Raw genomic sequence first — 72,089 nt, forward strand, 5'->3', positions numbered from 1 at the left:
GGGCTTGTATAGCAGTAATTGCACTACCTGCTCTGGATCCAGCTGTTAAGAATGCGTCACCACTACATTTTTATTTGTGAATTATCCGATTACAAGGTGGATTGTCAGCCCACCAGAGATAGACGTGGGCTGACAATCCACCTTGTAATCGGATAATTCACAAATAAAAATGTAGTGGTGACGCATTCTTAACAGCTGGATCCAGAGCAGGTAGTGCAATTACTGCTATACAAGCCCAGATCTATCACTGAACATGGGTGATACTAGTAACGCCATTCCTTTTGCAGCCAGTACCTGTAATGAATGGAGTGAAGTCGTCGATCATAAGATCGGTTGGTGTATTAATGTATGCATTCAGTGGGCTTGGTAGACTAATGGGCAATAGCACCTTCTAGTTCGCCGAAGAAAGTGTCGGTAAACTACCTCACCTCACTTCCCTAGCACCCAACCTCTGTATGAGGGTTGATGTTGGGGATCCAACAAGTCTTCGGGCTACATACATACATACATACATACATACATACATACATACATACATACATACATACATACATACAAAAATGGCGTTACTAGTATCACCCATGTTCAGTGATAGATCTGGGCTTGTATAGCAGTAATTGCACTACCTGCTCTGGATCCAGCTGTTAAGAATGCGTCACCACTACATTTTTATTTGTGAATTATCCGATTACAAGGTGGATTGTCAGCCCACGTCTATCTCTGGTGAGATAGAGTTTTTACAGTGCACTGGGTCCGGCTCAATAGCTAAATGGTTAGCGTGCTGACCTTTGGTCACCGGGGTCCCGGGTTCGATTCCCGGCAGGGTCGGGAATTTTAACCATCAATTGTTAATTTCGCTGGCACGGGGCAGGGTTAATGTGTCATTTTCATTATCATTCCATCCTCTACACGACGCGCAGGTCGTCTACGGGTGTCAAATCAAAAGACCTGCACCTGGCGAGCCGAACATGTCTTCAGACACTTCCGACACTAAAAGCCATTCGCCATTTCATTTCAGTGCACTGTATCCTCTTGTATAGGCTAGAACTAGTTTATTTTCTTTGTAAGCCTTTAACTTTGACAATATGAAAGTGACTGAGGCATGAGCGATGCTAGTAATGTCGTTCCTTATATTTTGTTTTTTCCGTTTGTTTCAAACACCGATACAGTCGACGATTGGACAGGACAAGTCTATAAGTGGGAAGGAAGCGACCTTAAATAAGGTATGAAAATGGGAAACCACGGAAAACCATCTTCAGGGCTGCCGAATGCACGCGTACAGCTGCTCAATCCAAACCGCGTTGCCAACTCGCTCGTTACTATTCCTTACGTAACCGGTCTCTGTTTTGAATGGTTTGAAGGTGACTACAAGGATCAGCTGGTGTATTCACTTGAGTGGGCTCGGCAGACCAATAACGCCTTCAGGATCGGCGAAAAGAGGAACGGGAAACAATTCCATTCCATTTGTAACTACAGTCCGGCTCCATGGCTAAATGGTTAGCGTGCTGGCCTTTGGTCACAGGGGTCCCGGATTCGATTCCCGGCAGAGTCGAGAATTTTAACCACAATTGGTTAATTCTCCCGGCACGGGGACTGGGTGCTGGCCTATGTGTCGTCTTCATCATCATCATCATCATCATCATCATCATCATCATCATCATCATCATCATCATCGCGACGCGCAGGTCGCCTGCGGGTGTCAAATCAAAGATCCCAGCAACTAACAGTAGACAGTCCTCTCCCTGCGTGAGATGGTATGAACTCTCTAGCACGTCACAGAGCGCAGCAACGAACGGTATTAAATGTTAACTTACATTTATTCCCTAACACACAAAAATACATTATAAGATGAAGAAGCAGCACTCTACCTCCCTTCTCCAACGTACAGAGTCAATGCGCATATACTCGCACCGCCACACCTACTTTCCCTCCCCTCTCTACGAAACAATTTATTTTCTACAGAATTTCTCCTCCCCCAGTTATAGTTACCAAGACCAGGACCGGAGCTTAAGAACTGGCATCAGTCCAAGTACAGTTGCGAAAGGTAACTGATGACAGCCGCTAAGATGAGTACAGAAACATTTCCATAATTTACGTAAGTGACAGTACAGGACTAATACATTCATTATCTGTTCTGATTTGTTCAAACATTAACCAAATTCATAATCGTTGACTATTTTACGCAACGTAAAATTTATTGTACAAATATGCACATGGCTTAAAGTGATTTGATAGAATCTGAGGATGTTCTTTAACGAAACATGTCATTCTTTGTTTAATAGTGTGTATTATTTTACAGGTATGATATATGTTTTGAACTAGTGTGTTTGTCGGACTGAAAAGCTTTTAAGTTAAATTAACAGTATTAAATGAGTATTACTATTGGGTAAGACTTTCTATTTATTTTTCTTGCCAGCATTTTATGTCTCACTATCACAGATAGATTTTCGATGACACTACGATGGGAAAAAACTAGGACGGGAAAGGTAGAACCCCGCAAGCAATTCGATAATAACAGTTTTACACTCGTTACTTCGTTTCCTCATATGTCGTAACTGAACACTTGTTTGATACCATATCTGGGATACTGGACACGAGTGGTCTTACATGTCACTTCTCAAAATAGACCTTTTAGTACGAGCTTGCGCATTATTATTTTGGACCACATAAGAGTCATGTCCGGTAAGTTTTTCTTTTTTTTTGCTATTTGCTTTACGTCGCACCGACACAGGTAGGTCTCATGGCGACGATGGGATAGGAAAGGTCTAGGAAGTGGAAGGAAGCGGCCGTGGCCTTAATTAAGGTACAGCCCCGGCATTTGCCTGGTGTGAAAATGGGAAACCACGGAAAACCATCTTCAGGGCTGCCGATAGTGGGGCTCGAACCCACTATCTTCCGAATACAGGACACTGGCCGCACTTAAGCGACTGCAGCTATCGAGCTCGGTGTCCGGAAAGTAAAGATACATAGACCATTATGCATTCATATGATGTTCAGCTGTCAGATTATCCACTGTAGTCCGACTCGTTGGCTGAACGATCAGCGTACTGGCCCCGGGTTCGATTGCCGGCCGGGTATTTTAACCTTAATTGGTTAATTCCAATGGCACGGGGGCTGGGTGTATGTGTTGTCTTCATCATCATTTCATCCTCATCACGACGCGCAGGGCGCCTACGGGAAACAAATAGAAAGACCTGCACCTGGCGAGCCGAACCCGTCCTGGGATATCCCGGTACTAAAAGCCATACGACATTTCATTTCATTTCATCCACTGTAAATGAATTACCGATAATCGAAACAGACTTTCAACGTATTAGGTCGTGTTACGTACATGTAGTACGTGTTGAAGAGATGTTAAGTACAGAACAAAAATGGCCAGCCGGACACCAGTGGGATCCGAACCCACAACCTCCCGATTTCCGGCTGGCCATTTTTGTTCTGTACTTAACATCTCTTCAACACGTACTACATGTACGTAACACGACCTAATACGTTGAAAGTCTGTTTCGATTACAATGCGGTCGTGAAAATTCAATATTCATTGAATTACCGATATATTCTTGATTCTCAAACTTCGTAGCCACAAATACCCAAGTGCTTATTTAGTCTAAGAAGAAGCTTCTGTATCCCAGAGTCAGTTAAGTCTGACATCTGCATCTTCAATTCCCCATGTCATGACTTCTCTTTTTTAAACTCGTCATCACCGTCGAATCATTGTCAGAGAAGTTTCTTCAAGAGAGAGATGAATATCGTTGGGCACAAGACCACAAACAACTACCGCTCATGTGTTCGTCAGGAGCAACGGTCCTGTGTCCAAAGAACTCTTGACACTACTTTGTCTATTCTTAATGTTCCCATAAGCACCAAAATTCTGCCAGTGAATTTCCATCCGGGTGCTCAATTTTTGCTTTAAAAACCGTATGAAGGAGCGCACCTCTTATATGGTGGAATTCTGTATGGGCACAACCATTTTCAACACGCGCTAATCGAACAAGACTTGGCGTACCACTGCCGGATGAATCCGAGAGGAAAGCCAGTGTAACACCAATACGCACTTCGTACAAGGTGATATTGATATACATTTATACTTCTTTGGACTTGATCAGAGTTGTTGTCCCCTTTAAAACTTATACTGACATTTGCCAACTCGGGTAATAGTTTTTCGTAAAATCATGAAAGTAGCCTAAGTCTTACATTTGAATCTCTATTTGCCGTAAAGTTAATAATCTGTAGGTATGTAAAAAGATAATATAAAAATAGCCAGCAAAATACGCAAAAGCAGGCATGTTTGTAGTTTTACGTGATTGCTGATACAGTGCCTTCAACTATTCTCTCCGCAGAGCACTGTCTGCGTATAACGTCTTTGCGGCCTGATTGACAACTTTCTCTGTCTTCCTCCCGCACACTGGTTGTCTGTCTGCTACCTGCTTAATGGTTTTCTCTGTTTCGTTAGAGCAAGCCGCCACCCTACCTGCTAGGATATGGAATGCAGCCGCAGTGTATTTAGGCGAGGTGACATGCGACCGCTTCGATATGCTATTGTGAGCCTTATGTACCAACTACTCGCTGCGGAGAGACTACTTGAAGGCACTGTATGACCATTGTTGCGTAAGTAGTTTCGTAGAATTCGAAGCACAGTAACATGAATTTTCATTTCGGAAGTCTCCATGCATTGGTTGGTGTTCGAATGCATTTGTCTTGATGACGGGGAATCCACTCACATCATCCTAGGTGATCCAAGTACGCCTTTACAGTCCCGGCTAAGCAGCCCCACAACTATGATAAGACGTCGTATTTGCATTATTCTATTCCTTATCCGTACACGGGTTGTCTGCATTGGTTTTTAAAGGCAAGAATTCGCTTGTCGACTTCCTCCTTGTTTCGCTTCTCACCAATCTGGAGGAGCATCTGGCGGCAAGTCTTCTTCTTCTTCTTCTTCTTCTTCTTTTGCTATTTGCTTTACGACACAGATAGGTCTTATGGCGACGATGCGACAAGAAAGGCCTAGGAATGGAAAGTAAGCGGTCGTGGCCTTAATTAATAAAGTACAACCCCGGCATTTGCCTGGTATGAAAATGAGAAACCACGGAAAACCATATTCAGGGCTGCTGACAGTGGGATTCGAACCCACTATCTCCCGGATGCGAGCTCACAGTTGCGCGCCCCTAACCGCACAGCCAACCCGCCCGATAGGCGGCAAGTCTAGGCGTGGAGGGTGACAGACGAAAACATCTACCGAGGCGAGCTGGCGTAAGAAAATTAGAATTCGGAATGGCACTGCTTTACATAGCTTTGTTTTGACAGGCGTGCTATTCTTAGATATACAGTTGATTTTAAGCAGTGCACCGAATTACATTCTGCCCTGAAGCAACTGGCAAGTCCTGAACAAACGTGACGAAATAAATAAATAAATAAATAAATAAATAAATAAATATATATAACTTGTTTGTGTGTTCACTGAACGCTCTTAGCAGTAGTTATTACATGCCGTAAGCTATCAAGTCTGCTGTTTATCTTTTTACTTTTGCTAGCTGCATGGCTAGTTACCGAATGTCAAATTAGACTTTAAAATGTGTATGCAGGGCGTTCTTGAAAAAGGGTCCAATATTTACAGAAGAGGCAGCACGCAACAAACTAAGGAAAATAGGTCCTATAAACATTGGTCACAAACCCAGTAAGAAGTTATGGTCCGCTAGCACCACTATCAATGATCACGATGTTCCAATAATTTACGGAGGGTCGTATGCAACAAAAGGCGGAAATACGTTCCCACCTAAACATTAGTCTTAATCCTACTAGCGTGTTGTGTTATGGTTTTACTGTGCAGGTTTTACTGTACGTAGACGATTGATGCAGTAAATCATGCATCGTGTGTGTACATTTGTATTGTATCAAGCATGAAAGAATCATACTAGTCAACATACAGTATACCACTTATTACTTCTTCTTCTTGTTCCTTTTCTGTTTTTCCTCCAGGGTCGGTTTTTTCCGCGGACTCAGCCAGGAATTCCACCTCTACCGCCTCAAGAGCAGTGTCCTGGAGCTTCAGACTCTGGGTCGGGGGATACAACTGGGCAGGATGACCAGCATTTCGCCCAGGCGGCCTCACCTGCTATGCTGAACAGGGTCCTTGAGGGGGATGGGAAGATCGGAAGGGATAGACAAGGAATAGGGAAGGAAGCGGCCGTGGCCTTAAGTTAGGTATCATCCCGCCATTTGCCTGGAGGAGAAGTGGGAAACCACGGAAAACCACTTCCAGGATGGCTGAGGTGGGAATCGAACCCACCTCTACTCAGTTGACCTCCCGAGGCCAATTTTCAAATTTCGTGGCAGAGCCGAGAATCGAACCCGGGCCTCTGGGGGTGGCAGCTAATCACACTAACCACTACACCACAGAGGCAGACTACCACTGAGTACTACAGGCAGTATTACTCTCGCAGTCGGGTAGGCTAGTTTCGTCAGATGTACGGCAGTGCTCAAATGGTGCGTGGTTTTTAGTGACACGGCAATACTCTAATTTGTTTTCTTGTCTCCCTTCTCTGGTCTTACAGGGCGTAACGGAGACATGTTTTTCAACAAGGAATGTAGCCCATATGATCTTTTGTTTCGGGCAAGCAAATGGAAGCAACCTACGGGCACGTAATCGGTATGCTGACAAATATCCAACACATTGCTCACCTACTACTACAAAAAATGTTTTCATTCCTACCCTGAAGGGGGAGGCGGGCCTCGTAGACAGTGACACTGTCTCTCAGGCCGGGAGATTTGTTCGGAGAAGATGAGGGGGTTGGCGGGCGTGGCCTATGCTAGGAACTGTCCCGGCATTCGCCTTAGTGCAGGAGAATAGAAAACCACGGAAAACCATTCTCAGGACAGCTGACGGTTGGAGCCGGCCGTGAGATCCAGTCCTATCCCGTCTTCCGAATGCAGAGGCGCAGAGCCCCGGTACAGCCGTGGCCACCCCCCCCCCCCCCCTCTGCTCGGTTGGCCGGTCAGAGTGCAGAGCTGCTGGACCGCGGACCAGCCGTGGCCACTTATGGGCCGAGCCCCACTCTGCATCTACCGACCCTTGTTCACCATCTGTAAAGCTGTTTAGTACCCTGTTCCAGCGCTTTTCGGAAACGGGATCCTTTGCACCACGAACGCGTATTCAGTGCCTACAATGGCAGGGGTGTTCCAACGAATAAGTAATTCCATGCGATGTAGGGTGCAAGACTGCATTGCAATGGATGGCAGTCACATCGAGCACATGTTGCAAGGAGTAGATCAAAGACATGGTAGTGGTAGCGGACCATAATTCCAAAGATACTGGGTTCGCGACCAAGGTATATAGGGCTTTTGATCGTTCGTTGCATGCTGCTTCCTCTAAAAATGTTGGAACCTTTTTCAAGGACACTCTGTAGGCCCTATATATATATATATATCATTTACGTCGTGTAGTTAATACCACCAGCCGGCCCCGCGGTGTAGGGGTAGCCTGCCTGCCTCCTACCCGGAGGCCCCGGGTGTGATTCCCGTCAGGTCAGTGATTTTTACCTGCATCTGAGGGCTGATTCGAGGTCCACTCAGCCTACGAGATTACAATTGAGCTGCTATCTGACGGTGAGATGGCGGCCCCGGTCTAGAAAGACAAGAATAACGGCCGAGAGAATCCGTCGTGCTGACCACACGACACCTCGTAATCTGCAGGCGTTCGGGCTGAGCAGCGGTCCCTTGGTAGGCCATGGCTCTTCGGCAATGTAGCGCCATGGAAAAGAAAAGGAGAAAAGAAAGTAAATAACACCATTAAAAAGAGCTTTTCTATCAACTGCAATAGTACGAGACTCGAGAGTGTACGGTACGGTGGTAAATAGGCACCTCTGAAACCGGCCGCAACCTACCACATTTTCTGTGATACCGCTCCACCACGACGGAGTTTGTACAGTACAGTGACATTTCGTATATATGTTCAGGGAAGTGGACTTCGCTCTGCATAAAAGATGCAGTGTTTTTAAGATGGGCTTCACTCATTGCCTCTTCTGTGGTTTTTGCATAGTACGGGGAGCCTATATCAGGCTATGTGTTCACAAAATTGGTATAAGGTGTCGCGCAGGAAAGGATTGAAAGACATAATTCCTAGCATGCTGCACACCGGGAGAGTCGGCCGTGGAGTTAGGGCCGCGCAGCTGTGAGCTTGCATCCGGGAAATAGTGGGTTCAAATCCACGTTTTCCTATTTCAACACCAGGCAAATGCTGGGGCTGTACTTTAATTAAGGATACGGCCACTTCCTTACCACTCATAGGCCTTCCCTATCCAATCGTCGCCATAAGACCTATCTGTGTCGGGGCGACGTAAAGGCAATTGCAAAAAAAGCATGTAGCATATGCTTTAGAAAAAATGAGCGCAAGTGATTCACCCGATATAGCCTTAGCCAACAAATACATACATTTTAAACACGCCAAGGGTACGGTATTAATTTGTGCGAAGTATGATAGATAATTATGTGCTAGGTTAAGGGATATTCGCTGTGGAGGGAATCGGTGCTTCGCCGATGGAATTTGTGGCAAAATCTCACATTTCTGTAGCTAACACACCGAAGTTGGTCTCTTGTAGTTAACTGGATCATAATAAATGGTGGTACCTACTTTTGCAGAAATCAGTAAGGAAGTACAGTACAACATACGTTGACCGGGAGTTGAACTATGCTCAGAGACAAGCAGCAAGGTCTGAAGGCAGAGCACACGTCCAAACGGAAGTACAAAGACCTTCAGTTCGTGGGTTACTCCGTCTATGTTCATTTCCCGCGTTCATAAATAGTACTTTTCCCTAGTTCCAAGCCCTTCACTTTGAAAGAACTCTTAAATTGAATAGGGCTGTTCCCCTGCAAGAAGCCAGTCTATTGTATAGCCTTGCATTGTTACTCTAGAACACTGATCCTCAATTACTCTTAGTGAAGGGCCATCCACAACGCGCTGTAGCAAGTAATGCTGGGACGTGGCATGTGCTCATTTAAAACAAAAGTTCGCTTCCTGGGGAGAAATGATACCGAGTCTGACATTCGGCGGAAATTCCCTTTTAAAGTTTACTGCTAAATCAATGAAATATCGCAGTTATGAATATCTTTCTTCAATGTTCAAACCACCTTACAAATTCGTATGTTTCCACCAAGACGTATATAAAGCCTACTGAATGCCTGGGAAAGTACTATTCAACCCACTTATTTATCACACCATGAATATTGACATTTTTCCCGGTATGGCAATTGCACTTTCGCCCCTGCACTAACTACCTCGATAACACGCATCTCATTCTGTGCATCAATTGATCTATGTCCGGCTAAATGGCTAAATGGTTAGCGTGCTGGCCTTTGGCCACAGGGGTCCTGGGTTCGATTCCCGGTCGGATCGGGAATTTCAACCATAATTGGTTAATTTCGCTGGCACGGGGGCTGGGTGTATGTGTCGTCTTCATCATCATGCCATCATCACGACGCCCAGATCGCGTACGGGCGTCAAATAAACAAAAGACCTGCATCTGGCGAGCCGAACTTGTCCTCGGACACCCCGGCACCAAAAGCCATACGCCATTTAATTTAATGGATCTATTTCTGCTGATAATTAGAATCTATCAAAATAATTTTTCGAAATATTACAGATACCCACCTTATTATCTGAATGTACAGTAAACATAAATTTCTTAGACTCAAGGTTGGAGGATCCAATCCCGGCATGATTTAATTCTACGAGACATGTATCTGTAGATTTAGTGGTAACTGAAAGACATTCATTTTTAACACTGCTTATTTGATCTTTATCATATTTCTTGACTTGATTTTCAGCTACAAGCTACTAACGCAGTCCTGTAAGAAAATATCAACTATCGCCAACCTCGTCTGAGAAGTAACTGAATTGCCAACATTTTGGAGCTAAAAGCTGTTTTTCTAAACATAACATTCTTTTATTATTGATGTTATGAATGTTACAGAAGTGAAGTCAATTTTCTAGGTTGCAAACTGACCTTATCTAGAAATCATCTTGACGAAAGCAAACTAGGGACGTTGTAACAACTTGTGGCAATCGAACTGACGAGCCCACTGTCACACTGGGGCGAAACGCTGGTGATTTCACGATTGAAAAGGCCTAAGGAACTTGAATGATTTTAACTTAGCTGATTCCTTACCGAGCGGCTGTACATATTCTATTCAAATTTTTGCTTTACGTCGCACCGACACAGATAGGTCTTATGGCGGCGATGGGATAGGAAATGGCTGGGAGTGGAAGGAAGTGACCGTGGCCTTAATTAAGGTACAGCCCCAGTTTTTGCTTGTTGAGTAAATTGGAAACCATGGAAAACCATCTTCAGGGCTGCCGAAAGTGGGGTTCGAACCCACTATCTTCCGAATGTAAGCTGATAGTTGCATTACTCAAACTGCACGGCCACTTGATCGGTGGGAATCAAGGCTTAAGGTGGGCATGATTGAACACAGTTTTGCCGTTGCAGCAAGGGAAATCTCTCCATTTCATTTTATTTACTAGATTTTTAAAGTCGCATTTATGCACCGAATGTTTTCGGCGACTGAATAATGGGAAATGCCTACGATATCTCTCGAGTCACGATTCTTTACAGGCAACCACTGTATGTAAGGTGATAAGTACGCGAATATCATATTACACTACGGAGAAGCATGACGTAATGCAAGCAGAACACGATACTTATACCATGAACGATTTCTTGGACAAAGACTACTGGCTTCAGATACGTTTCGAAGAGTTTAAAGACGGCTGACTGAAACTATGTCCTTCAGAAGGGATGTGTTCGGGAGGTGCCAGTGATGTCTGATGATAACGAAGAAATGTGTGTAATGCCACTGACAATAACCCGCACACCAGCTCAAAAGCATAGGACATGATCAGAACACCAGACAGGCATCTGTACTGCGCACACTGTACCGCAATGAATTGTGCGCAAATCGTAATTACTATTTCTTAATCCGTGTACCATCCAGGGTTGGCTTTTCCTTCGCATTCAGTGAGGGATAACACCTTCACCTTCTTAAGGGCAGTGTCCTGTAGCGTTAGAGTTTGGGTCGGTGGATACAACAGGGATTGAGGACAAGTACCTCACCCAGCAGGCCTCAAATGCTATGCTGAACAGGGGCCTTGTAGGGGATGGGAAGATTGGAAGGGATAGACGAGGAAGAGGAAGTAAGTGGCCGTAGTCTTAAGTTAAGTACCTATCATCCCAGCATTTTCCTGGAGGAGAAGTGGGAAACCAGGGAAAACCACTTCGAGGATGGCAGAGGTGGGAATCGAAACCCTCGACTCAGATGACCTCCCGAGGCTGAGTGGATACCGTTCCAACCCTCGTACCACTCTTCAAATTTCGCGACAGAGACGGGAATCGAACCAGGGCCTCCGCGGGTGGCAACTGATCACACTAACTGACTCCTTACCGAGCGGCTGAACATATTCTATTCAAATTTTTGCTTTACGTCGCACCGACACAGATAGGTCTTATGGCGGCGATGGGATAGGAAAGGGCTGGGAGTTGAAGGAAGTGACCGTAGCCTTAATTAAGGTACAGGTACGGGTTTGAACCTCCGTACACCCGAGTCAACACCGGCTCGTTCATGCCCTCGGCTCGGGAGCAGACGTTCTTATACCGTAACTTTTCAGTGTCAATGTAGTTTCTGATGAACACGGAGAGTTCCTTTTGTGGTTCGTTCGTTAGGCCTATTACCTCCTTGTCCGACTTGTTGGATGAATGATCAGCGTACTGACGTTCGGTTCAGAGGGTCCCGGGTTTGATTCCCGGCCGGGCCGGGGATTTTAACCTTCAGTGGTTAATTCCAATGGCCCGGGGGCTGGGTGTTTGTACTGTCCCCAACATCCCTGCAACTCACACACCACACATAACACTATCATCCACCACAATAACACGCAGTTACCTACAAATGGCAGATGCAGCCCACCCTCATCGAAGGGTCTGCCTTACAAGGGCTGCACTCGGCTAGAAATAGCCACACGAAATTATTATTACCTCCTTGTTTCTGGATTTTCAGCAAAGAGTACACTTACACAAGAACTTGAAGATGTTTTCACGTTAGATTATAAACTTCAGGTGTCATACATCCAAAGAAATAGGGGCGGGTGATTCAACCGATATTTCTTTCTGCAAGTCATACCAATTAACTATAACTGCACCTTAATAAAAAATCGTTTAAAGTTAAAAAACTCATGGCACAACAGCCCCGAAGGACCATGGCCTACCAAGCAACCGGTAGTCATCTCCAAGGCCTGCAGATTATGAGGTGTCGTGTGATCAGCACGCCGAATCCTCTCGGCCGTTATTCTTGGCTTCGTAGACCGAGGCCGCTATCTCATCGTCAGATAGCTCCTCAATTGCAATCGCGTATGCTGAGTGGACCTCAAACCAGCCCTCAGATTCAGGTAAAAATCCCTGAGCTGGCCGGGAATCGATTTCAATTTCGAAAGGCAATATCTTTAAAGAGTTTACAACCTAATTTCTAATATAATAACTACGAGTATGATCATTATAATAACCTTACAACCATATATTAAGAAGTATTCTTTAAATATATATCATTACATCCCACTTAAGTGTTAACCGAACAACAAGTTACTAAAACGTAAGAGCTATGCATAGTTTTGGTAATTGGGGAGGAAGACATTCCGTAGTATACTGAAATTTAAATGACTTGAAGACACACTGGGCTTTATAATGCATTTCGTAAGAAAGTGCGTTTAAACAGAAATTCCTTAAGAGCTGGAAAAAAGTTGTAGTAGTCCTACATCAAATATCTGGATGATTACTTTGTGAAATCATTAAAAACTCATTCTCAATACCACAACCAGGCATTTATCTAGCCTATTTCCTTATTGATCTCCAACTCGGAAAAGGAAGAGTCGGAACCGATGATCGGTTACAGATCAGGGATAACAAAACGAACAGCAGTTTCTCACATTACCGTTTTACAAAGTCAAAAGTTATTCTAAAGAATTTTGTTTAGTCTAAAGGAATATCATAGAGAGATAAAATATAGTTTGCATTCAGTGACAGTATTTTAAGCTGAACATCCTTAGGATTGAAACTATGTCCAGAATTAGAATGTAACAGTATCCTTTCACTTAACTAATAGTCAGGTATATACCAGGTGGCTCACGGATGCCGTACTTTCTACTTATAAATGTCCCGCATGCATAAGTGATGTGTGAGGTGTCCACCAACTGATTTTCACAGGGGAACTTACTGCCAGCGGGCAGGTTACGTCAGAATATGAAGAGATAAGAAACGGAGTGTCGCTCACAGCATGTTACTCAGCGCTATTGGCCTAATGCACCCCTTGCATTAGTAAACATCGTTTTCGATCGCATAGTTCTAGGCTGGTGTATGCTACAGCCGCACTATATTTGCTGTCTGCATATCGGCAGTAGCTAGTGTGATCAGCAGCGGTGAATATACAGACATTATTTTAATCTGGACAATCTGGTCGGACTGCAACAGAAGCTCCAAACAGACGTATGCATTCTACATACGTACTTCACCGAACAGTATTAGGTTTTGTTTCATACATGCAACTCTTCCATCTAGTGGAATGTCTACACGTGTATAAATAAATAAGTTATTAGATTTCCTTTTCTACACCTTTGGCGTGTCTACAAACAGTAGCGGCGATTAGGGGGTGCGGCGAGGAGGGACAGTCGCCCCCCTCCACTTTGTGGAGTACACATTACATTTTCATTCCACTTTAGCCAGCTGGAACTAGGAATTATTTTAAAAAGCTGTTTGTACAAACCTTATCTTATCTGCTAATTCTTTCGTTTAGTTTCTTTAAATATTAACATAATTATTGACGGAAATACGCACAAAATGCTGTTCGTCGCCGCTAACCAATTTGTATAGCACTACGGCAAGTAATGGAGACTTTGCATGTGCTGTGAGGAAGGGTAGTAGGGGTATACATTTTTTGCCGAGGTCGTGGCCACTGAGTTATAATTCACCCACTTGTCGCGCGCATTCATCAGTCTGGCAGTCTCTTTAGTGTCTGTTAGTTTCTTACTGAGTATTCAAATACTAAATTATTTTTATTTGCATAATCATGCCATACTTCTATGTAATTATACCGGGCGAGATGGCGGTGGTGTTACGGGCGTGCAGCTCTGAGTTTGCACTCGGGAGATAGTAGTTTCGAATCCCACTGTCAGCAGCCCTGAAGATGGTTGTCCGTGGTTTCCCATTTTCACACTAGGCAAGTGCTGGGGCTGTACCTTATTTAAGGCCACGGTCGCTTCCTTTCCACGCGTAGCCCTTTTCTGTCTCATCGTCGCAATAAATCCTATCTATGTCGGTGCGACGTAAAGCCAATTGTAAAAAAATATTCAATTGTAATCGTATTTCAACAGGAGCTAATACCAACGCTCCTAAGTTATTTCTTTGTGTTATGTTATTTATTAAGTAAATGCCCCGTAGTATGTTTGTGAGACCTGGTGAAAATTTTATTATACAGCATTGAATCAAAGTCTCAAAAAACTATTATTACGAATAGGCCTAATCCACGGGGCTGATTAATTACATTTACTTATAAAAAAGCATAATACAAACGAAATAATTTAGTCCGGTGAATGTACAGTTGGTATTCTCTCGCGTTGAAATTACAATTAAATATATCTGTTTATACAATTGGCTTTATGTCGCACCGACACAGATAGAACTTATGGGAAGGAAGCAACCGTGGCCTTAATTAAGGTACAGCCTCAGCGTTTGCCTGGTATGAAAATGGGATACCACGGAAAACCATCTTCAGTGGTGTCGACAATAGGATTCGAAACCACTATCTCCCGAGTGCAAGCTCACAACTGCGCGCCCGTAACCCCACGGCCAGATCGCTCTGTACAATTACATAGATGTACGGCATGATTATGCAATTAATAATCATTTAGTATTTGAATACACACTAAGAAAAGAACAGACAATAAAGAGACTGCCAGACTGACGAATGCGCGCGGCAAGCGGGTGAATTATAACTCCATGGCCACGACCTCGGCAAAAATTTGTACCCCTACTACCCTTCCTCACAGCACATGCAACGTCTCCACTACTTGCCGTAGCGCTATACAATAAAGGAAAGATGTATCATATAAGACAAAAAGGCTTGTACAAATAGCTTTTTAAAAATAATCCCTAGTTCCAGCTGGCTAAAATGGAATAAATGTCATCTTTACTCTACAAAGTGCGGATGGGAGCGACTGTCCCTCCTCACCCACCCCCTAACCGCCGCTACTGTTTGTAGAAACGCCAAAGATGCAGTAAATGAAATCTAATAACTTATTAATTTAGACACGTGTAGACATTCAACTCGATAAAAGAGATGATTACATGGAACAAAAACGAATACTGTTCGGCGAAATGTGTGTGTAGATGGCGTACGTCTGTATGGAGCTTCTGTGGCATTCCGACCAGGTTGTCCAGCTTAAAATAATGTCTATGTATTGTAACGGTTCAAATCCCGTTACAAGATGATATCTGTATTTTATTATTGTATGATTTTATCTGTATTATTATTATTATTATTATGTCAGTATTATTATTATGTTATCTGTGATATTGTTACTATTATTGTAATTATCCGTTTTATTCAATTCGATTTTGCAATTGCCTGTTGCTTGCAAGATTGTACTTAGATGTATGCATATATACGTATGTGTAGATTATCATTAAACACCTGTACAGTGAGAATTGTTGTATATATCAGAGATTGGATGTGACGTTGGGACATTGTGCAAGATTAGTGGCGATTCTGCCAAGTCATCGCCGCGCCATGGCTACGGCATTGTATTTATTTAGATATGCGCTCACGGAGTTAGCCGCCTCCGGGCTATTTCACCACTGTATGTATTATTTGTCGCGTAGGTGGGAGTATGTCATTGTTATTTCTGGAGATTACGTAGCGGTGTCAACCAACGTCTATATAAGGTGGGTGCATATTGCAGCGTCAGTCATTAGTTATACGGATGCAGTACAGTGAAGTAGTCTACTAGATCAAGAGGCCTTAGTTGGTCAGTCAACCAGTGTGAACGAGAGATGGTGAAGACTCAGTGAGCCATTATTGGTCATTGAGAGAGTGAGACCAAATGGTTGGTCCGTCACTTAGTGGAAGACACGGACGCAAGGGCTTACCATGAAGTCAGAGAGGGCAACCCAGGACCTACCAAGAGGTAATACCATATTGACTTACAAAGAAGTCAGATGAGATGGAGAAGAAGCAGTCACAAGGATGTATCACCAAGTTAGGCGTGACACATCTACAGTAAACACCAGTTCAAAGGAATACGTCGTAATTACACTAAAAGTGTTGAAGGTACAGTCAAGTGAATAAGTGAGGGAAATATTTCGTATAAATTGTTAAATGTCCGGTCAAGAAGAATTCAAATTCATGCCTAGTTTCTTTCAGTTGCAACGTCATAATTTCACATTCTCATCTGTTTTATCGCAACAAGACTCACTATTTTTTTATATATTATTTAAAGAATATATATTGTTCTATCAAACGAATTCATAGTTTTATTTCAATGAAAGTAAAATATCTTAACCTTAAAATTAATGGGGAAACCGAACGCCAATCTCCTTTTCCCAGAACTTATATGGTATGTTGTCAAAAGTAAGCTTATTACCCCACACCCTAGAGATAGTCAAGAGTCTCATTCTATTATTGCTGTACTGAGTGACAGCTGGCGCCCTTCAAATAACGTATGTGTAAGTAAGCAGGTAACAAGTAAGTGTGAGTACAAGGTTCGACGAGTGTGTATTTTATTTAATGAATATTAATTTTCATAATTTCCATTTTAAATGCAGATATTCAGATTTTTCAAGTTAAATGCATATATATATATATGTTTGTAAATTTAGTCAGACAGTTAGGAAACTCACAGTATTCACCGCTGCTGATCACACTAGCCACTGCCGATATGCAGACAGCAAATATAGTGCGGCTGTAGCATACACCAGCCTAGAACTATGCGGTCGAAAACGATGTTTACGAATGCAAGGGATGCATTCGACCGGCAGCGCTGAATAACATGCTGCGAGTGTGACTCTGTTTCTTATCTCTTCATATTCTGACGTAACCTGTCCGCTGGCAGTGGTTCCCCTGTTAAAATCAGTTGGTAGACACATCACTTATGCATGCGGGACATTTATAAGTAGAAAGTGCGGCGTCCGTGAGCCACCAGGTATATATACTGGCATGTTATTATACACCTGTCTAGACGCAATATTCATAGTGTAGATATAGATTCAGTATTATTTTCTTAAAACGTTGTAAGTTACCAGAAGAGTGTCCTCAAACGAGCATGGGACTTTTAATTCCTGGAGATTCCCTGAAGAGGGAGGCATGAATCTGCCTTCATGCCTAGATGCCAGGCCACTTTAAACAACAAACATCATCATCTAAGCTAAAATACTTCACATAGTGGGTTTTGCAGGTGCAACGATGATATACTCCCACGGACACCACTACGAAAGACATAAACAGACAGTTTTCCGACACCTTCATATCCCTTAGACCAGTAGCTCTCAAATTGTGGTACGAGTACCCCTAGAGGTACACTTGTAACGTTTTGTGGGGCACGAGAGTAGCCTTCAGGGAAAAATTAAGAAAATTTGAAATATGGAAATAAATAATAAGAAACTTAAATATGTATGGAGCCATGCTTCCCTTGAAAGTTCCACCTGGACTAAGACACATCAGAAAACTGTGTCCCACCCCACGCACACATATCCCATTGAGATTTTGATGGTTTACAATGTCTGAATTCCAGAATTAGGACCGAAAATTTTTCATCCTTGTTTATTAATTTAATACATACATGCATACATCATCATTATAGACCATTATGCCTTCCGGCATTCAGTCTGCAAGCTTCTGTGAATTTACTAAAACGTCGCCACAATCCTCAATTGATCTCAGCTAGTGCTGTGGCCTCATTTAGTTTACACCTCTTATCTTTAAATCGTTAGAAAATGAGTATAACTATCGTGGTCTTGGCCTCCCTCTACGTCTCTTACCCTCCATAACAGAGTCCATTATTCTCATACATAACCTATCCTATTCCATTCGCCTCACAAGACCCCACCAGCGAAGCCCCACCCATCGAGTTCATTCTTAACTGAGCATTTATCTACTCATTCCCAATACCCTCCTGCCATTGTTCCCACCTGTTTGTACCAGCTATCATTCTCGCTACTTTCATGTCTGTTACTTCTGACTTATGAATAATATATCCTGAGTCCACCCAGCTTTCGCTCCAGTAAAGCAAAGTTGGTCTGAAAACAGACCGATGTAAAGATAGTTTCGTCCGGGAGATGACTTCTTTTTACAGAATCCTATTGATCGCAACTGCGAGCTCACTGCATTAGCTTTACTGCATCTTGATTCAATCTCGCTATATTACCATCCTGGGAGAACACACATCCTATATAGGGCCTACTTGAAATCTAATTGTTCCATCTTTGTATCACCAATCTGATATTTCTCTTGGATTTCTTACCTACTGACATCAATTTAGTTTTGGAAAGGCTAATTTTCATACCATTCTCATTACACCTATTTTGAAGTTCCAAGATATTAGACTGAGGGCTTTCGACACAATCTGCCATTAAGACCAAGTCATCACCACAGGCCAGAGTGATTACTACATTTCCACCTAACTGAATCCTCACTCTCACTTTATACCTTTCAATAAATGATCCATGTATACTAGGAAAAACAAAGGTAAGTACCCTGAACCAAGAACTCATTCTACCATCAATTCTCACAGCAACTAAATTGTCAACATAAATGCCTTTGATTGATTTTAATACTCTACCCTTAATCCAATAGTCCCTCAGTATGACGAACATTTTTTCCTTCAGTACCCTGTCATATGCTTTCTGTAGGTCCAGGAAACGTAACTGTCTAGTCCTCTCGCAGCATTTTTCAATTACTTCATACTTAGAACCTGAACCTGACAGCCCCTCAGTGGTCTGAAACCACACTGGTTTTCATCCAACTTCCTCTCAACCACTGATCGCACCCTCCCTCCCTCCCTCCCTCCCTCCCTCCCTCCCTCCCTCCCTCCCTCCCTCCCTCCCAAGATGCCGGTGAATATTTTGCCTGGTATACTAATCAATGAGATACCTCGATAGTTGTTGCAATCCTTCTTGTTCCGTTGCTTATAGATTTTTGGCCTATCCTGCTTTTGTCCTATCTGAAGGTACCTTACCAATATTCACTGCTAATCTTATTAATCTATGAAGCCATTTCATTCCTGCCTTCCCACTATACTTCACCATTTCAGCTCTAATTTCATCTATTCTTGCTGCTTTATGACAATGGAATTTATTTCCCACCTTTTCCAAATCCTCATGCGTAATTTCACCAACATCATTTTCCTCGTCCCCATGAGCTCGGTTGTTCGCAACGCCACCACGAAGATTTTCTTTTACGTTGAGAATATTTTCAAAATATTCCCTCCGCCTGTCCAGTGATCCCCTGGGTTCTGTTTTGAGTTCACGTGAATTACCCAAAACACTGTTCATTTCCTTTTTTCCCCTCCCTTTCTAAGATTCTTTATTACTGTCCAGAAAGGTTTCCCTGCTGCTTGACCCAGCCTTTCCAGGTTATTACCAAAATCTTTCCACGAATTCTTTTTGATTTAACAACTGTTTGTTTTGCTCTGTTTCTTTCATCTACGTACAATCTCTGTCTGCATCAGCCCTTGTTGCAGCTATTTCTGGTAAACCTTCTTTGTACGTTTACAAGCTTCTCACACTTCATCATTCCACCAAGAAGTTCGCTTTTCCCCATCTTTATACACAGTTGTTCCTAGAAATTCCCTTGCTGTTTATATCAGTCAATACTGATCTGCATTTAGGGCAGTCGCCCAGGTGGCAGATTCCCTACCTGTTATTTTCCTAGCCTTTTCTTAAACGATTTCAAAGAAATTTGAAATTTATTGAAAGTCTCCCTTGGTAAGTTATTCTAATCCCTACCTCCCCTTCCTATAAATGAATATTTGCCCCAATTTGTCCTCTTGAATTCCAACTTTATCTTCATAATGTGATTTTTCCTACTTTTAAAGACACCGAGCTCGATAGCAGCAGTCGCTTAAATACGGCCAGTATCCAGTGTACGGGAGATACTGGGTTCGAACCCCACTGTCGGCAGCCCTGAAGATGGTCTTCCGTGCTTTCCCATTTTCACACCAGGCAAATGCTGGGGCTGTACCGGAATTAAGGCCGATGCCTGTATACCACACATTTTCTTTCTGTATATTGAACCTACTTACTGTCTACTGTTCGGAACATCTTACTAATCATATTCATGTACTTGTCTACTTTCCTTGTCCAGGGGATTTTCTATCCTTTTCGTTTGCAGACAGATTTCAATTTATTTATCCTAGGCCTAGATATACTTAATTCACTACAGATCAGATAATGGTAAGCATCACAGAAAACTCCCCGAAAAACCCGTACATTCCTAACAGATTTCCTGAACTCGAAGTCGGTTAAGATATAGTCTGGATCTGGTACCTGTAGCCTCCCATGTGTAGCGGTGATTTCCGTTACGTTTGAAGAATGCATTCGTAACTGCTAAACCCACACTAGCACAGAAATCCAACAAACGCTTCCAATTCCTATTATTTTCCATATCGTTCCCACATTTACCAATCAAAATTTTGTAAGGCCATCCTTCAGTTCTATTTCCAACTCTCACATTCAAATCCCCCATTAGCAATACGATGGATTACTTACGCTTTTCGCCAGTAACACTGTCACAAACGATCCAAATCACTCTGTAAGACAATTTCAACACTAACATTACACTGGACGCTTGGATACCTGTATATTTCTGCTAAAGTTATCATCATAGTCTAGTTTTCGCAGCAGTGGAAAAAATACACTAGTGACAATCTCTATTTTCATTTTATGTATACTGTGAATGAATTACATCACACGAAGCTAAGTATTCACGCCATACCTATCTCTACAACATGTGGACTAATCACGATTTCGAACGTTCAAATCAAACTTTGAAAAAGTGACAAGCGGAAACGCGTAATAGTTTCGATAGAATCACCAACAGTATTCATTAACACACTACCTGTCACACACACAAAAAAGATCGTTCCTGGTAAATTGTTAAATAATAATATTCGTCGGGAATTGGCAGTAGCGAAAGTTCGGACTTAGCTTTTTGGATATTAATTCTCGGTCTCTCTTAGACTCTATGACGTCAGGTATGACTCCTGAGACAGTCTGTAAACACGGCTGACACGTGCTCTATAAAAGTCCTATACAGTGCACTTTTCAATATTCAGTGTCTCTGGTGATTGAACCTTAACTTGCGTTCCTCTTACGTCAAAGAATATATTTTTTAATTAAAATTTCCTGCAGCATTTGCAGGTTGCCATTATGACAAAGGTTAGTAAACATAGTGAGTCGGTAAGTCATGGTGGAGTTAGGGACTCCTAAAATATCTAAGCGAAACGAAAGTTGATACGTGTACTGCATTAAAGGCTATCTCAAAGAGTTCCAGAAGCATAAAGAAGACTTAAGATGCACAAGCAGGTTGTCACATAATGGTGAAGTAGACAACGACAGCCAGCCCGTCGAGATAAGGACGGTGCACAGGAGAGTTCAAGGAGTGCTCTGGCGTGCAAAATTTGAATCCGTGATGCTTGTTCGTCGTGAATATCGTCACGTGCATAATAAAAAGCCACCACATGAAAATAATATTCGCCAATGGGATCACCTGTTTAAGGAAACTAGTAGCTTACTGGACGCAAAGCTTTCCGCGATGCGCACCGACACAGATAGGTTTCATAGCGACGATGGAACAGGAAGAGGCTATGCGTGGGAAGGAAGTGGTTGTGGCCTTAATTAAGGTACAGCCCCAGCATTTGCCTGGTGTGAAAATGGGAAACCACGGAAAATCATTTTCAGGACTGCCGACAGTGGGGTGTGAACCCACTGTCTAGCGAATACCGGATACTGGCCACATTTAGCGACCGCAGCTATCGAGCTCGGTGAGCCTGTTAGGGCAGTACGGGTGAGCTCTCCAAGGAACCCCTTAAGAAATTTTGTCGCCATAAAACCTATTTGTGCCGATGCGACGTAAAGCAGATTGTAAATAAATAAATAAATAAATAAATAAATAAATAAATAAATAAATAAATAAATAAATAAATAAATAAATAAACTTTGAGCTGGTCTTTGTTTAGCGTTTGCTTGAGAAGTGTAACGTTTAAGAGTACATCAAAAACAGTTTCGAAACCCAGCTATGACTTGTGGACAAACTATAGAGTATATAATTAGTTACTACGTAAAATTACATAATCTGTTTGTATAAGAAATCTTGCTTAAGAAGATCCAACCCGCAATCACATATGTTAAGGCTAATTACGATTGTTCCTAAAAAAAACAAAAAACAAAAAAAACTAACTTTTGAACATTGCTATAATAATTTCGTGTGGCTATTGCTAGCCGAGTGCAGCCCTTGTAAGGCAGACCCTCCGATGAGGGTGGGCGGCATCTGCCATGTATAGGTAACTGCGTGTTATTGTGGTGGAGGATAGTGTTATGTGTGGTGTGTGAGTTGCAGGGATGTTGGGGACAACACAAACACCCAGCCCCCGGGCCATTGGAATTAACCAATTAAGGTTAAAATCCCCGACCCGGCCGGGAATCGAACCCGGGACCCTCTGAACCGAAGGCCAGTACGCTGACCATCCAGCCAACGAGTCGGACAACATTGCTATGGCAGGTACGTTTATGAAGGCTTTAATGAGAACGAACTGTCTATAAAATTCGGCAAAAATTTTCGGGTGGTCCTTCGGGCCCCTATCTTTAAGCCAAGCACAGTACTAATTCGAGTTAATATTTAAGAGGGCCAATAATTACATTGGCAACGACTGAGTTCTGTACTTGTACCGCATTATCGTGCATGATTTCGAACAATCCTAGCAGGTGGAGGTGATTAGGGATACGGTGTATATTGGTTGGAAGTTGGCCCCTGGTATATGTAAACGAACGTATGTTTCTGTTATAACTAGGCGAGGTCATATTATGCGTTTGGAAATCAGAATTTTACCATTTTTATTTGTAGCATTTTATAGCTTTTATACATTTATAATTTACAATTTCATACCGTTTTGAATAAAAACGGAGAATTTTAGTTAATCCTAACAAGAAAGGTAAAATATTTTGATAGTGATATTAGCTTGAAATAATTGAAATTGCGTAGAAATAACAGTAATATAAAATGCACTCGACAACATTGGCCAAAGCACTACATAGCAAAAGGAGAACAAATTTATAATTGAAACAAAAATAATAATAATAATAATAATAATAATAATAATAATAATAATAATAATATTGATTTTCAGTATCCAGTATTCGGGAGATAGTAGGTTCGAACCCCACTGTCGGCAGCACTGAAGATGGTTTTCCGTGGTTTCCCATTTTCATACCAGGCAAATGCTGGGGCTGTACCTTAATTAAGGCCACGGCCGCTTCCTTCCCACTCCTAGCCCTTCCTTGTCCCATCGTCGCCATAAGACCTATCTGTGTCGGTGCGACGCAAAGCAACTAGCAAAAAAATAATAATTTACGTACCACTAACTATTTTGACAGTTTTCGGAGACATCGCTGTGTCAGAATTTTGTCCCGTGCCAGTAAATCTGCCTACACGAGGCTTACGTATTTGAGCATCTTCAAAAACCACCCGCCTGAACCGGGGTCGAATCCGCCAACTTGAGCTCAGAAGGTTAGCTCTCTACATTCTGAGCTACCTATCCCGACAAGAAAATATCATCGTTGCGCCTCGAAATACCGTTATATGGCAATGTTGAGGGGATAAATACTGACCCGCATCACACGTATCACTTACTGTAGAACGAAAATTCGTTGATACAATTCTGAACCTTAGATGACAGAACCTTTCTGGACAGAGTTGTAAGCTGAAATATTACCACAGAGCGGTTTTTCTAGGCGCAACAACGGTTTACAAAATTAACTAATAATAATAATAATAATAATAATAATAATAATAATAATAATAATAATAATAATAATAATAATAATAAATCAGTGCCAATCTGGAAGGAAATAAAAGAACATACCTGACCATTTTTTTCTGTCATTTGTGTTCTCCTACCATTTGAAATTAAATTACTTTTACTGAAATATCCTTCAGCATTTAACACCATGGTCGGACTCCAAGTACTTTGCAGAGCTACTTGGGCAAACTCTGGTTATCTGACCTTAACAGTATTTGCAGGCAGTAGAAGGGTACACAAACTCCTCGGTTTAAGCTTCCATCAGAGAAAGAAAAATATGTTTTAAATAATAATAATATTGATTTTCAGTATCCAGTATTCGGGAGATAGTAGGTTCGAACCCCACTGTCGGCAGCACTGAAGATGGTTTTCCGTGGTTTCCCATTTTCACACCAGGCAAATGCCGGGGCTGTACCTTAATTAAGGCCACGGCTGCTTCCTTCCAATTCCAATTCCTATTCCTTTCCCATCCCATCGTCGCCGTAAGACATATCTGTGTCGGTGCGACGTAAAGCAAAATAAATAGTTTTAAATTCCGTGTAACATCTCACTGTGGTCTGACAAATGGAGGTTGCGTTCCTCTCCCCTATCGCGGACATCCATTGTTGACCTCGGATGAACCAAATGTAATCTAGTCATCATACTTAACATGCTCCTGCATAATGAACTCATACAGTTACTCAACTATGTGAATGTACGAAAGGAGTCACATCGGGGAAGGGAGAGATTCTCGACTATGATAGATTAGATTTCTTTGTTTTCCTTTTATGTCACAAGAATGGCTGCGTGCATGACCCACTGAAGCATATGCTTACCGCAGACTGAAACTACTTTGCAGTCTGGACGTAGTGCTGAGCAGTTTCAGATTGCCGTGAGAGATAGCTTCACTGGGGATTGCTCGGCTCATCTGTGATACATACGTACTTCGTTTTGCTCAGATCAAGGTTGACGTGTCCCATGACGTCATCGTTAGCTGCATCAGTCATATCTATGATCTTATTTGAGGATATTCCACTCTCAGACTTCTGCACAGGGTTACCAACTTCACCTGCACTACATACTAAAATGTCGACTACTGGAATTTTGGCGTCCGTTCTAGCAACTAATGGTCTTACCAGACGGCGTGTGCTGGGGTTTTAGTTCCTCAGGAGTTTCGTAACTAGCCAGATACCAACGATCTGAAACATCCCTTACCGAGCTCGACAGCTGCAGTCGCTTAAGTGCGGCTAGTATCCAGTATTCGGGAGATAGTAGGTTCGAACCCCACTGTCGGCAGCCCTGAAAATGGTTTTCCGTGGTTTCCCATTTTCACACCAGGCAAATGCTGGGGCTGTACCTTAATTAAGGCCACGGCCGCTTCCTTCCCACTCCTAGCCCTTCCCTGTCCCATCGTCTCCATAAGACCTATCTGTGTCGGTGCGACGTAAAGCAACTAGCAAAAAAAAAAAACATCCTTAAAGGGCACTGACCTCAGCCAGGATCAAATCTTGTATCTTGGGACAGAAGATCAATGACGAAATGAACAAAAGAAATAGAATACTGGAAGGTTTTCCAAGGGTATCCTGAAATGATTTCGATTTCTATGTTTTTAAAAAAGCATGAAGTTTTCGGAACATTTCCTAGACACCCGCATAAAGACCTTTCCCTGTACACGCTGGCAGAGTTTGTACATTCAGTTGAACAATGAAAAAACATGTATTAATCACACATTTAAGACAAGTGTACAAACATATTCTGTGCATTTGCTGTGTAGATCGAAAAATATATTTATTCAAGTGATGGAATTTTAAAAGTATAAAGTGTTCATGTGGGTACGTTCTATTGTATTTACAACGACGAAGATTTTTCACATGACTTCAAAGTAAGTTATCTATCACAGCATTTCCAGGAGTGCGTGTTGTAGAGTAATGAGGCAGTCGCCGGGAGTCACACGAGCAACCCTGTCCCGGTGAGAGAGGCTATGTCATTGGTCTCTCCCATAGAGGGAAATCATCATTCGCAATGGACCTGCATAGATGTTCATTCTTCACCTTCTTATTCCGCTTTTACCACACCTCTGCGGTCGCGGATGCGAACTGTGTCACACATGTGGATCTGGCCCTGTTTTACGTCCGAATGCCTTTCCTGACGCAGTCCTACGTGAAAGGATATTATTACTATTGCGCATTTCTGCGGTGTGTTTTCTGAATATGATGAAGAGCGTGTTGGGACAAACAGCCAGTCCACGAGCCAGAAGAATTAATCAGACGCGATTAAAGTAACCGAACCGGCCGGGAATCGAACCAGGAATCCTCTGAAACGAAGGCCTCAACGCTGACCATTCAGCCAAGTCGGAATCGGTGAGCAGGAAGTATTCAGTATCTTCCTAACTAGGAAGAGGGAAAAGACTCATGAGATCCTGCTTAAGTAGAATATGTGTAGAATATGACAATGATTCTCAATCTGTGGCATTCGTACATCAATGGTTCGCGAGGAGTTTTCAACAGAAAATATGAAGAAAACAAGGAAAGAAACTCAAAGAAAGTTAAAATATTTACTTACAGTATTTTACTTTCCTAGCTTTGAATTCAATACGTCATGAAATACGGGCAAAGTTTTGACTTTGTCGTTCTTGATTCGGTCACACCGGGCGAGTTGGCCGTGCGTTTAGGGGCGCGCGGCTGTGAGCTTGCATCCGGGAGATAGTGGGTTCGAATCCCACTGTCGGCAGCCCTGAAGTTGGTTTTCCATGGTTTCCCATGTTCACATCAGGCAAATGCTGGGGATGTACCTTAATTAAAGCCACGGCCGCTTCTTTCCAACTCCTAGGCCTTTCCTATCCCATCGTCGCCATAAGACCTATCTGTGTCGGTGCGACGTAAACCCACTAGCAAAAAAAAAAAGATTCGGTCACAGGCTACAAGATGCTTTCCTTTGTCGTAATGCAGGATATCATTTATCAATATACCAAGTATTTAATGTGTGCCGTGACATTTCGAAGTTGGAGAACATATCTATGTTTACGCTGGTTAGCTTGTAAGGGAATAAAATTTTCTACGTGTTATAGTTGGTATAGAATTATTTTTTAAACACTTTAGTGATTGTTACAACGTTGTTGAGTTTGATTCAAACAAGTGAGCATTAAAGCTAGGTAACGTCATCAGTTTTTTATCCCTTTCGCGTGAAACAAATACAAGAGTTTACACTGTTTTGAATTTTCATAGAACTGTTTCGAATTAATTAAAACTGCCTAAATATGGTAATATTTCCATGTATTCATTTTTCAAGCCTATCGTTTAGGGAATTATATCTTGGGGTACATTAAATATTTTTACCATTTTATCTACGTCACACCGACACAATCTGTGTCGACGATGGGATAGGCAAGGGCTAGGAGTGGGAAGGAAGCGACCGTGGCCTTAAGGTACAGCCCCAGGTAGCATTTGCCTGGTGTGAAAATGGGAAAACACGGAAAACCATCTTCAGGGCTGCCGACAGTGCGGTTCGAACCCACTGTCCCCCAATTGCAAGCTGATAACTACAAGACCCACACCGCGCAGCCACTTGGTCGGTTGGGGAGGGGGGTAGGGGGTTGAGGGTGTGTGCATTAAACTTTTAGTCATGGGTGGAGAGTACAACCATAAAATAGCGTCAGAACCTCTGAAATATTACACGTATTCATATCACTGGTTCATGAACGATTTAACGTTCATCTTCTTGAGAACACAGAACGCGAAAGCCCTTTGATATTTTCATTGGTTTCTCGCCTAGGCGACCGTAATACGAAACCCATCAAATACGTGCGGAGTTTGTTGAAACGAAAAAACACGTCACTGTCGTTCAGACTTTACGTAAAAGTGGAGGTCCCGAGACTAAATCGTCAGGTAACACTACAAGCTTGCTTGCTCTTTTGAATGATGAGGTGCGGAATGATAAGCAGACTGGGGTGTATTAAAGGAAGCTGTGAAAGGGCGAGCGACGCCCATAATAAGTCTCCGAGCAGCAGAACAATGGCCAAGAGTGCTGGATGATGTTGCATTATGACAATCGTAAGGGTCACCTTTAGCTGGCATCATGACACTTTCACAGCGTTGGTTCTCTTGGTAGGACCACGACCCACCCCTGACTTCCAGGAAAACGGTTTAACATTTCAATCTATGGGGTAAGAGTAACCTAGACGATGTTTTCACAATAATAATAATAATAATAATAATAATAATAATAATAATAATAATAATAATAATAAGAGTTCGAATCCCGACCAATGCATATGGAATGTGTCAACAGGAACTGGAAAGTATCTGCAGGCTTTATGTTCCGTGCACAGACACGACATGGAACACGTGTTATTGAAAATCCACAGCCTGTTTCCAGTCATTCGACCGGGTCAGGAATGGAATGAATGAAGCCGCCATCTATTGGCGAGGATAAGAATTGTGCCGACTGCCGAAGCCTGTCGCACTCCTCTGGGGCAATGATTACTGAATGACAAATGAAATGAAATGATATTGGAGAGTGTTGCTGGAATGAAATATGACAGGGAAAACCGGAGTACCCAGAGAGAAAACACAGGTTATTACAAATCATAAATTAAGAATTCATTAAAACTTTTCATGAAGGGACACACATTTTAATTTTTGTAATATTAATGATGAAGTTTAGGTGTCCTTGGCAGAATGGTCAGCTTGGTGGCTTTCGATTCAAAGGGCCATGGGTTCGATTCCCAGCCGGGGAGAAGTTTTTGTGTGTGTTTTGTTAACTCCTCTAGCTCGAAGATAAGGTGTTAGTATCTTTCTCAATACCGCCTCGCCATTTACCCACAACACTGTCAACCACCATAGAAAGACACAAAATAGTAGAATACGCCCCTCTACATAGGGTTGGAACTAAGAGGGCAACCAAGCGTGAAACTGGGTCAAGTCCGCGTGTGCGAAGTCACATACGCGATCCTACGGGCGTGTGAGGAAAATCAAAGGAAGAAAAGAAGTTTTATGACGAATTAAACACAACTAAGAATACATTCCAACAGTTTATTCCTGAAGTCAGATGAGTCGAAAGGTACCACTCATGGTATCTCTCCAGTTGAAAGGCACCTAACACTCAATTCCCATTCAGTTTTTATTTTGGACTGGCGTTGTACGCTTCGCGTAGCATCATTCGAGTAGAAACGATGTTCGTCCCACCAGATAACATGTTTCCTGTCTTGGTTAATTTATTGTTGGTTTCCCCGTATCCACTGTAACCTTGCAGTTCTGTGAGTAGCTTACAGCAAAAGCCTCTTCTGTGATCCCCTACTCGACAATTTCATAACACCCAGTTTGACATCGTAGTGTGGATTGTGTGGAGGTTGTCCGCAGTTGTTACCATGATTCAGTCAAGTTTGCAGTCACAATACGTAACTTACGACAACGACGCTATCTGTTTCTTATATCCAGCGAAATTAGGATGATGATTTTACAGACTAACCCAGTGATCCATCACTAACTGGTGGATTTTTACGACAGGAATGTCGGCAACGTCCTCTGTTATAAGATCCTGGCATCACCAAAAGTAACCACCCCTCTTTTTGTTCATAAGATACGTCTGTTCTAGTAGAAGTGACCACCAAACCTAGTCGTTTATCAAATAACCCCACCGTACACAACAGATAATATATTACGAAGTATTTCTGCAGTACGGTCATTTTGTTACTGATAGTCATCTCGTTTTACAACATGAAATAAACTTCCTCCTTCATATACACAGACAATTCTTCTAAGACTGAACTATGCTTGTCTTGCATTGGTTTATTGATCTCGACAATTGGTATGGATGTGATAGGATTTTAATGGAATATTCACGAACGGATTTAATACTGCTCCAATTTCATATTCTGAAGCACGGAGTGAGTTGGCCGTGCGGTAGGTGTGCGCAGCTGTGAAGTTGCATTCGAGAGATAGTGGGTTCGAACCCCACTGTCGGTAGCCCTGAAGAGAGTTTTCCGTGGTTTCTTCATTTTCACACCAAGAAAATGCTGGGGCTATACCTTAATTAAGGCCACGACCTCTTCCTTTCCACTCCTAGCACTTTCTTATCCCACCATCGCCATAAGACCTATTTGCAAATTCTGAATATTTGTATGCATATAGTATTTATTATTATTATTACTATTATTATTATTATTATTATTATTATTATTATTATTATTATTATTATTATTATCGTCATCACACTTCCATCTTGATTTAGTGTAAGAGAAGGCCCAAAGGCCTTAACTACGCCAATAAAGACATTTATCTATCTATCTATCTATCTATCTATCTATCTATCTATCTATCTATCTATCTATCTATCTATCTATCTATCTATCTCCCTTGGAAACATACATCTTTCCACATAGGATTGGTGTACGATAAAGCATTCAACCGTAAAACTGGGCTTAACCCACAATAGATAACTGGGGAAAGGCCAGAAAGCGGAAGATACCAAATGCTTACCTACTTCATCTAAAATTAATTTTAAGGAGTCCAATGTAATTAATTAATATAACTGAGGAGTGTCTGTTCACTTTAAATTCCTTTTAGTATTTTGTCCACATACATTGAAGTAGTTGAATACTATCCAATGTCATGAGCAATCCAGACTAGAAAGGTGTAATTCTTTAGTAAAAGTAGTACCATACCCGAACATTGTTATGTTCCATGTGCCTTGTAATACACGTTTCCTTGCGTTTTTTCACGACTTACTTAGGGTGGTAATAGCGCCTTTTGAACAGACACCCCTCAACTAGGCTAATGAAAAAAAAATTATCATTAGAATCGATCATAATGTTACTACCTAGAAAGTACTGGTGCACCTCCAGCTGAAGAGCTATATACCCACCATTAGGCAAATCTTAACTTTTCTCTACTTATCTGTTATAACATTAATCCTATCACTTATAATATTCGCGATATACTATCCGTGAATTGTAAGTGGGAATGGTATCTTATCGATCAAACCGTGGACTCACGAACAAGTATTTCACGTTCCCCTGTGCATTTCGAAAAACTGATTATCCGAAGGAATTCACACGGGCGAACATCTAAAACCGAGAAGAGATTATTTACCTTAAAGTGCATGTGGACCGTAAAATAGCAGAGGAGGTGAACTCACAAACGTTTGAAACACAAATCCAACCTTGGGCTTGTTTGGTTTGAATGTTTTATGAAAGTTTGCCTTATATTAGTCTCCAGCTAGCTCTGGCGTGCCGTGTGTTTGCTCGGCATAACTGGGCTGTGCTTTAGCGGGCATCGCAAAGGCCGCATGGAAGTTTCCTGACTTGATAAAAAATGTAATTCATTTTAAACGTAGCGGCCTCTTTTAACGTGACGTCACGGTTTCTGCTTATGCCCAAGCAACCGCCATCAAAGTTGAACCACAAACAAAAACACCTAAAACGAAGTGGAAAGTTGGAAGGCCACACATCTCAGCAGCTTGGGCGAGGTGTAGGTACCTGGCCAGAAGAAATCCAACGTTCCGACATTCCGTCAGGCTCCACAAGAGGATGGCCATTTACTAGTACACTATTGATCATTCAAGGTGCTGCACACAATAATAATAATAATAATAATAATAATAATAATAATAATAATAATAATAATAATAATAATAATAATAATAATAATAATAATGTCCGTTTCTGTGGTGTAGTGGTTAGTGTAATTAGCTGCCACACCTGCAGGCCCGGGTTCGATTCCCGGCTCTGCCACGAAATTTGAAAAGTGGTACGAGGGCTGGAACGAGGTCCACTCAGCCTCGGAAGGTCAACTGAGTAGAGGTGGGTTCGATTCTCACCTCAGCCATCCTGGAAGTGGTTATCCGTGGATGGTACCTAATTTAAGGCCACGGCCGCTTCCTTCCCTCTTCCTTGTCTATCCCTTCCAATCTTCCCATCCCCCACCCAGGCCCCTATTCAGTATAGCACGTGAGGCCGCCTGGGCGAGGTACTGGTCGTCCTCCCCAGTTGTATCCCCGACGCAAGGTCTCACGCTCCAGAACACTGCCCCTTGGGGCAGTAGAGGTGGGATACCTCGCTGAGTCCGAGGAAAAACCAGCCCTGGAGAGTAAACTGATTAAGAAAGAAGAAAAGAAATAATAATAATAATAATAATAATAATAATAATAATAATAATAATAATAATAATAATCATAATAATAATAATTGTACCGGGCGGTACACCTCCACGCCGCTAATTTAAAATGTGCGCCAATTGAAACTCCTCTGCTGGAGGAAGTCTGAACTTTATTGATGGTATTAATTTTCAAGTTTCTCAGAAGATGTCATTACGTGGAAAATTTGGAGTTTTTGAACTATGTCATTTTCGACGTATTTTTGTTTTGCTTGTAGTAAGAAGTGTGAACTTTCTCTTCTAGAGGACACTACTGAAGATCAACAATAGTGCACCCTAGTGCGGAGTGAAAGAACTGTTTTTTTTTTTGGAGAAATTTTTATTTCAAAAGTTTGTTTCTTGTTAAATTTCTTTCTGTTATTGCTTAAGTTGGCTGTATACCCCTCTCTTTCCCCTTGTTTTGTATTTAGCCTATCCCGAATTTCTTTAATTTATTTCTGACCAATTGAATGTAGCTTCCCCCAACTGGAATATGTTGCGGTATCCTACCCAATAAAAGTTTTTGTGGGAGGGTGTTCTCATTCCCCTAACGCCTCGAACCTTCCGCGAGAGGATATAAACTGCTGATTTTTGGGTCTCCGGGCCACTTCTGTTCCATCTTTCAGTGTGTAAAGTACATAGCAGGGGGCGGGAAGCGCCTCTTTCTTCGGCGACTGTCAACAACCAGGTAATGGCCGACTAATTACTTCTTTTCTTGCTTGCTCAGCAGTTTAACTCTCGGCGCGGGTCCGAAGTTTTTCCATTATGTAACCTTCCTTAAAATGTAAAGAAACTTCTATCTATTCTATCTTTTAAACTACATATTGGGATAGAGAGTGCTTAACCCTCTCGAGCTCCCACTCATATTTTTTGAGGTGAACTTATATTTTTCTCAACCTATTCTTCTTCGACTTAATGTAAATTATTTCCTTATTAAGTCACCTCTTTAGTATGGGATTAGCCCTTGTATTAACGGCCTAGTGCCAAGTAGGTTTTAAACAAAGCGTATTAGGAGCGCAAGATCGCCTCCTCTCAAATTGTTATTTTAGAGGTCATGTAATTACCCTTTTTCATTTAATAGACCTCAGTAGGTTGGGTATTTTACCCCTGCGTCTATGTCCCTAGAGGACAACTTGAAGGTGGAGTTTGGTGTGGCCTTTGAGAGGCTTAAAGTTGAGAGCGAGTGGCTCTTTTCGAAAATTGAGTGTTGTATGCCTCGAGGAGGCTTTTCTGTGTAATTTGGAGCAAGTGCTCTGGGACATGAATGGGGTTTTCGGCCCCTCTGGTAAAACTTATTTTGGAGTAAGGTTGGGCTAATTGCCCTAGAAATGTGAATTCGGGGCTCGAAGCCCAAATCCTGTAAATATTGTAACTACCTTTTGACTTGCTACTCTGTACCTGCCATGGTTGTTATTTCTTTATTTTGAAAGAAAAATATAACCTTGTTAAATTTTAAATTAATTTTACTTTCGTAGCTTGAGACCTATTCACCACCCCGCACCTTCTTTTACGCATAACTACCGCAAAAACACGGTAACAAGTGGTAGCAGAGCGTGGTTGAATGGGTCTCATTTTAGCCCCTTTTGACGGCTAAACATTGTTTTGATCCGAACTCTAACCATTTTCTCAGTTGCTGGAATTTTTTGAGTTTTTCAAAATTGTTCTGTCATCATGACCGGCCCCCGCGATGTTATCCATCTTAACTACTTGCGCAAGGAGGAGTTGATCTATGAATTGACTATTAGAAATGTGCAATCTGGAGGCACGGTTGCGGTAGACACAAACAAGCTTAGAGAGTCCCTTGAATTACCAATTTCCATCCCCACCTTGGGAGAGAAAGAAATTGACGACTCTCTTTCCACGATCGTCGAGAATATTACTGGGCTAGCCTCTGTAGTTAGTTTTTTGATGAAAATGATCCTTCTCCTAATCAAATTAAGCGTGTGCAAGCCAGGCTGTTTCATTTTTCAAATAGAGTTAACGATCTGTTGTCTCTGAAGTTGAATGACGTTCAGAAGAAGGAAGCTAGTACGCTACTTGAAAATATTTCTGAGTTATCTAGCAAGGTCACTCAATTGTTAACTGGGGAAATTCCTCCCAAAATTGATCAACCCACCACGATGAATGCAGGTTCCGAGGAAGAGCCTCCTAAGGGAGAAGTTAATAGGATAACCGTTGCTGCTCAAACTATCTCTGCCCCATTGGACAACGAGTCTGGACGCCGTGCATCGTTGAATAATATACGTTCGGAATTAACTTCCTTGCCATTGAAACCTTTACCTACTATGTCACCCGAGTTCAGCAGTTTGCCTCATCCATTGGCAATGTTGCTCAGAGGTATTTCTAAGTTTTCCGTTAATACCACTAGTGAAGTAATTACCTTTTTAAGATTTTTAGTTGAATTTCAGGATCATGCCCTTGTGTTTTCTCTTTCTCCATGTCAAATTTTGCAAATTATCTATCCCTATGCAATTGGTATTCTCTCTGATAAAATAGTAAGAGCCATTGCCGAGCAATCATCTATTGAGGATTTCCACGCCCACTTGCTAGCTAACTTCATCCCGGCTAGGGCCAGGTCCTCCCTTATTCAGAAGTACTATTATCGTGTACAGCGTTTGGATGAAAACTTGGCTGACTTTATCCAAGATATTAAATTCTATACTAGGGTGTTTGCCCTTCATTTTCCTGAAGATCAAATTGTACAGGCTATTGTAGAAGGAATTTCACCTCCCTATAGGTCATATTTGTGTTTCGCGGCGTGCCCGCAAACTTTCTCCGAACTTGAAGCGTTGGCCGTCTCAGCGGAAGGAGTGAGATACGCTGATTCCATGCGTGTCGCGAAAGAACCCCCGCCTTCTTTTAGTAATACTCGGCCTCCACCTCGCCGATCAGTCACACCTCGTAAATGTTGTGCTTGCGGGTCGCCTGACCATCTTCGCAATAAGTGTCCACTGATCAAGTCTAGTAGGGCAAATAATGGAGCTGGTTCATCACAAGGCTGTTTTAAATGTGGGGCTTTCTCACATATCGTCAAGAATTGCCCAAACTCAAATAGCACCCCCTCCTGCTCAACTTCTGGTGCAAATTCCACCAATGCCAATAATAAAATGTGACTAGCGGCTTCGGCTGAGTCGACTCAATCGGCTTCTCAAGGCTCAGCCCCTGGCAAAAAGGTCGTGAATTCAGGGAACGTTCAATTTGCAAATCCATCTTTCGAATGCCCCAAAGAGTGTCTTAGGATTGCGGCGGATACCCCCGCACCTGTTCCTTTTCTTAAGATTGAGTTAAATAACGAGCCTATAACAGCTCTATTAGATTCAGGCAGTGTTTGTTCAATTATTTCGGACCAATGGTATTCAAAATTGAAGTCTGTTTGTAAATTACATGACTATGGCTCATCTACCGTTCAATATGTTTCGGCTAATTCATCTCCATTATAAATTTTAGGTTCTGTACAGGTCAAAATTCGTATTTTTAAATTCACATGGAAAACCAAACTGTTTGTGGCTAAGCACTTGTCTTGCCCCATCATACTGGGAGCGGACTTCATTTCTCGCACTGGTCTTGTGCTCGATCTTCAGAGTAAGTCGTGCACGTTCAAATTTGCGTCCAATTGTAAAATTCCCTTGCTAAAGTATAATTCTGTATCATGTTCATCTATTTCGCCTACCCAGGATGAGATGTTGTTAGACCTTAGACATCTACCTGAGGAGCAGGCTGATAGTATTCGTAAATTATGTCAGTCATTTCCAGAGGTGTTCTCTGATACTCTTGGTGTTACTGACCTTATTTAATACAAAATTGAGGTCACGGATTCGATTCCTGTCCGTTTTCCACCATATAGGCTATCTCCACCTAAAATGAAGGCATTGAAAGAAATCATTGATCAGATGTTGAAGGATGGTATTATTAGGCCCTCTAAGTCGGCGTATTCGTCACCTATTTTTCTAGTCCCGAAACCCCAAGGAGGCTTCAGGCCTGTCATTGATTATAGGGCTCTCAATCGGAAGGTGGTGTTACAATCTGTGCCCCTTCCCGACCTTCATTCTTGTTTTTCATGGTTCCGTAAGGCCAAGTTCTTTACTATCTTGGACTTGAATCAGGCCTATAATCAGATTCCCCTTGCCGAAGAGTCTAAACATCTTACAGCGTTTGCCACGGACTGGAACTTATACGAATACAACCGCGTGCCTTTCGTGCTCCCCACGGGAGCAGCTGTACTCACTAGGCTACTAGATAGGGTCTTCTCCGACATCAAATTTGAGTACTTATATCATTACTTGGATGATGTCGTCGTATTTTCAGAGACTTTTGAAGAACATCTAGATCATCTGCGAGGAGTTCTCGATCGCCTTCGTAAGGCTGGGTTAACTGTCAAGTTGTCCAAGGTTGCCTTTGCTAAGCCCTCTATGTCGTTCCTAGGGCATATTGTGTCACCTGATGGTGTAGCGGTCGATCATTCTAGAACACAGGCCATCCGTGATTTTAAACCTCCCAATGACATTAAAGGTATCGCCAGGTTTATTGGTATGGTGAATTTCTTCAGGAAGTTCATTCCTAACTTTGCTAATAGAGCGGCGCCCTTGAACCTTCTTCGTAGGAAAGGCATCAAATTCGAGTGGGGACCTTCTCAACAAGCCGCTTTTGAAGATCTTAAATTAGCTCTCTGTAATGCCCCTGTACTTGCTATGCCTGATTTCTCGAAGAAATTCATCGTCCAAACCGATGCGTCGTCGTCAGCAGTAGCTACAGTCCTTCTTCAAGAGACTGAACTGGGGAGGCGACCCATCGCCTATGCATCTAGGACTCTATCGGCTCAAGAAGCCAAGTATTCTATCTATGAGCTCGAAGGGTTGGCAGTCTTATTTGCCTTAGAAAAGTTCCGTCTCTATCTGGAACATGTCAAATTCGACCTGGAGACAGATAATCAAGCCTTAAGCTGGGTCTTAGGTAGGCCGCGTCGTACTGGTCGTATAGCCCGTTGGGCCATCCGTATTTCTGCCTTCCAATTCGATGTCCGGCATATCAGAGGTACCGAAAATGTTGTCGCTGATGGACTCAGCCGTATGTTTTCCAACGACGTCGAGACCCACAAACCGGCCGACAGTTCATCACCTCCCGAGTCCATACTATCTGGTGTCAATGCCATCTTAACTGATGCTCCCATGCTCTTTAGGGATATCGAGAAATACCAACGTGAAGATCCGACGCTGGCTCCGATAATGGAAACCCTTTCTTCTGAGGAATATGTTGTCCCTTATGTTCTGAGGAATGGTGTTCTATGTTGCCCTTCGAGGCATGATAAGATGATGAAGGTTGTCGATCCAGCTGTTCTTGTGCCTATGATCTTCAAATACTATCATGAGACCCCATTAGGAGGGCATCTTGGAATCTTTAAAACTCGTGAGAAGATTCGTGAAATGTTCATCTGGAAGGGTATGGACGGTGAAATCCGTGAACTAGTAAAAGCTTGTAAATCTTGTTTGCTCAGTAAACCCACCATGTCCACCAAGGTAGGCCTTTTGTCTTCGCATCAAGCGTCGCGTCCCATGGAACGCCTGTATATTGATTATGTAGGACCCTTCCCCCAGTCAAAGGGAAATGCCAACAAGTTCATCTTTGTATGCGTAGATGGCTTTACTAGATTTTCCTGGTTATTTCCGACTAAGCTGGCTACCGCTCAGTCCACCATTACTTGCCTAAATTCTATTTTTGCTTCTTTCGGTCCGTGCCAATATATTGTATCTGATAATGCTAAGGCTTTTACATCTAATCTATTTCGTAAGTTCTGCTTTGACCTGTCTATCTCTCATGTGACAACTTCTGCTTATTACCCTCAACCATCTCTGGCTGAACGGGTTAATCGTAATCTCAGGTCCGCGCTTATTGCCTATCACCATGAAGATCATTCCAGGTGGGACACGTCCCTGCATTGGTTAGCTTTTGCTTTAAATTCGGCGGTTCATGAATCACATAAATTTACTCCAGCCTCTTTGATGTTCAAGTTTGTTCCCAACACCCCGCTCTCTAACCTCTGGTCTCTGAGTGACATTCTACCTGAGACAATAGATCCGGACAACATTAAAGATCTTTGGAAGAAGGCTAAAGCCAATCTTATAGTGTCTCATGAAAAGGTTAGGGAAAGGTATGATCGTGGACGGAGACCCACCAATTTGAAGGTAGGCGACCAAGTGATGGTCAAGAATTTTGTTCCCGCGGGCAAGCTTGCCCCCAGATTTCATGGGCCATGTGTCATTCTCGATTTCCTGACGCCGGTTACGTTATTATTAAGTAATCCAGCTACCGAGAGGATATTTAGGGTTCACCTGTCACAGGTGAAACCGGTGTAATTTCTGGGTTAACTTGCTTCCTATAATCGTGAAAGGAATATGAAGGTTATTTTTTTTTTTTTTTTGAGTTTTCACTTTTAAGGCATTCTGCCCCTTCTATAATATTTTGTTTCATATGTAAGTTTTTGTAAACCCCTCCCGCACGGTTAAACTGCCATCCTGTCCTTGCCACGGCCATTACCACGCTCCCGCCTCCTGCTCCACTCTACACAGTGGCTTAATTAAGGCCATGGATTTCTGCACGCCGCTGGCCCCTCAACCTCTCCACCAAGCCTCTGCCCTCAAAAAAAGATGATGGTCCAACAATTCTGCCGCCTAGCTTTAATGTTTCAGTGCCCCCGCAGCCGCGCGGCGCCGTGCTGCGACTGGGTCAGAGGAAGGGCCCCCTCTTCCCCCGGCGAGGACCACATGGGCACGGCGAGCCGGAGCTCTCCTCCCGGCTAAGGCTGATGTGCGGCGCACGACCTGCTACTGGACCGCAGCCTGTATATGTTCACCGCGGCCGCGGCGTGCTTCAACACCACTGCTCCCCTCATAGTGCGGGCGAGCGGTATCTCAGGGTACTTGAGGGGTCCGAGCGGCCTCCTCTGGACGCAAGCTGCAACGGCCGGTCTGGCCATCCAACTTAATCAACATTAACTACATGAACTATTACTATCAGCAATTACTGCACTTGGGAATTCAACAGCAATATTTGGTGGACCTTGCAAAATTTTTCTTCACTTTCAAGTATTAAAAGTTTATCTTCTGAATTCAACTTCTACAACCATAAAAACTTTACTTCTCCTGTTACAACAAAAATTTTGAAACTGAACCAAACCACATTAAGAAAATCTTATAAATTCTTCGGCAATTAATCTCCATATCTACATCAAAACGTGGACCTTGTTTGCAAACAAATTTCATGTGTCACCCCTGGAGGAACTTTTGGGGGGGGGGGGGGAGGTCTGTACCGGGTGGTACACCTCCACGCCGCTAATTTAAAATGTGCGCCAATTGAAACTCCTCTGCTGGAGGAAGTCTGAACTTTATTGATGGTATTAATTTTCAAGTTTCTCAGAAGATGTCACTACGTGGAAAATTTGGAGTTTTTGAACTATGTCATTTTCGACGTATTTTTGTTTTGCTTGTAGTAAGAAGTGTGAACTTTCTCTTCTAGAGGACACTACTGAAGATCAACAATAGTGCACCCTAGTGCGGAGTGAAAGAACTGTTTTTTTTTTTTTTTTGGAGTAATTTTTATTTCAAAAGTTTGTTTCTTGTTAAATTTCTTTCTGTTATTGCTTAAGTTGGCTGTATACCCCTCTCTTTCCCCTTGTTTTGTATTTAGCCTATCCCGAATTTCTTTAATTTATTTCTGACCAATTGAATGTAGCTTCCCCCAACTGGAATATGTTGCGGTATCCTACCCAATAAAAGTTTTTGTGGGAGGGTGTTCTCATTCCCCTAACGCCTCGAACCTTCCGCGAGAGGATATAAACTGCTGATTTTTGGGTCTCCGGGCCACTTCTGTTCCATCTTTCAGTGTGTAAAGTACATAGCAGGGGGCGGGAAGCGCCTCTTTCTTCGGCGACTGTCAACAACCAGGTAATGGCCGACTAATTACTTCTTTTCTTGCTTGCTCAGCAGTTTAACTCTCGGGGCGGGTCCGAAGTTTTTCCATTATGTAACCTTCCTTAAAATGTAAAGAAACTTCTATCTATTCTATCTTTTAAACTACATATTGGGATAGAGAGTGCTTAACCCTCTCGAGCTCCCACTCATATTTTTTGAGGTGAACTTATATTTTTCTCAACCTATTCTTCTTCGACTTAATGTAAATTATTTCCTTATTAAGTCACCTCTTTAGTATGGGATTAGCCCTTGTATTAACGGCCTAGTGCCAAGTAGGTTTTAAACAAAGCGTATTAGGAGCGCAAGATCGCCTCCTCTCAAATTGTTATTTTAGAGGTCATGTAATTACCCTTTTTCATTTAATAGACCTCAGTAGGTTGGGTATTTTACCCCTGTGTCTATGTCCCGAGAGGACAACTTGAAGGTGGAGTTTTGTGTGGCCTTTGAGAGACTTAAAGTTGAGAGCGAGTGGCTCTTTTCGAAAATTGAGTGTTGTATGCCTCGAGGAGGCTTTTCTGTGTAATTTGGAGCAAGTGCTCTGGGACATGAATGGGGTTTTCGGCCCCTCTGGTAAAACTTATTTTGGAGTAAGGTTGGGCTAATTGCCCTAGAAATGTGAATTCGTGGCTCGAAGCCCAAATCCTGTAAATATTGTAACTACCTTTTGACTTGCTACTCTGTACCTGCCATGGTTGTTATTTCTTTATTTTGAAAGAAAAATATAACCTTGTTAAATTTTAAATTAATTTTACTTTCGTAGCTTGAGACCTATTCACCACCCCGCACCTTCTTTCACGCATAACTACCGCAAAAACACGGTAACAATAATAATAATAATAATAATAATAATAATAGTAATAATAATAATAATGAAAAATGAAATGGCGTATGGCTTTTGGTGCCCGGAGTGTCCGAGGACATATTTAGTTCGCCAGATGCAGGTCTTTTGATTTGACACCTGTAGGTGACCTGCGCGTCGTGATGAGGAAGAAAATGATGACGGAAAAGACACGTACACCCAGCCCCCGTGTCAGCGAAATTATCCAATGATGGTTAAATTCTCGACCCTGCCGGGAATTGAAGCCGAGTCCCCTGCGACCAAAGGCCAGCACGCTAACCATTTAGTCATGGAGCCGGACAATAATAATAATAATAATAATAATAATAATAATAATAATAATAATAATAATAATAATAATAATAATAATAGGCCCTGTAGCAATGGAACCTCAATTTAAAAGTGGAATCCGTTCCACAGAAGCATAATATTTAATTTCATTTCAAGAATCAAACATTCATTTGTCGGGATTCGAAACGCGCCCACCGCCAATGATGATGTCACGTGGGTATCACGCCTTTTACTATTACGGCTACTACTACTAAGACAAAGACAAAGTCACCTCCGTACAGGCCATGAAGGCCCTTGGAGGAGTGGAGTGTAAAGGCTTCCACCATTGTTAACCGCGGCTCGTGATGGGGTAGATAGGTTAGCTCTACGCCCGGCCGCCTTTGCCCCCAGGAATTAACCTGGTACTCATTTTTGGTGTAGGCTTAGTGAACCTCAGGGACATATGCACCTCCGGAAGTGGAAATCTCGTTTCAAATTTTACGACTTCCTGACGGGGATTCGAACCCACGTCCTTCCGGGCTAACCAAACACGCCTTTACCGCCTCGGCCTGGCACCTACTACTACTACTACTACTACTACTACTAATAATAATAATAATAATAATAATAATAATAATAATAATAATAATAATAATGCGTAACAAGAGATATGGCTGTGCGCTTCAGGTCACTGTGCGAGTGTGTATTCGGGAGATGGTGGTTTCCGACTCTACGGTCGGCAGCGCTGAGGATAGTCTTCTGTGGTTTCCCATTTTCACACCAGACAAATGCTGTACCTTAATGAAACCCAAGTCTCTTAGCTCCCCAGTTCTAGAGCTTTCTTCTCGCAGTGTCCATGAAAATCTGTTTGCTTTGGTGCAACCTTAAGCAGCTACCAAAAGAAAAGTCTTGAATATCCCTTCGACTACTGTAGATTTTAAAACGCTGTAGTGCCGAAATTTTGTTACGAAATATAATTATATTACGCATCAGTAAATCTACTAACACAGGTCAATCGCAATTAAGCTCTCTTAAATATCCTTCCTTCCAGTCTTGAGTATAGAAGACAAGCGCCTGACCAACGTTTTGTACGCACGATGTAAGTAAAACGATTCTGGCGTAGTAGTAGGTTTTTTTTTTTTTTTTTTTTTGGTAGTTGCTTTACGTCGCACCGACACACATAGGTCTTATGGCGACGATGGGATAGGGAAGGGCTAGGAATGGGAAGGAAGCGGCCGTGGCCTTAATTAAGGTACACCATTTGCCTGGTGTGAAAATGGGAAACACGGAAAACCATTTTCAGGGCTGCCGACAGTGGGGTTCGAACCTACTGTCTCCCGAATACTGGATACTGGCCGCACTTAAGCGACTGCAGCTATCGAGCTCGGTATAGTAGTAGTTAATGGTGGTTCTACCGGGTGGTACACCCCCACGCCGCTAATTCAAACTTTGCGCCAGTTGAAACTCCCCTTCTGGAGGAAGTCTGAACTTTATCTACTGTGTTAATTTTCTAGTTTCTCAGAAGATGTCACTACTTGTAAATTTTGAAGTTTCTGAACTGGGTCGTTTTCGATGTATTTTTGTTTTGCCTGTAGTAAGAAGTGTGGACATTCTCTTCCAGATGGCACTTCTGAAGAAATACAATTATGCACCCTAGTGCGAAGTGAAAGAACTATGTTTTTGAAGAAATTTTGTGTTTATAAGTTTGTTCTTTGTTAAATTTCTTTCAGTTATTGTTTATGTTGGCAATATTAACCCCTTCCTTCCGCCCGGTTTGAATTTAGCCAATCCCGAATTTCTTTAATTAATTTATGACCAATCAGGTGTATCTTCTTCAACTTGGATATGTTGCTTAACCCTAGCCAATAAATTCTTGTGGGAGGGTGTTCTCATTCCTGAAACGCCTCGAACTTTCCGCGAGAGTATATAAACTGCTGATTTGCGGGTCTCCGCGCCACTTCAGTAACATCTTTCAGTGTGTAAAGTACGTAGCAGGGGGCGGGAAGCGCCTCTTTCTTCGGGCAGCAGTTCATCCACAAGGTAATGGCCGTTTAATAAATTCTTTTCTTGCTAGCTCAGCAGTTTAACTCTCGGGGCAGGTCCGAAGCCTTTTACCATGTAACTTTCCCCTAAAATGTAAAGACACTCGGTATCAATTCTATCTGTTTAAACTATAAATTGGGATAGAGAGTGCTTAACCCTCTCGAGCTCCCACTCATATTGCTTTGAGGTGAACTTATTTTCTCAACCGTTTCTTCCAGCCTAGCGTAATGTAAATTGTCTTCTCATATAAGTCACCTCTTTAGGATGGGATTAGCCCTTGCATTAACGGTCTAGTGCCAAGCAGGTTTTAAACAAAATGTATTAGGAGTGCAAGAACGCCTCCTCTCAAGTTGATATTTTAGAGGCCATATAATTGACCTGTTTCCTTACTTAATAGGCCTCAGTAGGTTGAGTATTTTTTTTTTACCCCTGTTTTCATGTCCTTCGAGGACAACTTGAAAGTGGAGTTTGGTGTGGCCTTTGATAGGCCCGAACTTAAGAGCAGGTAGCTCTTTCTTAAATTTTGTTTCTGCGCGCCTCGAGGAGGCTTTACGGTGTAATTGGGAGCAAGTGCTCCTGGGCATGATTGGGGTCTTCTGCCCCTTTGTTGAATTGTGTATATTGTAAAGTTGGGCTTATAGCTCAAGAATTGTGTGTCTGGCTCTCGGAGCCCAAATCCTGTAATCATTGTAATTGTACATTTTTGAATTGTGATTCGGCTACTGAGTACCTGTTCTATTTGTTATTTCTTAATCTTTAAAAGAAAATATAACCTTGTTAAATTTTATCTTAACTTTAATTTCGTATTTTGGGACCTGTTCACCCCCGCACCTTCTTTCATCTCTGCCGTTCCACAGATACCTCGGAACAGTGGTAATAACCATTATGAGATGGGGCGTATGCACAAGAGAAAATTGGGTGAAACGTCTAGGAATTACGGTACGTGGCTGTGAATTCGCCCAGGATAGCTTCGCTGAGCTGTTTGTTGCAATGTTCTGAGACAGTTCGTTGGTTCGTAATCGGTTTACCCTCCAGGGTCGGTTTTTCCCTCGGACTCAGCGAGGGATCCCACCTCTACCGCTTCAAGGACAGTGTCCTGCAGCTTCAGACTCTGAGTCGGGGATACAACTGGGGAGGGTGACCAGTACCTCACCCAGGCGGCCTCACCTGCTATGCTGAACAGGAGCCTTGTGGAGGGGATGGGAAGTTCGGAAGGGATAGACAAGGAAGAGGTAAGGAAACGGCCGTGGCCTTAAGTTAGGTACCATCCCGGCATTTGCCTGGAGGAGAAGTGGGTAACCACGGAAAACCACTTCCAGGATGGCTGAGGAGGGAATCGAACCCCCCTCTACTCCGTTGACCTCCCGAGGCTGAGTTGACCCCGTTCCAGCCCTCGTACCACTTTTCAAATTTCGTGGCAGAGCCGGGAATCGAACCCGGACCTCTGGAGGTGGCAGCTAATCACACTAACCACTACACCACAGAGGCGGACTCTGAGACAGTACCAACCTAATACTCTGCACACTGCGCGAAGCTCCTGTTCAATATCTGATCGAGCGTCGGTTGCGCTGACACTTCCCCCTGCATAGACCTATATCTCCTTTTTCATTTAATATATTTATTTATTATGACTTCTTTCAGTTGTGTATCTCATACACTTAACCACATCAATGCACCTCATTTTACAACTATCTTTACAGACGCATTAACTTATAATCCAACAGAGTTGTTTTACACTGTCCATTCATACGTTCACTCTCACACTCCACACATGTGTTGAAGAGTACAAATAGTTCACTTCAACCAATATAGATGAATGGTCAGCGTACTGGATTTCGGTTCAGAGGGTCCCTGGTTCGATTCCCAGCCGGGTCGGGGATTTTAACCTTCAATGGTTAATTCCAATTGCTCCGGGGCTGGGTGTTTGCGCTGTCCCCATGATCCCTGCAACTCACACACCACACATAACACTATTCTTCTCCACAATAACACTCCCACCCTCATCGGAGGGTCTGCCTTACAAGGGCTGCACCCGGCTAGTAATAGCCACACTAAATTATTATTATTATTATTATTATTATTATTATTATTATTATTATTATTATTATTATTTATATTTAGGCCTACTTCAACCAATATGAATATCTGTAATCTAGTAATCTTGCTTATAAAACCAAACCCCATGGCGCAACAGCCCCGTAGGACCATGGTCTACCACGCAACCGGTGCGGATTACGAGGTGTCGTGTGGTCAGCACGACGAATCCTCTCGGCCGTTACTGTATTCTTGGCTTTCTAGACCGGGGCCGCCACTCACCGTCAGTTAACAACTCAGCTGTAATCACGTAGACTGAGTGGATCTCAAACCAGCCCTTAGATCCAGGTAAAAAATCCCCGACCTTGCAGAAATCCAATCCGGGGCCTCCGGGTATGAGGCAGGCACGCTCCCCCTACACTGCGGGGCGCCTAACCTTGCCCTAATAATTATATATATTAAATAACTATTGACTAGATCTGCATATTTGTCAGTCACATCCTCAGCTGTATAGTATATGGCAGACAGTACCTAGTAGTCTCGGAGGGCTGATGACCTTAGATGTTAGGTCCATTTAAACAACAAACATCATCATCATCAGAAGTAGTCTCGGTAAGATCTGTTAAATTAAGCTGACACAGTTTGGCAAGGAATTTCTAAGTCTGGAACCAGCCACAATACAAGAGTTGTTCTATACAGAATGTCCCATAAATCTCTGAGATCTCAACTATTTTCGAAATGAAACAAATCTGAAAAATCTTATTGCGTTAGGCTTTTTTTTTAAATGGAACATGCGTGTTGATTCTAGCGAACTGAAAACTAGAGGTACAATTAATGACAACGTACTTGGCTCAATTTTTCTGAACCTCATACATTCTGAAATACGTAGAATTTTAAAATGTGGCACGGAGACACTGTTTTTGACGTGTTTGAAGTACTGAACTCAGAAAAAGGGTTGCTTGCAATGTCTCTGATCACTGCTCAGTGTATTAGTAGATCGTGATCTGGTCTGCTGTACTAGTGTCAGTGTCAAACAGGGAAATAGCATGTATTGTAACGCATTTCGCGTATATTTCGGATATTACTTTCCGTATTGATATATTGAACCCTGTTTTATTGGTGTTTGTGTTACAGTTGAGTTCGTCCAGTTAGATATACCCGTCTTCAGTAATGAAGAAAACTAGGCATTATTTTAATTTACGGTGAATGTCACAGAAATGCAATCACATCTATGACATTGCACACTGAATGCTACTTACTGTAGATCGATGGCGTCTTTCACCTCGTAAAATTCGCAGCATCTGTCCAAGTCTCGTACAATTATCAACGTGTTTCAAAAGGTATGAGGTTCAGACTAAGAGTTTTGTGGCTACAGAGAAATGGAGACTAAAAGTGCACAATTGCTTTTGCGATCCAAGGCTTAATATTTTGTTGCGTAGCCTCCTGATTTAATAACTGCAGCACATATTGATGGCTCTGAATCAACGAGCTTGGTCATACGCTCCTGAGGAATTATTTTGCACGCTATACTTATTATCCTGAAAAAATCCTTGGCAACCTTGTAATTTTTTTTACGGGCACGTCCGTCCAGCTCATCCCAAAAATATTCTATGGGGGTTAAGATCTGTATTTTGGTTATGCAAATCCAAGACAGCTATTTTCATCTTCCTCACGGCCGCTTTATTTTCTAGAGATGTGTTTGGGGACGTTATCATGCTGAAATAGCCAGATACGTGGCATATCCCTCAGTGCATGAGGTACCATTTGCTCTTCCAGGATCCCACCGTACTTGAATCGGCCCATGGTCCCTTTAACCTACATCAGAGGAGCAACAGCACTAGGTGGAAAACAACCCCACACAATTATAGTCCTTCCACCATGTTTTATAGTGGTTACATGATTGAGTTTTGTCATTCCTCTTGTTGGTCGGTACTGGACGCCATCAGACGAGAACAAACTAAACTTGCTCTCACAGCTTCATAACACTTTGGACCAGTTATCAGGTCTGCAAGATGCATGATTATTTGCAAACTGAAGTTTGGACTTCCTATTCTTCACTCTAATGAGCGGTTTACGAGAAGGTCTTCTACAATGTAGATCTGCAGCTGCTAGGTAGAAACATGAACTCTGAGTCCATGGTTTTCTTCTAACTCATCCCTTACTGCACGGGGTAATTTTTTAGAATCCGCCACCGACAGCCTATCTTAGTGTGGTGTTCCAAGACATCCAAATAGAGGCTTATTTTCTAGAGACCCTCGTTTCTTCTGAAGGCGATACCAAGCATCGACTAGCTGCTGCGGCTTATCGAACTCCTTTGCAACATAGGATTGTGTTTTCCCCAATTAAGAGGTTTAAGATAGCCCGTCGTAAATAATCGGAATGTTTCTCCTTCTTCTTCTTGTATCGTCGCCATAAGACATATCCGTGTCGGTGCGACGTAAAGAAAATAGCAAAAAAATCTTCTTGTTCTTTTCTTCGCTATCACCGTAAAATACACTCAAATATTCGTCAAATACATAGTTTGTATGTGTGTACAACTCTACGAAAGACTTACGAGCTCACATCTCACGTAAGGTGATTCATAACAGGACTACCAGCATTCAACACCTGTAACTACACCGGCGGGCAGTCACCTGTCGTCTGAATGACTAGTTCAATTTGTTGCATATCCGCTCGTCGATAAACAGGCCTGCCAATCAAATAACTCTCAGCAAAATACATTTCAGTGGTACTGTACATAAACAATAATATGTAAATTTCAATTACGTTGTCAGTTACTGTACAGCCACTTGATGTTTCACTCATAAGCGAGCACAAATATCGTGATACAACTTATGTAGATGCCATTCAACCTAAAGTCAAGGTGTATACGATCAAGATCATCTTTACTGGATGCACATCTAATAACTTCAGCCCTATTTTCAGCAGTTCAAGAGAGTGCTGAGACTGAGTGAAGATCAGGTTATCCTGAACAATGTTCACCTCGCACCTTCGACAAGGATTCAGTTTCAGTGCCCGTGTGTATAACACTCAATCCGTTCTGTTGTCCTCTCTTGGCAGACTTTGTTAGATACTCCTGGTTTGTAGCTGGATATGATGATAACTTCCCCATAAGAGCAGTGAGGTTTCAGACAACGCCTGAAAGGAATTTTTGACTTTGAAAAGCGGTGTGATGGGAGAAGAGTAAGAGTTTTTTGTGGTCAGGAACTCTGTTTGCGGCATTTTGTACTTTGTGAACATGTGAATCTTCATAATCGTTTACCAATAACTACCAAAAATGCACGTTTTTAAAAACTCAGTGTGTGAACAAGAGTCGTGAACTTCTCCATAACAATTGTGCATGTCGATTTTTAAACTTTGATATTGGCTGAAAAATTTATTTAGAGACCTCAAGACGTGTTGTGCACAATTCTGCGCACCAGAAAAACCAAATTCTAGCACTGATTCAGGCATTTAGACTATAAAATACGCAACTACACTATGCTGAAGTATTCGGGAGATAGTAGTTTTTTTTTGTTAGTTGCTTTACGTCGCACCGACACAGATAGGTCTTATGGCGACGATGGGATAGGGAAGGGCTAGGAGTGGGAAGGAAGCGGCCGTGGCCTTAATTAAGGTACAGCCCCAGCATTTGCCTGGTGTGAAAATGGGAAACGACGGAAAACCATTTTCAGGGCTGCCGACAGTGGGGTTCGAACCTAATATCTCCCGAATACTGGATACTGGCCGCACTTAAGCGACTACAGCTATCGAGCTCGGTGATAGTAGGTTTGAACCCCACTGTCGGCAGCTACAAATCCAAAGCGCCACTACTTGGAAATATCCGGGCTGTTAAAAGTCTGTGTCGTCGCCATCCATAAGACCAGTGAGTACCTATATCTGGCAACTGAACAGATAGTAAATCTTCAAAATGTATAACCTGCCGTTACGGACATTATGAATAATAACAAATCAAGCTATGTCTGGTGTGTTCCCCGTGACACAAAAACGAAATTCGTAATTAAAGACGACTCTTTGTCATTCATCCTTTCTCCGTGGTTTCCCATTTTTACACCAGGCAAATGCTGGGGCTGTACCTTAATTAAGGCCACGGCCGCTCCCTTCCCACCCCTAGGCCTTTGCCGTCCCATGGTCGCCATAAGACCTATCTGTGTCGGTGCGACGTAAAGCAACTAGCATTCATCCTTCGAGTGTGGTTGTCCAGACAGTCGGTTAGCCTTGGACTTGTTCTGGTGATTAACCTAATGTTCATTTCTGCTGGAGACTAAGTAAAATACAGGTGGAAATGCCTCTCCAGTATGGTAGTTAATTTCGTAAACATTCTGGCAGAGAATCGGACATCATCTGACGCTAGAAGAAACATTGAACTCATGTTTCACTACAAACAGCTGCTTGTCTGAGTAGGGATCATTATCCCTTGCCCCCATGATATGTGTACTTAGATCTCACTATCACACAATAGAGAATACAACTCCCAGTCGGGCTGAGTGGCTCAGACGGCTGAGGTGCTGGCCTTCTGACCCCAACTTGGCAGGTTCGATCCTGGCTCAGTCCGGTGGTATTTGAAGGTGCTCAAATACGTCAGCCTCGTATCGGTAGATTTACTGGCACGTAAAAGAACCCCTGCGGGACTAAATTCCGGTACCTCGGCGTCTCCGAAGACCGAAAAAGTAGTTAGTGGGACGTAAAGCAATTAGCATTATTATTAATACAACTCCCCACATAGGGTTGGCGTCTAAAAAGGCACCCGACCATAAAATAGGGTTAAATCTGTGCAAAGTGCCGACCCAAAGTAATTGAGAAAAGGCCACGAAAAGAAGAAGATTCAAAGCAGGAAATCCAGTGCCCATAAAGGACCATGGCTTGCCAAGACAACTGTTGCCTAGTCAAGAGGTCTGCGGTTAGCGCGACGATATCCCCAGCCGTATTTCTTGGCTTTTGTTACCGGGCCCACTGCCTCTCACATCAGAAAGCTCTTCAGTTGGACTCAAGAGGCTGATCAAACACTTCTTCAGTGCTCATTCCAGAATTAAAATCTTTAGATTAGGCGGGAATGGAACCCACGGCCTCCAGGTGGAGGTGGGCATCGGAGCTGGTCTTTTATCATCTTGCCTCGATTATTTCTGGGGTCACTGAGCCATTCTGGCTCAATCTGGATTTTCAGTAGTGTTTAACGCCGGATGACCTCTCTGCTGGCACGTGATTTTCTAGATGAAAATTCCATCCCAGGATCAAGCAAGATTCGAAATTCGACTGCCTATGTGTGGAGACAGCAAGCAGTTAAGCAATTGCCTTAATCCCGTCCCCAAACGTATGTTCTTAATAGTTATCATATACAGGCATCATCAGTGATGGTAGATCGATGTAAACAAGCGCAGGATCACCTGCCTGCTGCCGAGGGTGAATTTACTAGAATCAGAGCAATCTCTTCCTCATTCAGTGATTGACAAGTTGTTCCCAAACTAGTATGGCTCCAGTGCTTTCGCAAGACAACAGGGGTCTAATTGTTGATGTATGAGGGTCAGAACAAATCGCACATGCAATACCATGTAAAGTAAAGACCGCCTGGAATTAGACACGGATTATAGACGCATCTACTCGCGTGGGGGATATAATGTACATTAGCTGAGGGAATAAATAATTTCCTAACCTCCTATACATACTTTCATCGCACATGAAGAAATATAGAGAAAACCCTTAATTTTGTAGTGTTGCCAAACTCTGAGCTGTAAGAAGTTTATTTAATTTGTTTTATTTTCCTTTACAGTGGTTAAAATAATATTGTTTATAATATAATTCATGTCTTTACACATTACTAGAAACATGATAAATTTAACTTCAAATGCCTGAAAATATATATGAGAAATTTCTTAGACAAAATTCATATTTGTATCTATTACGACGACCGGGCGAGTTGGCCGTGCGCGTATAGGCGCGCGGCTGTGAGCTTGCATCCGGGAGATAGTAGGTTCGAATCCCACTATCGGCAGCCCTGAAGATGGTTTTCCGTGGTTTCCCATTTTCACGCCAGGCAAATGTACCTTAATTAAGGCCACGGCCGCTTCCTTCCAACTCCTAGGCCTTGCCTATCCCCTCGTCGCATAACACCTATCTGTGTCGGTGCGACGTAAAGCCCCTAGCAAAAAAAATCTATTACGACGATATTACGAAATTAATTTTTTAACGTTTCCTAAAAGAAGCTGTTTTCCTACAACGAACGAACTGTAAAATTCACCTAAACCTACGAAAAATAATAAAGGACAGATGTGTAATTTATTTTGTACTGTTTAAAATGCATTGTGAGTGTCGTTTCTTCCAAGATGAACCAATTTTGAAAACCTGAACCTCTACATAACCTATCCGCCATTGTGCTGGAAGCGTCAACTTTTCAACGTGACATACTTGTTTACCCTTCGAACTCTTGCTTTGTTTACATTGACCTACCTTCGCTGACAACATCTGTACCCGCAGAGAGCTGGACAATACTAGGGTTCACATAAATAAATCTATAAAGGTGAATTATTTCATAGGAGTATTTGGCATTCCTAACGTCATTTCATGTGCCTATCCTGTTGCCATTTCTTGATGGATGCAGTATTTTTGTATCCGTCTCCTGACACAGGCCAAAGCAAAGTGTAGCTTCCACCAGAGTTCCAGTCTCATCCATGGCTGTCACAATATGGAAGCTGCTGGGGTATGGATGGTGCTGAGTAATGACATTTGGAGCACAACTAGTGTCTGAGTGTTATGAAAGGTGTTGCTCATAGGATCAGTCGTGCTGCAGTAGCACCTTCTGGTCCAGTGAGGAAAGCAATGGCAAACTACCTCACTCCTCATCTTGCCTAGTACGTCTAATTTTAGTGCTGCCATTGGTTTTTGCGGTTTCCCTATAACTGCATAGCCTTTGGTGGTGCTATTTGAGGATCCAACCAGCCCCTGGGCTGATGACCTAACAGCCATTTTAATCTGGGTGCAGCCCTCATGAGGAAGGCAGGTGAAGTCTGTAATGAGAGGAACTGCGTGTAATTGTAGTGGAGCACTGTGTTATGTGTTGTGTGTGAGATGCAAATAAGTGTAAATATAATGCAAACACACAGTCCCTGAGCCAGTGGATTAAACTATCCACGAATAAAATTCAACAGCCCGGCCACGAATCGAACCGGTGCCCACTTCGACTGAAGACTAGTGCGCTACAACTCAGCAAAGGACGAGATCGTTGTTACCATGAAGTGAAACCACTGATGTCGACGAATGCAACAGAAAAAGAATCTTCATAGCTCCGAATACGGACATGACATTGGATGTAGACGAGTTTATGTCGGAAATAAATTCCAATGCGATAGATAGAGTATTTCCCTTTCTCTTCTCCCTTCGCTCCCATATTTTGGAATGTTGTATATATATCGTCTTCGGAAAGCCGACACTTTCACTCGTATTATCTAATCCACAAAAATCTACAATGTGCTCATCTGTCGTTAACAAGAATATAAGCCGGAATGAGTGGTTCAGACGGTTGAGTGCGCTGGCCTTCTGACCTCAACGTGGCAGGTTCGATCCTGGCTCAGTTCGGTGGTATTTGAAGGTGCTTAAATACGCCAGTCTCGTGTCCGTAGATTTACAGGCACGTAAAAGAACTCCTACTGGACTAAATTCCGGCACCTCAGCGTTATTGGCTTTATACTGTATACAACATTATATTACAGGAAGATAAAAAGTGCCTCACCGCCGTACATAACGGATCTTCCCAGCATATATACAAATTAGTAATACAGGTATTAAGCTGAAAACTATGCATGCCATGCAACAGAATTACAGGGAATCAACACAAGACATAAAGAATAGCCACTCACTCTTTCTATCCACAGGTGCAAGTTCTACTTGCATAAAAGAACCTTAGGACATGTAGTCAGTGTATGAAATCTGACTGATAGCCGGCGTGATTTCTTCCTCTGTTTTGATGCCCGTATTTATAATTGGTTGGGAAGGAAATATCTTTCCGGCATTCCCTTGGATTTGAACAGAATGCAATAATGGTTGAAACTGGGCTAAATTCGCAATTTTAAGGAAAAATTGGAAGTATGTTAATTTTGAGAATGCTTATCAAAATAAAAATAACTTCGTGTGGCTATTGATAGCCTGGGGCATCTCTTTTAAGGCAGACCCTCCGATGAGGGTGGGTGGTGTTGTAAACAAGGTTGGGTTTACAAAAAGCACAACTTCTTTATTTGCTTCACATGTAAAATTACAATATTTACACTAACAAAACTGAAAGTTATCTCGAAGCAAATTGAACTATGAATTTGGAGAAAGAGTCTGTCTTTGTACACTATATACACGTTGGAGTATTCACGTTCACTACTATTTCGGAAAGATAGTCTTTGTGACATGAAAAGTTCTTGATAGTCGAAAACTATCAGAAGCACTGACGTAAATATCTCAGAGAGTCCTTCCTTGTTGAAGTGTCTGAGTTCATTAACGTAAGTTCAATGACTGAAGAGTTCCTACTTAGCGAAACTAAGTCGATAATGGGAGCTAGCATTAGCTAGGGAATGATAGTGGCATATAATGGTAAGACTGGTATGGACAGCGGAATAGGCAAGAGGAGCGGTGACCCGAGGTGAGACCTCTTACTGCCAGAAATTCAGTCCACCTGGCCGAAGCACATTTTCAAGAGGAGTAGCCTCCGTGCTCGACGTAGGGTGTATTCTGGAGCTGGACACCGGGGTCAGTGGGCGTCTGGACAGGCTAGGAGCTCCTTTATATAGCACACACGACGTTCCAGGCACGCGCACTGAGGGCTGCGCGTCGAGGCTCGAAGAATAACACACTGGCACGCGTGTAGCTGGCTGGCGGATCGAGAAGGGTGCGACGGACATACAACAGGTGGCATCTTCCGTGTGCAGGAAACTGCCAGTTAACGTGGTGGAGGATAGGTTTGTGTATGGTGTATGAGACGCAGGGATGTTGGGGCAGCGCAAACAACCCAGCTAAGGAAATTATCTATTTAAGATTAAAGTCCCCGACCCAGCCAGGAATCGAACCCGGGGTCCTCTGAACCGAAGGCCACAACACTCAACATTCACTGAACTGAACCGAACCTTAATTACGGCCATGGTCGCTTCCTTCCCAGCCCTAGCTCTTTCCTTTCCCATTTCCGTCAAAAGACCTAACCGAGTTTGTACGACGTAAAATCATTTGCAGCAATCACATAAACCAACGAAGGACTGAGCTGGATGTGTTCACGTAAACAGACCATACTCAGTCCTTATATGCAAACCGGTGTATTCAGCACTGAACGATAAAACTGCGAGCCCAGTGAGATATTTGACGCCTACCGGGCGGGGTAGGGGTTCGAAGAATTCAGGCTCCTAGGTGTGAGTCATTCCACTTGTCAGATTACGGGTCTGATCGTCAAATTTAAAAGCTAGGGAGCATGGCAGAGTAGCTTAACCAACCCTGTAATTACACAAGGCAGCCTGGGAAAATGTTATGGCATTTAGTCGTTTTATACCGCATCTCCCTCAGTATCAATGTTGTTTTCGAAAGAGTGAAATTCACCGAGCTCGATAGCTGCAGTCGCTTAAGTGCGGCAAGTATCCAGTATTCGGGAGATAGTAGGTTCGAATCCCACTGTCGGCAGCTCTGAAACTAGTTTTCCGTGGTTTCCCATTTTCGCACCAGGCAAATGCTGGGGCTGTACCTTAATTAAGGCCACGGACGCTTCCTTCCCACTCCTAGCCCTTTCCTGTCCCATCGTCGCCCTAAGACGTATCTGTGTCGGTGCGACGTAAAGCAACTAGCAAAAAAAAAAAAAAGAAAAAAAAAGTGAAATTCCGGGAACTTTGAAGCTAACCAAAAAAGTCAAATGTAATCCAAGGACCTGCTTATCCCCTGCTTAGTCTTAGAATTCAGGAGAATAGTAAATATTTCGAGAGACAGTAGTATGGACAATTTTACGCACAAAAGTTCATAATGAACAACTGTTCAGTGTGCTATGCTTGCGGGATTACAGATGTTTGTTACGGTGCGCTTACGAAGAATCTCAAAGAATGATTATTTAAACATACAAATAACATCGTCATATATTTACCGATGCAAAAGAAAACAAAAACAAATTATGTGTAACAGTTCAATCCAAATGAGGCTTCTATCGCTTGAGCCACTCAGCCCGGCCGGCATATTTCGTAGTATCACATTGGTATTGACCTCAAACTGAAGTGGAAAACCCGTAGCAAACCATTTCTGAGATAACCGATAATGAAATTTTAACGCACTTCTCTCATAAACACGTTGTCGCTGTTCGGACAAAAGGCCATATCTCACAAAGCTCTTCGTTTCCATTATTTTCCTTAAGACTGGTCACGCCTCCCAGCTACATATGAATATGCCGTCCATTGTTATTTTTTGCTAGTGGCTTTAAGTCGCACCGACACACATAGGTCTTATGGCGACGATGGGATAGGAAAGGCCTAGGAGTTGGAAGGAAGCGACCGTGGCCTTGGAAAGCACTGAAAACCATCTTCAGGGCTGCCGACAGTGGGATTCGAACCCACTATCTTCCGGATGCAAGTTCACAGTCACGCACCCCTACCCGCACGGCCAACTCGCCCGGTGTGCAGTCCATCAGAACAATTTTTGTTGGGTTAATTTTCGTATGCTAACGTGTAAAAGAAAATGAACCTTAAGTGCATTATACTGTAAGAGTGCGTAAATAAGTCGTGCAAACACACATTCCTAGAGTGCGGTACGGTAAGGTTCATTTTCCTTTACACGTAAGCATGGGAAAATGAACACAACTAATATTGTTCTGACGGCCTAAATATCCATGTATGACTGGGTGGCGGGACGAGTCTTAAGGAAAATAATGGATAGGAAGAGCACTGGGAGATATGACCTTTTGCCCGTACAGCGACGATATGTCACCTGAGGCTAAGTGAACTACGTTCTAGTAAACCTATCTTCCGAGTTTTCACATATTCACACCAGGCAAATGTTGGGGCTTTAGTTTAGTTGAGGTTATGACCGTCTCCTTCTCACAGTCTTAGCCCTTTCTTATCCCATCGTCGCTATAAGACCTATCTGTGTCGGAACGACGTAAAACAAATGGTAAAAGAAGAAAAATACTCTCGTTCGTCACCAGATGGCTCACTATGCGCTATTGTATTCCGAGTAAGAATTGCTGTCGCCGTATTTGCTCCACATCAGATGTTACATGTTCACATGTCCGAGAGTAGCAGAATATATCGACCCATGGTAGAATGCGAAATCGAACCCACGTGCTGTTAAAACCATCGACCTGAAATTCCTGAAACCTGCTGCGAAATATTATCTTCTTCATGAAAGGCACCGAAAACAAATTCGATCTCCAACACCAAAGATGAAAATAAAGGCTGCAACTCAACAAAAACAAAACCTAATATATGACATCTGACCCCACAAGAAAGTGGAACAATCCGACCTGATGGCGAAGACCTGCCAGGAGTGACGAAATTTAAAGGTCTCGTTCTTTACGACTGCAGACGGCGGGCAACTTACCGATGGAGAAAAATGCAGCCTGGATGAAGTTGCAAAACGACGACAGGCGACACCATTAATCGCCGAATTAAGGACCAGCTAACGTCGAAGACTTATCTCAACTCACAGCCAGTTCGTTTCATTTTCACGCCACGAGACGGTACACCTACTCTTTCGCGGTAGGTGCAGCCGGCGTCTGTCACTAGGTGGGCCAATCGTTGATAAACATAACGACTGCCTATCATTTTGCTGCTCAATCCTTAAGCTTTACTGGTATCTACTATATTCATTATCGAAGAAAAATGGCTTTGGTGACACAAATTGAGATACGCCAATTATATCCGATACAAGCAAGAGATTTCCGAAAATAATTGACATATCCGTGGTTTACATCAGTATATTTCTTGAGATCCAAATATAGAGAGGTATGGAACGGATATACTGTACAATTCAGATGAAGAAGATAGTCTTTCAATCCAATTACGGCGACGGAAATCATATTGGAAATAACAAGAACACGGTTCCTCCAGCGTTAGGCAGCTAACTCTGACATTTAAAATTTATAGCATCACCAATCTGGCACCGATCCAGACATTCTTTAAAGGAAAAGCCAACGATTGCGCTGGGGTTATTTGGATTAAGTATTTGAATGGAGCCGGGCAGTGTGTCTCAGACCGTTGAGGTGCTGGTCTTCTGATTCCAACTTGGCAGGTTCGATCCTGGCTCAGTCTAGTGGTATTTCAAGGTGCTCAAATACGTCAGCCTCGTATCGGTAGATTTACTGGCAACGGGACTAAATTCCAGCACCTCGGCGTCTCCGACAACCGTAAAAGTAGTTAATGGGACGTAAAGCCAATGACATTATTATTATTTAAATGGATCATTAATATATTCCGCAATATTCAGTAATAACTGTATTATTATCATCATCATCATCATCATCAGTTTTGTGGTGTACTAGGAGCGTCAGTGCCTCTCACCTTGTCTTTTTTTTTTTACAACTTGCTTTACGTCGCACCGACCCAGATAGGTCTTACCGCGACAAAAATGAAATGGCGTATGGCTTTTAGTGCCGGGCGTGTCCGAGGACATGTTCGGCTCGCCAGGTGAAGGTCTTTTGATTTGACTCCCGTAGGCGACCTGCGCATCGTGATGAGGATGAAATGATGATGAAGACGACACATACACCCAGTCCCCGTGTCGGCGAAATTAACCAATATGGTTAAAATTCCCGACCCTGCCGGGAATCGAACCCGGGACCCCCTGTGACCAAAGGCCAGCACGCTAACCATTTGGCTATGGAGCCGGACTCTTATCGCGACGATGGGACAGGAAAAGGCTAGGAGTAGGAAGAAAGCGGTCGTGGCCTTAATTAAGGTACACCATTTGCCTGGTGTGAAAATGGAAAATCACGGAAAACCATCTTCAGGGCTGCCGACAGTGGGGTTCGAACCCACTATCTCCCGAATACTGGATACTGGCCGCACTTAAGCGACTGCAGCTATCGAGCTCGGTAATCGTTGTGTGGGGGCTTGTACTGGGTTCACTCAGTCTCTTAATGTCGACCGAGGGATTGTCCTGCAAGAAAGTCAGCGCACCCGGTCATAAAAGCTCAATAATACGAATGAGGTGATCTCCACATTGGCCACGCGGCACTAAGTTACATAATTGGGCAGCTGTCGTCTTGGGAGGTTAAGTCCCATTATGTCCAGTAAGTGACACCGTTTCCTTACAGTTTTATTACATACTGTATATCAACATAGACTGTTATGGCTGTCAAAATTTAACGTGTAAGTCTCTGTGAATTAACGAGGCCTCTGTGAAATCATCTATTCGCAACTAGTACTGAGACTCTGTTGATTCTATACGTTTTCCTTTTAACACTTTAGAGATAATATAACCATTCATTTGGCATCTCTAGGAGGGGATGGAAAAGAAGTTGCCAGCCAGCATCTTCATATACTTTGGCGTTAGATGCAGTTGTATGCCCTGGTCCATCGAACGAGTTGAATCCGCGGTATGTGTTGTGTAGCTGTAAGTTTGCATTCGGAAGAATTTGCGGTGGACCCTCACCACCACCCATCCTGAATATGTTTTTACGCGTTTCCCTATTCTCACAACAGACAAATCTGAGGGTGTAAAACTTAATTAAGACCATGGATCCTTATTTCCCATTCCTTTCCTCTCCTACTTTATCTTTCTTAATCTGCTTACCCTCCAGGGTTGGCTTTTCCCTCGGACTCAGCGAGAGATCCTACCTATACCGCCTCTAGGTCAGTGTCCTGGAGCGTGAGACATTGGGTCGGGGATACAACTGTGGAGGATGACCAGTACCTCGCCCAGGCGGCCTCACCTGCTATGCTGAACAGGGGCCCTGGTTGGGGATGGGATGATTGGAAGGGATAGACAAGGAAGAGGGAAGGAAGCAGCCGTGGGCTTAAGTTAGGTACCATCCCGGCATTTGCCTGGAGGAGAAGTGGGAAACCACGGAAAACCACTTCCAGGATGGCTGAGGTAGGAATGGAACCCATCTCTACTCAGTTGACATCCCGAGGCTGAGTGGACCCCGTTCCAACTCTCGTACCACTTTCCAAATTTCGTGGCAGAGCCGGGAATCGAACCCGGGCCTCCAGAGGTGGCAGCTAATCACACTAACCACTACACCACAGAGGCGGCTCTCTTCTACTTTATTCACTTTAAAATCCGCAGCCTGTTTCCATTCATTCGACCGGGTCGGGAATGGAATGAATTTTTTTTTTTTTTTTGCTAGTTGCTTTACGTCGCACCGACACAGATAGGTCTTGTGGCGACGATGGGACAGGAAAGGGCTAGGAGTGGGAAGGAAGCGGCCGTGGCCTTAATTAAGGTACAGCCCCAGCATTTGCCTGGTGTGAAAATGGGAAACCACGGAAAATCATCTTCAGGGCTGCCGACAGTGGGGTTCGAACCTGGAATGAATGAAGCCAGCATCTACTGGCGAGGAATTGTGCCGGCTGCCGAAGCTTGTCGCACTCCTCTGAGGCAATAATTGACAAACTAACCTAACCCCATGGCACTACAGCCCTGAAGGGCTTTGTTCTACCAAGTGACTGCTGCTCAGCCCGAAGGCATGCAGATGGCGTGTGGTCAGCACGACGAATCCTTGAATCTCGGCCGTTATTCTTGGCTTTCTAGATCGGGGCCGCTATCTCACCGTCAGATAGCTCCTCAGTTCTAATCATGAAGGCTTAATAATAATAATAATGTTATTTCTTTTACGTCCCACTAACTACTCTTTTATGGTTTTCGGAGACGCTGAGGTGCCGTAATGTAGTCCCGCAGGAGTTCTTTTACATGCCAGTAAATCTACCGACACGAGGCTGACGTATTTGAGCACCTTCAAATACCACCGGACTGAGCCAGGATCGAACCTGCCAAGTTGGAGCCAGAAGGCCAGCGCCTTAACCGTCTGAGCCACTCAGCCCGGCTGATGTAGGCTTAGTAGACCTCGAACCGTCTCTCAGATCCAGGTAAAAATCCCTGACCTGCCCGGGAATCGAACCCGGGGCCTCCGTGTAAGAGGCAGGCATGCTACCCCTACACCACCGAACCGGCCAGTAATGAGGGGTGGGTGGGATGAAACAATACACTGATTTACGAGGGGTAGATACCTAACATGATGTTTACTGTTTCTAGTGCAGTTTTTAATGCTGATTTCAATTCTGAAAACCGTTTTGCTCCATCACGTCAGAAGCTGAACATGTTGACAACGTTTTATTTTTCATGAAACAGTGTTCATTGAGAGTTGTTGAAAATTTTTGTTATTTTTCATTCAAAGCTGAATATTTTAATTTGTTTCTTTTTTATTGTCAGTGACAGTGGACATTATGGGATCCAGAGGATGCATAAATTCACCAGATCTGTTTTTCTACGTGTGCGTCTATGTAGTATATAAACTAATCGAATAGTATATGTGCCATATGGTGCATTTGCACTAATCTTAGCTAAAGCCATGTTCATTACTTCTCCAGACCGACTCGTTGGCTGAATGGTCAGCGTACTGGCCTTCGGTCCATATAGTTCGATTCCTGGCCGGGTCAGGGATTTTAATCGCTTCTGATTAATTCTTCTGGCTCGGGGACTGGGTGTTTGCGTCCGTCCCTCTTCATATTCACACAACACACTACACTATCAACCATCACAGAAACACCCAATAGTGATTACACCGCTCCATATATGGAGTCAGGAAGGGCATCCGGCCGTAAAACAGGGCCAAATCCACATGTGCTACACAGTTCGCACCCGTGACCCCACAGGTGTGGGAACAGCGGTAGGGGAATAAGAAGATGTTCATTAGTTTCCATGTAGCAATCAGTGCTCTAGTGAAACTATTCTATTGTGAGTTGTTTACCTTGATACAATGTTAAACATATGTAAATGGTCAATGGCGTGTGGCCTCCGATGAGGCCTGGTGCAGGTCTTTCGATATGACGCCATACAGGCGACCTGCGCGTCTATGAGGATGGGGCCCTACCTAGGATGATTTCTAAAGCTTAAGGCTTTGATCACATTGGAGGCACGCTTGTGCAAGTAATTTGGTGGCGCGCGCGTGCGCAAGCTGGCGTGAACAGCAATGTGCTCACACTAAATCCAAGCAGGTGCAAGTTAATTATTATAAACAGGTCAGTCGAAATGGAGATGTCAGACGATGAGGACAATGTTTTGGAAAATTGTGTTTTAAAGTTTTAAAGTTTGGATGAGCAGGTAATCAGGGAAGAGTGGGTAAACGCGTATTTTTTTGGACAGAGAGGAAAATATAGAGTATGCACGAATATTCAACGATTTGCTTAGACAGCCTGATAAGTTTTATGAATACTTCAGAGTGATAACAGACACTTTCTACTATATACAGGACAAAATCACACCTAGAATAAGGAGTCAATCAAATTTCCGAAAGTGTGTATCACCTGAAGAGCTCCACAACACTACACTGTCACTATCTCGATGGTCAGAAATCAACTGAGATCACGCACGCTTGCAACTACAAAACAAATATTTTTGTTTCGAAGTGGAGTCGGATCAAACTTGCGCAAGCGTGCACTTGCTTGCAGCGGGCAGTGTGAGCGGCGATGGACGAGTCACCACTTGTTTCTGTCGCTCCCCTGCAGATTTTGTTTATATGTGCACGCTTGCGCACGCGCGCGCCACCAAAGTACTTGCACAAGCGTGCCTCCAATGTGATCGAAGCCTAAGGCAACACGTATACCGAGCCCCCGAGCCATCGGAATTAACCAGTTAAGTTTAAAATCCCTGACCCCGCCGGGAATCGAACCCGAGACCCCTTGGAGCCGGACATGTATGTGGTTGATTTCGTGTATCTCAAGAACAGTGGGTGATAGAGATAAATGGTTTGCATAGTCTGAATCAACATGTTTTAGTTGTCATATAACGCCTGTTGGATACAAAAATATCCACCGAAAATCATTTTGTTTTGTTGATCAATGATATTGGAGTGTGTTGCTGGAATGAAAGATGACGGGGAAAACCGGAGTACCCGGAGAAATCCCTGTCCCAACTCCGCTTTGTCCAGCACAAATATCATATGGAATGACCGGGATTTGAACCACAGAGCCCAGCGATGAGAGGCCAGTGCGCTGCCAAGGAGGCTCCTCTCCTACCCTGTTGTCGCCAAAAATCAAACTGTGCAATGGGACGTAAAACAGTAATTGAAAAACAAAGGAATAAACAAGAAATGCCCTGGTCCGACACCCAGTTGGAATTCTAGGACAACTTTAGGTTCATATCAACGATTATATTTCGTGTGGCAATATGAATTGACCAGCCATGTGGAATACACGAACATTTTTGCACGCTCTACAGTATGTTCTCCGAAGGGAGGTGCTGTAGCATTCGGAAATCCGAGGTTTCGAATCCCAGTGCTAACAGTGGCTAACCTGACTACTGAGTTTATACTGTCATTTCAGAAATATGCAGGGATAATAATAATATTTTTACAATTGGTTTTATGTAAAAATGACCGGGCGAGTTGGCCGTGCGGTCAAGGGCGCGCGGCTGTGAGTTTGCATCCGGGAAATAGTGGGTTCGAATCCCACTGTCATCAGCCCTGAAGATGGTTTTCCGTGGTTTCCCATTTTCACACCAGGCAAATGCTGGGGCTGTACCTTAATTAAGGCCACGGTCACTTCCAACTCCTAGGCCTTTCCTATCCCATCGTCGCCATAAGACCTATCTGTGTCGGTGCAACGTAAAGCCACTAGCTATGTCGAACTGAGACAGATAGGTCTTATGGCAAAGATATGATAGGAAAGTGCTAGGAGAAGGAAGGAAGGAAGGAAGGAAGGAAGGAAGGAAGGGGCCGAGGCCTTAATTAAGGAACAGTCCCAGCATTTTGCTTGGTGTGAAAATGGTACACCACGGGAAACCATCTTCAGAGCTGCTGACAGTAGGGTTCGAACCTACTATCTCCAGGATGCAAGCTCACAGCTGCGCGCCCCCTAGCCGCACGGTCAACTCGCCTCAATAACCAGAAAATCAGAAGATGTGTATTCTAGTAAAGCAAAGCACCTCCGTACAGGCCATGAAGACCCTTGGAGGAGTGGAAGGTAAAGGCTTCCACCACTGTTAACCTCGGCACGTGATAGGGCAGAGAGGTTAGCTGTACGCCCGGTCGCCTTCGCCCCCAGGAATTAACCTGGTACTCATTTTTGGTGTAGGCTGAGTGAACCTCAGGGCCATATGCACCTCCGGAAGTGGAAATCTCGTTTCTTAAATTTTACGATTTCCTGACGGGGATTCGAACACACGTCCTTCCGGGCGAACCGAGCACGCCTTTACCGCCTCGGCCAGGCAGCCACTGTGTATTCTAGTATGGAATATTATTTCAGTAATTGAAACTGGCACTTGACATCGCTCACAAAGTGTCATTTTAAACGTTTTGAATAATTTAAATACACTTTTTCCCGAAGAAAATTGTCTTTATTCCAGTGAAACTGTCAGAGAATGTGATAAACTGAAAAGCTTACAATTATTCTTATAATCACTGTAAGTACGCATACACCTCAGTACCAAACTATCAGAACAGTGGCCACGGCTTTTCCGGTCGGTAGATGCAGAAAGGGTCTCGGCCCATAAGTGGCCACGGCTGGTCGGTGGTCCAACAGCCCTGCACTCTGCACTCTGATCGGCCAACCGAGCAGAGGAGGGGTGGCCACGGCTCTACCGTGGCTCTACGCCTCTGTATTCGGGAACGGGAAAAGGCTGGACCTCACTGCTGGTCCCCACCGTCGGCTGTCCTGAGAATACTTTTCCGTGGTTTTCCATTCTCCTGCACTAAGGCGAATACGGGGGCAGTTCCTCGTATAGGCTACGGCCGCCAACCCCCTCACCCTCTCCGAGCATCTCCTCCGTAACAAATCTCCCGGCCTGAGAGACGGCGTTACCGTCTAAGAGGACCGCCTCCCCCTTCAGGGGAGGAATGAAAACATTTTAGTAGTAGTAGTAGTAGTAGTAGTAGTAGTAGTAGTAGTAGTAGTAGTAGTGCGTTTATATCCTCCCCAGACGTTGCTGCATTTACACGGTGAATTTATGTTCAGGTGTGAGTGTCTGGCGTGCTGTGTGCTGTGAGCTTATGGACTTGATGGCAAGGTCGCGAGCTGACTGACAACTCTGCGTGCACAAGAAGCAGCTGTTACGAGCGCTAGGTCAGGACATTATCACATAGTGCAAGCCTGGAGGGGTATACATTACACGTTCATAACTACGATAATGTCCGACTCGTTGGCTGAATGGTCAGCGTACTGGCCTTCGGTTCAGAGGGTCCCGGGTTCGATTCCCGGCCGGGTCGGGGATTTTAACCTTAATTGGTTAATTCCAGTGGCCCGGGGGCTGGGTGTTTGTGCTGTCCCCAACATCCCTGCAACTCACACACCACACATTACACTATCCTCCACCACAATAACACGCAGTTACCTACAAATGGCAGATGCCGCCCACCCTCATCGGAGGGTCTGCCTTACAAGGGCTGCACTCGGCTAGAAATAGCCACACGAAATTAATTTACTACGATAATCCCGCAATATACAGTATGTACATATATTCATTCATATAGGAACATACATAATTATCAATCAATCAATCAATCAATCAATCAACATTGATCTCTATACAGGTCAGTAGCCCAGGTGGCAGATATCCTACCTGTTGTTTTGCTAACCTCTTCTTAAATGATTGCAAAGAATTTGGAAATTTATTGAACATCTCCACTGGTAAATTATTCCAATCCTTAACTCCCCTACCAATAAATGAATATTTGCCCCAATTTGTTCTCTTGAATTCGAACTTTATCTTCATATTGTGATCTTTCCTACTTTTAAAAACACCACTCAAATTTATTCGTCTACTATGGTCATTCTACGCCATCTCTCCACTGACAGCTCGGAACATACAACATAGTCGAGTAGCTCGTCTCCTTTCTCCCCGGTCTTCCCAGCCCAAACTTTGCAACATTTCTGTAACACTACTCTATTATAGGAAATCACCCAGAAAAAAATCGATCTGCATTTCTTTAGATTTTTTCCAGTTCTCGAATCAAGTAATCCATGAAAATGTCGAACACTGCATTTGCTTAAAATGAGCGAAACAACAAGCTTTGTAATCATTGTATGGGGTCTACTTCGAAATTAAATAATTTCTTTGAAGATTGCCATAATGTTAGGTAAGGGTTATTCTGCCCGAAGGCAGATCCGAACATCCGCAGAGGTGTTCCTGAGCCGGAGTTTACGTGCGGTAGGGTGGCCAGTTCCTTTCCGCTCCTCCACTCCCTTACCCCCACCAACGGCGCGTGGCAACCCATCCAACTCCTGACCACGCCCAATGTTGCTTAACTTCGGAGATCTCACGGGATCCGGTGTTTCAACACGGCTACGGCCGTTGGCTGCCATAAAGTAAGAAATGCAAAATCAAACGCTTTATTTTGGATTAGCATGCTCAACTCTCCTATGAACAATTATGAAGCAGAATAGAGTCGAATACTATTCCGCTTCTATGTCGCTTCTGTGGATAAACGTCATGTTTTCATAAACGCAAACAAAGGAAAATAGGCTTCGATAAATGTAACATCTCCTCAAGCAACCGTTTTGATAGAAAAGTACACAAACACACACTAACAAATTACTGTGTTCTTATGCCGCAGCCTCGGTAGCTGTATGTTTCAAGGATTCTTTGCAGACCAAAACAGGTTACTGGAGCCTGTCATCGATAGGTGTGCACAGTCACTGATGTGGAGAAGTACTGAACAAGTCAACTGAGGGGAAGAGACTTGGGCCCGCGTGCACAGGTATTTTTAGCACGACCACTGCGCTTACGGCAGGCAAGGTTCGACACCCGTGATGTACACTAAACCGCACAAAAAATGGCCGTATTGTGCAGGTGGTAGGATTCCAAGTATCATCTCTTCGGCCACCGGCAGTTTAGAAGAATGTAGCAAAATTAAATAATTCTTTACTGGAAAAATTGTGTGCAAATGTTTGTACATGACACCTCAAGTCATGATCAAACCATCCACTCTGAGAGATTGAGAGAAGGGACAAATATTCGAACTTTAGTAACTAAGATAATTTTTTCCCAGTGTAAACAGAAATGCCCATCTCTGTGGTGTAGTGCTTAGTGTGATTAGCTGCCACCCCCGGAGGTCCGAGTTCGATTCCCGACTCTGCCACGAAATCTGAAAAGTGGTATGAGGGCTGGGAGATCAACTGAGAAGATGGGATTCGATTCCCACCCCAGCTATCCTCGAAGTGATTTTTCCGTGTTTTCCCACTTCTCCTCCAGGCAACTGTCGGGATGGTACCTAACTTATGGCTACGGCCGCTTCCTCCCCTCTTCCTCGTCTATCCCTTCCAAACTTCCCATCATCCACAATGGCCCTGTACAGCATAGCAGGCGAGGCAGTCTGGGCGAGGTACTAGTCATCCTGCCCAGTTGTATCCCCGACCCAAAGTTTCACGCTCGAGAACACTGCCCTCGCTCAGTCTGAAGGATAAACCAACCCTCGAGGGTAAACAGGTTAAGAATTAAAGAAAGAAAGTAAACAGAAATATAACTCATAGCAGTTCCTTCTATTAGCACTTTCGGATTCCTCTGACTCATTGCGGACGAATGACAAAGGAAAATGCCAACATACGAAGTGGAGTCAGAGGCACACGTTTGTCATTAATGATATCAAGTGATCATTTTACAAATTAAAGCACTTTTTTACCGATAGAACCCCATAGAACTGTTGTTAACAGTAGTAGGTTAAAGGAATACCTTTATAAAAAATCTAATCAAATATTGCTCTCTTTCATCATCATCAACATCATCTGTTTACCCTCCAGGTTCGGCTTTTCCCTCGGACTCAGCGAGGGATCCCACCTCTACCGCCTCAAGGGCAGTGTCCTGGAGCTTCAGACCCTTGGTCGGGGGATACAACTGGGGAGAATGACCAGTACCTCGCCCAGGCGGCCTCACCTGCTATGCTGAACAGGGGCCTTGTGGAGAGATGGGAAGATTGGAAGGGATAGATAAGGAAGAGGGAAGGAAGCGGCCGTGGCCTTAAGTTAGGGACCATCCCGGCATTCACCTGGAGGAGAAGTGGGAAACCACGGAAAACCACTTCGAGGATGGCTGAGGTGGGAATCGAACCCACCTCTACTCAGTTGACCTCCCGAGGCTGAGTGGACCCCGTTCCAGCCCTCGTACCACTTTTCAAATTTTCGTGGCAGAGCCGGGAATCGAACCCGGACCTCCGGGGGTGGCAGCTAATCACGCTAACCACTACACCACAGAGGCGGACTATTGCTCTCTTTAAAGATTGTAAAACCGAGCAAAGAAGAAATAAAATATGTAACGTAATAAATCTTCATAGAGGATATCTTATTAAACGCACGTTGTTAATACAACTTTACGACACACGGAGGCGACAGACGAAGCCTCATTACGTGCCTCGCTTCGTTTCCTCCCCTCTCCGAACGTTGAGGCATTGTTGCTGGCTCTGTTGGCCGCGTATGCTTTCTAGCGCTAGTGATACCCAGGTACTTCAGTAACGGGATAATAAACAGCGTGTATTAACCGGGTACCCATTCACCCAAAAGCTGATTCTCGTATTGCCCGAGTACTCGCTTACTACAGTTTTGCAATTGAAAGTCTTATGATGTCCGACTCTTTGACCGAATGGTCAGAGTAGTGGCCTTCGGTTCAGAGCGCCACGCAGCCAGTTCCCGGTCCTATGGATCGGGGACTGGCGTCTAAATACACATTTTCATCTATACAAAGCACATCACTCCACCAACCACCTTAGAAACACGTAGGCATACTAGTGATTAGATCCCTTCATATATAGATGGCGTCAGGAAGGGCATTCAGCCAAAAAACTGGGCCAAATACACACACGTGGTTACCTCAAGATATTGAGAAATATGCCAGAAGGCAGAATAATGATATGAATCTGATGATAATGAGGATGAGTAAAGATTACTTGTTTCGAAGTTTTCGTATTAACTAAATGAACATAATAAAATGTGTTCTAAATTAAATTGCACCATTTGTAATGGCTGTTACAAATAGTTGACATATGAATATAGACGTAGCCTAAAACAGTTTGAGACTTTTCTCCCGCAAATCTACCATTTCAAGGCAAGGGATTTCCTTATGGAGAATAGGCCTATGTATGTGCCCTTAACACATAAATTAGAGAATAATTATCCTTGCAGCCTATTTCTGGTCATCAGGATGAGTTCTTATATTTAAAAATATATTATTTAGGCAAGCCCATGCTGGCAAGATGTAGCTGTGTACAGTGCGCTATGTCTTCTGGTATGAGCTAGAGCAATTTGCTACTTTCATTGACCTGTCTAAGTCTCATCCTTGGCTTTGACAATGTGAAAGTGACCGAGGTATGAGCAATGCTAGTGATACCATTCCTTGTGCAGCCAGTCCCTGTTATGAGTGGTGTGAAAATATCGCTCATAGGGTCGGTTGGTGCATGCATTTCAGTGGGCTTGGCAGACTGGTATGTAACAGCAACTTCTGGCTCGGTGAAGAAAGCAACGGGAAACTACCTCACTCCTCATTTCCCTAGTATGCCTCTTCAGTGATGCCTAGGCTGTCTATGATAGCTTTTAGTGGAACTGTAGAGGATCAAACCAGCCTTCGGGCTGAATACCCAACATGCATACATACATTTAAAGATGATGGACACATATTAGATCTTACTATGAATAAAAATAAAGCATATCGGGCCAATATTAAAACATTCCAACCAGAGGACGAATCTGTCAAAAATTCGACTTTACTACGATATTTCTAGACACGCTGCAAACAACGCATATGTTTACAAAAATAATTTGTTTAACAAAAAAGAAAAGAAAAATATGATCATTTAATTTAGGCTCTTACGTATAAAAGAAAGTAACTTCTCTGGGTAAACACATCGCCGGCAACTTATCATCGCGTACGGCTGACACGATACGTAACAGATAAACGGGTTCCCGGTATTTCGGAAATCCGTACCCTGTGTAACGAGTACCCGGGTATTTTCGCTTCAGATAATCGCGATAATGGATCAATATTTAAATCCGTGTCTCGTCAGCTCTTGAGCGTACAACAGCGCTACAACGGCTGTTGGAAGTGAGACTTGTCCCATATCCTCTTCAGACCGAATGTCCACGCGTGGAGACATATCTTTTTCTCTATCACTGTATTTCGCAACAATGTTATTTACTTTAGTTCTCAAAGCTATTTTCATCATCTCACCGACTGACGAGCTCTTTGGTGCCCTTCGAATACGGCTGACAACAGGGCAGTGACAATGTCCCCTGCATATAATTTGTGTATAGCCTACAATTTGTACGTGAAGGATGATAATAATGTTAATGTTATTGGCTTTACGTTCCATTCACTACTTTTACGGTTTTGGGAAACGCAGAGGGGCCGGCATTTAGTCCCGCAGGAGTTCTTTTAGGTGCCAGTAAATCTACCGACACGAGCCTGAAGTATTTGAGCACCTTCAAATACCACCGGACTGAGCAATGATCGAACTTGCCAAGCTGGAGTCAGAAGGCCAGGCTTCAACCGCCAGAGCCACTCAGCCCGACACGTGATGAATGAAGGCATTGGAAAGCACACCACCCTCATGCTGTGGTTACACAGCCCTTCCCAGGACAAAATTACTTTCATAACACGAGTTATATTGACCTCTTGATACATCTATACGCACAGTAACATCAGGCCTGTGGTGTGGGAGTGGCGCGCCGCATCTTTCATGGACGCCCCGGATTCGATACCCAGCCAGTCGAAGGATTTCAATAGGGACTGAAGGATGGAATTCGATTCACTGAGACTTGTGAGACCAACTGGATATCTGACTGATATGATTTTAAGTGGACCTGATCATCAAGTTAGACGATATGGTGAGGATGTTGTCAGTTGACCACTTGACACTCCAATACCTGCAGACCATTTGACTGGACAAGAGAAGGCCTTTACTAGGCTGTTACGCCACGGGTTTGTTTGTTTATTTGTACTGTAATATTTGTACCACGAAACCAAGAGCGGGTCTGAAAGATTTCTAGAACATTTTGCGGTTACTAACATGAAACTTCAGGCTTTCAACACCATCACCACGAACCTACTACGCTGGCGTAGCAGGGGGAGAGGTGATACTCCCACGTGGCGCGTCCCAGGTGGCGGATAGTGGGGTCCTAACCGGCTTGCCGGCGGACTTGTGGGAAATAAAATACCTCTCGTGGACCACACACACTACCCCCTGTGGGTGGGGGACGCAGATGTAGAATACACACGCGGTATCCCCTGCCTGTCGTAAGAGGCGACTACAAGGGGCGACCAAGGGATGATTGAATTAGAACCATGAAACTACTTTTGATTCGTACCATTACGCGGGGAACACCATAGGTTGCCTGTACTTGCGAGTAGTACCACTATATTAGGTACGAAATAGGTTTGTGATTAGTAGCCGTATAGGGCCTGGCCTGGTGGATTTCCAGTACCCGTGCGTCGTACCCATGTGAGCAACACCGCGGGTCTGGGCGTTGCTTGTGAGTTGTACCACTATATGAGCGACACCGTTGGTCTGCGTTGCCTGTGATTGGTACCCACTATGTGAGGAACACCACGGGGCCCGTGGGACCGGCACCCGTGACTAGTACACCTAGGTGAGGAAACTCATTGGTTTGCGTTGGCTATGAGTGGCGCCGTTGTGTGAGAAACACCATAGGTCTGCGTTACCTGTACAAAGTGCAATACTTGTGAGTAGTACCATCTTGTGTGGAACACCGTGAGTCTTCGCTACTTTTGATTAGTACCCCAACATGACAAATACCATGGTTCTACTTTACTCGCGACATGTACCATTCTGTGGGGCCTTAGACGTGGATTTTGCACCCCTATAGGCATCAAGCATCATTGTGCTTTATAAGTGGTCCCTTGGTCAGTAATACTATTATTCACGATCTTTTTTTTTGTGTCTGATCATCTGGTTTTTTTGTCCATCATGTCCATCCATTCATTCTTCATGACATTTTTTATTTTACTTTGGTCAGTGGATGAATTTGAATTTTTTGTTATTTCATTTCGTACCATTAGGGGCCGATGACCTCGATGTTAGGCCCCTTTAAACAACAAGCATCATTATCAACACCATCATCACGACAGATATAAAAGAATATTTCCAAGCTTGTACGACGTGGTCCCAACGTTACAGCGGAGACTGCGCCCGACATTCTGAAGAATCCGCTCGCTCCGAAAGTCCGGAACCAATCGGACCACAGCCAAGAAGCCCGGAAAATTTATTCTGTGTTGATGGAATCTGTTTGTGTTAAAAAATATGGTTCCAGGTCGTTCAGTTCAACGAGGTAGGGGGTTTTAATTTACATTATTTTAAGATTCAGCGCGCTAAGCACTGTATTTACGAGCATTCTCCTCCTGAAGGCTTAGGACAATGTTGATAAAGAAAGTGAGCAATATGTTTTTGCACTATTTCTTAAAATCATTCTGGATATCTCGTTTTTGCTAGCAGTTTAACATCGCATTAACACAGAAAACGTTCGGTGACGCTGGGGCATGAAAGAACTAAGAAGGGAGTGTCCACGGCCAAAATTATTTTGCAGTCCTGGTATTAAAATAGGAAACCAAGAAAACAATTTTCAGGATCGCCGACTGCCCAC

The sequence above is a fragment of the Anabrus simplex genome, chromosome 2, assembly GCF_040414725.1.
Source record: "Anabrus simplex isolate iqAnaSimp1 chromosome 2, ASM4041472v1, whole genome shotgun sequence".
In the NCBI taxonomy this organism is placed as follows: domain Eukaryota; kingdom Metazoa; phylum Arthropoda; class Insecta; order Orthoptera; family Tettigoniidae; genus Anabrus; species Anabrus simplex.